The 72089-nt window shown below is 36.4% G+C and overlaps 1 pseudogene; it reads right to left on the reverse strand.

Moving 5' to 3' along the window:
* Positions 1-17662: 17662 nt before the first annotated feature.
* LOC123862093 (nuclear ubiquitous casein and cyclin-dependent kinase substrate 1-like) lies at positions 17663-46602 on the reverse strand (annotated as a pseudogene).
* Between the last annotated feature and the right edge of the window lie 25487 nt (positions 46603-72089).

Here is a 72089-nt window from a genome sequence, read left to right on the forward strand (position 1 = left end):
TAAATACTAAAAACACAGGCACAGGATCTCTCAAGATATCGCCTCAGACCAAGGGGCCTATTTTATAACAAAGGAAGTCTGGAAGTGGCCAAATGATCATAGGATCTACAGTGAAGCTTCACATTGTAATACCCAGGAGCTCCTGACCTGAGAGGTCACTGAAATAACTTCTGAAAAACATGGCTCAGGCATCAGTCTAGGGATGATAATAAGAGTATTGGGCATTATCCTTCAGGATGTGGTAATCACCATAAATTAAGTGGGTTGGCCTCAATAGGCAGGATTCATGGGTTTGGGAATCAGCATGTGTGAGTAGGGGTGGCCACACTGAATATCACCCCCAGTGATCTATTTGGGGTAGTGTTCCACCCCTGTAACATTTTAGGCTTTATGAATCTAGAGGACCTGGCTCTAGATGGCCATCACTTCCACTGGGGAATTTGATAAAGTGTCTTTGAAATTTAAGCTCTGACTACTCCTCAGTCATTTATATGAAAAACCAGCAGTCAAGGAAAGGAGTCATGAGGAGGGATACTTATCTCTTATCTCCAGAAGGTGCTAGGTAAGAATATATCTGGCACACAGGTGATACTGGAGTACCTCTCGGTGCTTCCATGCTTAAATTTAATAGTAAATGAATAAGTGCAACAGCCATAGCCTCAAAAGGGCATGTTAACCTATAGCTCAGGATCTTGGTACACATACCAGGCAGGTCATTTAAACCAGGAGAGGTGCTATCTGAGTGTGAGGGGAATATAAAAAGGATAGTAGAGGAAGTAAGTGATGAGCATCACTTGTCATTCTAAGACCAATATTAGTGGTGGAGGCTATAGTGTTTACCACTAACCCATGAAATAAGAATAAGTCAAATATTGGAAGAGTTATTCCCACATGGAGAAAATTCCCTTAAGGAGCAAGAGGTGCTCTGTCCACATTCCTTCATCAGTGAGGCACTCAACTCCCAGCGACTGTGAACATCAGTTGCCTCATTCACTAGTAATTGCTCTCAGCATCAAGGAACTGCTTATCCTAAGGTATATTCCTTCCTAGCAGTGGCTAGCAGCCAATGATTGGTTTGTGTGTAGATACAGAGGCTTGAGTCCTCCCCTCAATTTAAAACAACTCTGAAGAGCTATTCTAGCTTTAGAGTTACCTCCTCCCAACCAGCCTGTAGGTTCTGCTGAGGTCTTAGGCACAACCACATTGCAGGTCATCTTTTCCCCATTCCCACTCCTGGCTTTCATAAAGAATCCTCCCCAAACCTTCACCCAATTCTCTATCTCAAATCTGTTCCAGAATACATTCTAAAATTAAAGGTTGAATCACAGTTTACATGATTAATCATTAATCTCAGTAAAAACTTGGTTTTGATGTGCTACCTAATCAAATAAATGTGTCAGTGATGAAGTTGCAGAAGGAAGCAGATAAAGATGAAGCAATAAGATGCATAAGATAACTGAGAGTTTTTCAAGATGGGCATTGGCAATTCTGATCTTGTCTAACAGTACCATCTGATACTAACAATCTGAAATCTGTTGGGACCAATGACTCAGAATAAACAAACCGACAACTTTCCCATGGATTAATTTAAGTGACATTTTTCTTTGCATTTCTATACATAGTTTTGAAAATAGAAATATATAGTACTGGCTGCTTTGTTTAAAGTTCAGTGAGAAAGTAGCTGCCTTCTATAGAAATCTATTTGCCTTTATTCCAAAATCAGATCAAGTAATCAATCAGAAGATTGATTAATTAGGAAAACATTGTTAATCCTCAGGAAACAGTTCAGATTGAATACAGGTTGAAGACAAAAAAAAGTCTGAATACTTGCCTTCATGCCAACCTTCAGTGTGAAATTGAATATGAGCAAAGCACTGGAAAGAAATTTGGAAGCAATGAAGAAGTAGAATTCTCTACCTAGCAATAGGGAATCCAGAGTTCCATGGAATTTGTGACAGACTCTCCATGGATCTTAAAAAGAGACTTGACAGAGAAATGAAGGAACTTGATACATGTCTTGTCACAGGAAAGAATGGATTGCAATTATAGTACAAAAGGATTCTTAAAGCATCATGACAGGGTTTTTGAGAACAAGTTTTAAACCTGAAGGGGGCACAGATTTATTAGACTGAAACTGGAGGTTAGCCTCTTAGAAGAGATATCTGTTTGAATGAGATTTGTTGACATCAGTGTACAAAATGAAAATCCAGGAGCATTTTATTGGTTTCATAACACTGGTCAAGACTCGGGGTCAGGAACTTTCCTAAGTCATCTTGTCAATGCTGACAAGTCTAAAATTGACATCCAAATCTCTCAGGAGGTAAACTGGGACAAAGGTAAGAACCTAATGGAAATTATAGGCAAATTTCATTCCCTAAACATAAACTTTTCTTCCATGTAAAATTATACTGCTGCAAAACCATGTGGGTAAGGGGCGCCTGGGTGGCTCAGTCGGTTAAGTGGCTGCCTTCGGCTCAGGTCATGATCCTGGAGTCCGAGGATCGAGTCCTGCATCGGGCTCCCTGCTTGGCAGGGTGTCTGCTTCTCCCTCTGACCCTCCCCCCTCTCATGTGTGCTCTCTCTCTCTCTCAAATAAATAAATAAAATCTTTAAAAAAAAAAAAAAAAAAAAAAACATGTGGGTATGATGCCTCATTTTCATTCATACTAAAGTGACTGGGCCTTCCCAGCACTTACGTAAGAAGGAAAAAAAAAAAAAAACCTCCCTTCTTCCATTTCCTATAGAGTACTTGTGACCCCCCCCCAAAAAAAACTACTTATCATTCTTATATCAATTAAGATGCCTTTGGCTGCAAGAAATAAGTTATCCAATTCAAGTTGGCTTAAGAAAAAAGAAAATATATTCATATTATCAACAAGAAGTCTGGGACAGGTCAATGCCAATGTTAATTCAACTCACTGCTCTCAGAGCTATAGGTCAGCTTCTTCATTGTGATTTCCTTGGCTTTCCGTCATTCTTTCCTACCTTTCTTAGATTTGATGAAATATTATTCTCTGGGCTGCAACATATCTCTCTTTAGCTCAAGTCCTCATGTAGCAAAATCTAAAGTCAGGAATTAGGCTGGTTTCTCCATTGTGTCTCTATTCAGGAATCAGGAAAACTTTCTTAGAAGCTTCCTATATTCACTTCCTCTTATATGTCATAGGCCACGGTTATATTGCTTTTCCATGCCTAGAGACATGATTGGAAATGAAAGTGGAATGATCATGGTTGGCCTAGATCATTCAAGCTTTGGGTCTTGGAAGGGGCCAGAGGCCTAGGAAAAACTGGCACCTACCAAAAATCAGGTACTGTCAGCATGGAAGTGGACGTGTTTTTATAATAGTTCTTGAGTATGAAAAAGAATTCTATCACAGTCTTCAAATCAGTTTGTGTTATGGGCTGATTTGTGTTCTCCCAAAATTCTTATGTTGAAGTCCTAACCCCCAGCATCTCAGAATGTGACTGTATTTGGAGAAGGGATCTTTAGAGAGGTTATTAAAGTTAAATGAGATCATTAGGGTATGCCCTAATCCAACATGACTGGCATCCTTATAAGATGAGGAAATTAGGACACAGACACACATGGGGGAAGACCACATGAAGACTGGAAGGTGATCATCCAAAAGCCAGGGAGAATGGCCTCAGAAGAAATCAACCCTGCTGACACCTTGATCTTAGACTCCTAGTCTCCAAAACTGTGACAAATTCTTGTTGTTTAAACCACCCAGTCGGGCGCCTGGGTGGCTCAGTTGGTTAAGCGACTGCCTTCGGCTCAGGTCGTGATCCTGGAGTCCCGGGATCGAGTCCCGCATCGGGCTCCCTGCTCGGCAGGGAGTCTGCTTCTCCCTCTGACCCTCCTCCCTCTCATGCTCTCTGTCTCTCATTCTCTCTCTCTCTCAAATAAATAAATAAAATCTTAAAAAAAAAAAAAAAAAATTTTTAAACCACCCAGTCTGTGATACTTTGTTATGGCAGCTCTAGAAAACTAATGCAGTTGGTATCCTGGTTAAAGTCCTACTGCTTTTCTCCTTGCCTTGACCCTATGAAATCTTAATAATATTAAAGTACTGGTTACAAAAGAGTTAATTTTACTTAGTATTCTCATTTTTCACATAGGATGGTAAATACCGTTCTCTCCCCAATTAGTCTCAGAGCCAGAACATTCAAAGTAGTTTTATGGGAAATATAGTAATGAGTTGTTCTAACTTTAAGTGGCTTAAATTTTAACTTGGTGCTATGCCAACATTTTCTGCCTTTATGCATATGAGAATAGAGAATTAGGAATTCAAAGTACATTTATAGAGTGTGTCATAGGAGGTTTTTCTGTTATTTCAGAATTTGAGCTGAGTAGCCAAAGCTAGACAATGCATGTTGATTTTGTTAGGACTACACTTTTCACCTAATTTATGTTTTTACAATTTTCAATTGAAGTACATCACACACATAGGAAAGTATACAAACCATAAGTGTACATACTGATGAATTTTACCAAGTGAGCCCATACCTGGGTAGGTATGTTCATACATACTCATTCAGCTGAAGATTTCCAACACCTCAGGAGCCCCTGGAGCCCTCTTCCAGTTTTACACAATACCCAAGTGTAACCACTACACTGACATCTAACACTAGAAATTCTATTTAGATATTTCAATTTAATATCAATGTAATCCCACAGTGTATGTTTTTCTGATTCTCTTTTTTTTCTAAGTGTATATATAATTTTCTGTTATGACAATACCTCACAATGAATTTATCCCTCCTAATATAGGCGAACTGGGGGCTATTTTAAACAGTGGTAGTACAACAAATCTGGTAAAAATATTTTGGTGAAATATGAATAAATTTCTATTGGAGGTATACCCAGAAAAAAATTGCTGGGCCATAGGTTATATACCCAGCTTCAGTAAATACTACCAAACAGTATTCCAAAATGTACCAATTTACACTTGCACAGCAATATTATGAAAGTTTGAGTTGCCACACATCTCCACCAACTCTTGATATCTTCTTTCTTTTTCTCTTCATACATTCTTGTGGCACATAACTATAAGCATTACAGTTTTAGTTTGCATTTCTTTAATGACTAATTAAGTTAATCATTCTTATGTTCATTGGCAATTGGATATATTCTTTTGAAAAGTACTTCTTGAATTTTTTTTCAAAATTTCTGTAGTGGATTGCCTGTATTTCCCTTATTTCTTCATAGGTTTTTGTTTGGTTTTTTTGTTTGTTTGTTGGTGGTGGTGGTGGTGGTGGTGGATTGTTTTATGGGGTTTTTTTGGCATTTCTTGCTATGACTTTTCAGTGCATGTATGTATTGTAAATATCTTTTTTCTTACATTCTATACCTTCTATTTTCATCTTTTTAATAGTGTTTTTTAAGAAGAAAAGCTCTTTATTTTGATATGGTTCATTCTTTTTTCCTTTTTGATTAGACTACATTTTATCTTTATCTACTTCAAGGTCATAAAGATGTTCTGTTTGTTGTTTTTTTCTTTTTTTTTTTTTTTACTAAATGCTTAATTGTTTTACCTTCCATATTTATATCTGCATTCCATTTGAACTTAAATTTTGCGTATGCTGTGAATAGAGATCAAGATTCACCTTGTTTATAAATGAGTATACAATTATCTCAGAAGCATTTATTGAATAGAAAATCCTTTCTGTACTCAGTGCTATCAGTTTTGACATGAATTAAGTTACAATATTTGTGTGTCTGGACTCTATTCTGCTGCACTGGCCTATTGGTCTGCTTTAATTCATAATACACTGTTTTAATTAGAATAGGTATATCATATTATAGGTCTGAAGAGATAGTATTAATGAATATTCCAGGGTGCCTGGGTGGCTCAGTTGGTTAAGTGACTGCCTTCGGCTCAGGTCATGATCCCGGAGTCCCGGGATCGAGTCCCGCATTGGGCTCCCTGCTCAGCGGGGGGTCTGCTTCTCCCTCTGACCCTCCCCCTTCTCATGCTCTATCTCATTCTCTCTCTCAAATAAATAAATAAAATCTTTAAAAAAAAAAAGAATATTCCAGCTGTATTCTATTTCTTCAAGATATTATTTCTGGCTGTTTTAATTCCTATATAAGTGTTAGCCTCAGCTTGTAAATTTCAAAACATTCATTTATTTATTTTTTCTTAATTTGTCACAATAAAATGTTATAGATTTTCTTAAAGTTTTGTGAATCTTTTCTTAAATTTACTTCTAGGTATTTAATATTTTGTAATTTTAAAAATCCCTACAGGGGCACCCATGTGGCTACTATAGTTGGTTAAGCATTGCCTTGGGCTCAGGTCATGATCCTCGGGTTCTGGGATTGAGTCCTGGGTCGGACTCTCTGCTGGGTGGAAGTCTTCTTCTCCCTCTCCTTCTGCCCCTCCCTCCCCGACCCCCACCCCCACCCCCCGTGTTTGCTCACTCTCTCTCTCTTTCTCAAATAAATAAATAAAACCTTTAAAAAAAAAAAACACCTTACAATTCTATTGAGGTATAATTTGCATGGGAAAAAATGCATCAATTTTATGGATACAGCTTGATATGTTTTGACAGATATTTATATACTCATGTAACCACCATTACAATGGCAATCAAACAAACAAGGTTATATTGCAACCTTTCCCATTCACCTTAACCCTATTCCTATACCCAGGGTAAGGACTGATCTGCTTTTTGTCACTATAGATGAAACTTGTCTTCTTAAGAGTTTTATATAAATGGAATCAAGTAGTATGTATTTATTTGTGTTTGGCTTCTTTTGTTTAGCATTTTTGAGATTTTTTCATGCTATTGCATGTTATCAGTAGTTCATTTTATATTTTTTGCAGTTTTTTTTTTTAAAGATTTTATTTTTATTTATTTGAGAGAGAGAATGAGACAGAGAGCATGAGAGAGGGGAGGGTCAGAGGGAGAAGCAGACTCCCTGCTGAGCAGGGAGCCTGATGCGGGGACTCGATCCCGGGACTCCAGGATCATGACCTGAGCCGAAGGCAGTCACTTAACCAACTGAGCCACCCAGGCGCCCTTTGCAGTTTTATTACATTAAATGTATATATCACAACGTGTTCATCCAATTTCCTGTTGATTGACTTTGTGTCCAAGTTTTGGTTCTTATAGGTAAAGGTGTTATGAATACACAACTATATATCTTTTATGTATGTAAGTTTTCATTTTTCTTGGATAAATACTATGAGTGGAGTGGCTGAGTCATATGGTAAATTTATATTTATATGAAACTGACAAGCTTTTTCTTAATGTGGCTGTGCCATTTTGTATTACCAGTAATGGTTGAGAATCCATGCTGCTCCACATCCTCACCAATACTTGGCATGATCAATCTTTTTAATTTTAATTATTCTAGTAGGTACATAGTGGTATCTCATTGTAGTTTTAAGTTATATTTTTCTGGTAACTGATGAGGTTGAGCATATAATTAATGTGCTTATTAGTCATTTGTGTAACTTTGTGATGTTTTTGCTCAAAAGTTTTTTCCCAATTTGGGGGGTCAATCTTCTTTATTGAAATGTATAATTCTATTATATATGTGCTTTGAAAATATTTTCCCAAGTCTGTGGATTATCTTTTTATTTTCTATATGATGTTTTTTCTAAACCACAGTTTTTAATTTAATGAAATACAGTATTTTTTATTTTCTGGTGCAAGTTTTTGGTATCCTATCTAAAATATCTTGGCCTGTATCCTTTATTTCCTTCTAAAAGTCTTATTTTGTCATTTTTAAACATATGTAGATAATATAGTTCAATATACAAATATACAGTTCAACAATAAACATATGTAAATAATACAGTTCAAATAATACAGTATAATACAAACATGTAAATAATACATTTTTAAACATATGTAAATAATACAGTAAATAATAACACTTGAACTGTATTTAATGTTTAATGTTAAACATTAACATATGTTTTAAGGTAAGGGTAGAAGTTCATTTATTTTACATGTAGATACCCAGTTTTTTCCAGCACCTTTTGTTGAACATAATATACTTTTTCCATTGAATGACCTTAGAACTTTTGTTAGACTTCACCTGATGTATGTGTGGTCTGTTTTTAGAATATGGTCCCTTGATTACTGCTGTCCATAGTAAGTCTTGAAATCAGGTAGTATAAGTCTTCCAACTTTATTCTATTTCAAAATTATTTTGGCTAGTCTAAATCCTTTGTAGTTCCATAAAAATTCAAAATCAGCTTATTGCTCTTTATTTTTAAAAAGTTGGTTATGATTTTGATTGGGGCTGCTTTGAATCTAGAGGTTACTTTGGGAGAAAACAGGCATCTTAAAAATATTTATTCTTTTGATTCACAAACATGGTATCACTTCATTTATTTAGGTCTTCTTTAATTTCTCTCAACAGTGTTTTGTTCTTTTCAGTGTATGTGTTATGCACAAAATGTATCCCTAAGTATTTCAGGGGTATTTTTTTAAGTTATTATTAATGGCAATTTTTAGATCAATTTACATTTTTTCAATTACATAGAAATATGGTTGATTTTTCTGTACATTGACTTTATATTCTACAATCTTTTTTTTTTTTAAAGATTTTATTTATTTATTTGAGAGAGAGAGAATGAGAGAGAGCACATGAGAGGGGGGAGGGTCAGAGGGAGAAGCAGACTCCCTGCCGAGCAGGGAGCCCGATGCAGGACTTGATCCAGAGACTCCAGGATCATGACCTGAGCCGAAGGCAGTCGCTTAACCAACTGAGCCACCCAGGCGCCCTATATACTACAATCTTAACAAACTCACTTAAGCATTCCAGTAGCTTCTTTGTGGATGTCTTAGGATTTTCTAAATAAATAATCATGCAGTTAGTCATGCTGTTAATAATCAACAACTCAAGATAGTTTTACTTCTTCTGTTTCAATCTTAAGTCTTTTTACTTTTTTTTTTTTTCTTGCCTGCTGCATTGACCAGGATCACTATTATTTGTGGGCTTTCTGTATTTCCAGTGCAAGTCTCTCCAATATTCTGCCCCACAAATTCTAGCCAGTGTTTCTTCCCCCAACCCAATTTCTGTCCCTTCAAATCTATAAGAACGCCAGGCAGTATTTGGGCTCCTGTCACTGACCCAGAAACTATCACCAGTCAGTAAACTAGTGCATTTATAGAGCTTATCTTGGTTGTTTGCTCTGTCTTAAGGATCACAGTCCTGCTCTGCCTATTGTATAGTGTCTGAAAACTTACTGTTTCATATATTTTGCTTAGTTTTTGTAACCTTTTTTTAAGGTTGTAGGGAATATCCAGTCCTTGTTACTCCAAATGCCCTGAAGCAAAATTCCCTTTCTATTTCTTTGAGATACTTTAATTTCAAACAGTATACCCCTGGATCTTTCTATTGTATTCATTATGACAATCTCTGTCTTTTAATAAGATGCTTTGGTATAATTACATTTAGAGTGAAGATTTATATGGTTGAGTCTCAGTCTACTCTCTAGCTATTTATTCTTTGTTTTCTGTGTTTCTCTCTTCTTTTATACTTTATTTACAGTCTGCTTTTCAAGTATTTGTGATATTACATTCCTTCCCTTCTATTGTCTTTAGCTCTACCTTTGATACTTGGTATTTTGTTTTTACTCTACAGTTATAATTAATATTAAAATGTGTTTCCTTGGGCACCTGGGGGGCTCATTTGGTTAAGCAACTGCCTTCGGCTCAGGTCATGATCCTGGAGTCCCAGGATCGAGTCCCACATCAGGCTCCCTGCTCAGCGGGGAGTCTGCTTCTCCCTCTGACCCTCCCCCACCCCATGCTCTCTCTATCTCTCATTCTCTCTCTCAAATAAATAAATAATTTAAAAATCTTTAAAAAAAATAATAAAAATAAAATATGTTTCCTTAATTTATCACTCTCTAACTAGAATTATTATTACAGCACTACACATGTAATTTAAAAAACTTGCAACATTATAATTCAGTTTTACTGTGTTTTGTGTTGTTCTTGTCCATGTCTTAATTCTACATATGTTATGAATTCCAGACTCTGATTTTTTGCTATAGTCAATTGACTTAAAAGTATTTAAGAACTTAAAATTGTCTTTTCTTTAGATTAACTTATAGTATATTATTTGTTTCAAGGATACAGGTCTGTGATTCATCAGTCTTACACAACACCCAGTGCTCACCACAACACATACCCTCCCCAATATCCATGATGCAGCCACCCCATCCCCACCCCCCCACTCCAGCAACCCTCAGTTTGCTTCCTAAGATTAAGAGTCTCTTATGGTTTGTCTCCCTCTCTGGTTTCATCTTGTTTCATTTTTTCCTCTCTTCCCCTATGATCCTCTGCCTTGTTTCTTAAATTCTGCATATCAGTGAGATCATATGATAATTGTCTTTCTCTGATTGACTTATTTCACTTAGCATAATATCCTCTAATTCCATCCACGTCATTGCAAATAGCAAGATTTCATTTTTTCTGATGGCTGCGTAATTACTCACATAGTGAACATTTTCAATGATATTCTTTTTTTCCTGTAGACCCTTAATTTCATTAATTTAGAACTCCCTTCAATTGAAAAAACTTTTTTTTTGCATTACTTATTTGATTGATCTGATAATAAATTTCCTCAGCTTTCACTTATCTAAAAAAAAGTGCCCTTTTTGCCTTCATTTTTTTTTATTCTTATGTTAATCCCCATACATTACATCATTAGTTTTAGATGCAGTGTTCCATGATTCATTGTTTGTGCATAACACCCAGTGCTCCATGCAGAATGTGCCCTCCTCAATACCCATCACCAGGCTAACCCATCCTCCCACCCCCCTCCCCTCTAGAACCCTCAGTTTGTTTTTCAGAGTCCATCGTCTCTCATGGTTCGTCTACCCCTCCGATTTCCCCCGCTTCATTCTTCCCCTCCCGCTACCTTCTTCTTCTTCTTTTTTTTTTTCTTAACATATATTGCATTATTTGTTTCAGAGGTACAGATCTGAGATTCAACAGTCTTGCACAATTCACAGCACTTACGAGAGCACATACCCTCCCCAGTGTCTATCACCCAGTCACCCCATCCCTCCCACCCCACCCCCCACGCCAGCAACCCTCAGTTTCTTTCCTGCAATTAAGAATTCCTCACATCAGTGAGGTCATATGATACATGTCTTTCTCTGTTTCACTTATTTCGCTCAACATAATACCCTCCAGTTCCATCCACGTCGTTGCAAATGGCAAGATCTCATTCCTTTTGATGGCTGCATAATATTCCATTGTATATATATACCACATCTTCTTTATCCATTCATCTGTCGATGGACATCTTGGCTCTTTCCACAGTTTGGCTATTGTGGACATTGCTGCTATAAACATCGGGGTGCACGTACCCTTTCAGATCCCTACTTTTGTATCTTTGGGGTAAATACCCAGTAGTGCAATTGCTGGATCATATGGTAGCTCTATTTTCAACTTTTTGAGGAACCTCCATACTGTTTTCCAGAGTGGCTGCACCAGCTTGCATTCCCACCAACAGTGTAGGAGGGTTCCCCCTCCTCCGCATCCTCGCCAACATCTGTCGTTTCCTGACTTGTTAATTTTAGCCATTCTGGCTGGTGTGAGGTGGTATCTCATTAAGGTTTTGATTTCAATTTCCCTGATAGTGAGCGATATTGAGCACTTTTTCATGTGTCTGTTGGCCATTTGGATGTCTTCTTTGGAAAAATGTCTGTTCATGTCTTCTGCCCATTTCTTGATTGGATTCTTTGTTCTTTGGGTGTTGAGTTTGGTAAGTTCTTTATAGATTTTGGATACTAGCCCTTTATCTGATATGTCATTTGCAAATATCTTCTCCCATTCTGTCGGTTGTCTTTTGGTTTTGTTGACTGTTTCCTTTGCTTTGCAAAAGCTTTTTGTCTTGATGAAGTCCCAATGGTTCATTTTTGCCCTTGCTTCCCTTGCCTTTGGTGATGTTTCTAGGAAGAAGTTGCTTCAGCTGAGGTCAAAGAGGTTGCTGCCTGTGTTCTCCTTTAGGATTTTGATGGACTCCTGTCTCACATTGAGGTCTTTCAACCATTTGGAGTCTATTTTTGTGTGTGGTGTAAGGAAATGGTCCAATTTCATTCTTCTGCATGTGGCTATCCAATTTTTCCAACACCATTTGTTGAAGAAACTGTCTTTTTTCCACTGGACATTCTTTCCTGCTTTGTCGAAGATGAGTTGACCATAGAGTTGAGGGTCCATTTCTGGGCTCTCTGTTCCATTCCACTGATCTATGTGTCTGTTTTTGTGCCAGTACCATGCTGTCTTGATGATGACAGCTTTGTAAGAGAGCTGGAAGTCCGGAATTGTGATGCCGCCGGCTTTGCTTTTCTTTTTCAACATTCCTCTGGCTATGCGGGGTCTTTTCTGGTTCCATACAAATTTTAGGATTATTTGTTCCGTTCTTTGAAAAAAGTTGATGGTATTTTGATAGGGATTGAGTTAAATGTGTACATTGCTCTAAGTAGCATAGACATTTTCACAATATTTGTTCTTCCAGTCTATGAGCATGGAACATTTTTCCATTTCTTTGTGTCTTCCTCAATTTCTTTCATGAGTATTTTATAGTTTTCTGAGTACAGATTCTTTGCCTCTTTGGTTAGATTTATCCCTAGGTATCTTATGGTTTTGGGTGCAATTGTAAATGAAATCGACTCCTTAATTTCTCTTTCTTCTGTCTTGTTGTTGGTGTATAGAAATGCAACTGATTTTGGTTCATTGATTTTATATCCTGCCACATCACTGAATTCCTGTATGAGTTCTAGCAGTTTTGGGGTAGAGTCTTGGGTTTTCCACATAAAGTATCATATCATCTGCAAAGAGTAAGAGTTTGACTTCTTCTTTGCCGATTTGGATGCCTTTTATTTCTTTTTGTTGTCTGATTGCTGTGGCTAGGACTTCTAATACTATGGGTTGAATAGCAGTGGTGAGAGTGGACATCCCTGCCATGTTCCTGATGGTAGGGGGAAAGCTCTCAGTTTTTCCCCATTGAGAATGATATTCACTGTGGGCTTTTCTTAGGTGGCTTTTATGATATTGAGGTATGTACCCTCTATCACTATATTCTGAAGAGTTTTGATCAAGAAAGGATGCTATACTTTGTCAAATGCTTTTTCTGCCATCTATTGAGAGGATCATATGGTTCTTGTTCTTTCTTTTATTAATGTAGTGTATCACATTGATTCATTTCCGGATGCTGAACCAAACTTGCAGCCCAGGAATAAATCCCACTTGGTCATGGTGAATAATCCTTTTAATGTACTGTTGAATCCTATTGGCTAATATTTTGGTGAGAATTTTTGCATCCATGTTCAACAAGGATATTGGTCTATAATTCTCCTTTTTGATGGGGTCCTTGTCTGGTTTGGGGATCAAGGTAATGGTGGCCTCATAAAATGAGTTTGGAAGTTTTCCTTCCATTTCTATTTTTTGGAACAGTCTCAGAAGAATAGGTATTAATTCTTCTTGAAATGTTTGGTAGAATTCCCCTGGGAAGCCATCTGGCCCTGGGCTTTTGTTTGTTGGGAGATTTTTGATGACTGCTTCAATTTCCTTAGTGGTTATAGGTCTGTTCAGGTTTTCTATTTCTTCCTGGTTCCGTTTTGGTAGTTTATACTTCTCTAGGAATGTGTCCATTTCTTACAGATTGTCTAATTTGCTAGCATAGAGTTGCTCATAATATGTTCTTATAATTGTATTTCTTTGGTGTTGGTTGTGATCCCTCCTCTTTCATTCATGATTTTATTTATTTGGGTCATTTTTCTTTTTGATAAGTCTGGACAGGGGTTTATCAATCTTATTAATTCTTTCAAAGAACCAGCTCCTAGTTTCATTGATCTGTTCTACTGTTCTTTTAGTTTCTATTTCATTGATTTCTGCTCTGATCTTTATTATTTCTCTCCTCCTGCTGGCTTTAGGCTTTATTTGCTGTTCTTTCTCCAGCTCCTTTAGGTGTAGGGTTAGGTTGTGTATTTGAGACCTTTCTTGTTTCTTGAGAAAGCCTGGTATTGCTATATACTTTCCTCTTAGGACTGCCTTTGCTGCCTCCCAAAGATTTTGAACAGTTGTGTTTTCATTTTCATTGGTTTCCATGAATTTTTTTAATTCTTCTTTAATTTCCTGGTTGACCCATTCAGTTTTTAGTAGGATGCTCTTTAGCCTCCATGTATTTGAGTACTTTCCAACTTTCCTCTTGTTCCTAGTTTCAAAGCATTGTGGTCCAAAAATATGCAGGGAATGATCCCAGTCTTTTGGTACTGGTTGAGACCTGGTATGTGACCCAGGATATGATCTATTCTGGAGAATGTTCCGTGTGCACTTGAGAAGAATGTGTATTCTGCTGCTTTAGGATATATCTGTGAAGTCCATCTTGCCCAGTGTGTCATTTAAAGCCTTTATTTCCTTGTTCATCTTTTGCTTAGATGATTTGTCCATTTCAGTGAGGGGGGGTGTTAAAGTCCCCTACTATTATTGTATTATTGTCAATGTGTTTCTTTGATTTTGTTATTAATTGGCTTCTATAATTGACTAGGGGCATAGATATTTAAAAATATTAGATCTTCTTGTTGGATAGACCCTTTAAGTATGATATAGTGTCCTTCCTCATCTCTTATTATAGTCTTTGGTTTAAATATAATTTGTCTGTTATAAAGATTGCCACCACAGCTTTCTTTTGATGTCCATTAGCATGGTAAATGGTTTTCCACCCCCTCACTTTCAATCTGAAGGTGTCTTTGGGTCTAAAATGAGTCTCTTGCAGACAGCATATTGATGGGTCTTGTTTTTTAATCCAATCTGATAGCCTGTGTCTTTTGATTGGGCCATTTAGCCCATTTACATTCAGAGTAACTATTGAAGGATATGAATTTAATGCCACTGTATTGCCTGTAAGGTGACTGTTAGTGTATATTGTCTGTGTTCCTTTCTGGTCTATGTTGCTTTTAGGCTCTCTTTGCTTAGAGGACTCCTTTCAATATTTCTTGTAGGGTGGTTTGGTATTCACAAATTCTTTTAGTTTTTGTTTGTCATGGAAGCTTTTTGTTTCTCCTTCTATTTTCAATGACAGCCTTGCTGAATAATGTATTCTTGGCTGCATATTTTTCTCATTTTGCACCATGAATATATCATGCCAGTCCTTTCTGTCCTGCCAGGTCTCTGTGGATAGGTCTGCTGCCAATCTAATGTTTCTACCATTGTAGGTTACAGACCTCTTGTCCCGAGCTGCTTTGGGATTTTCTCTTTGTCTATGAGACTCATAAGTTTTACTATTAGATGACGGGGTATTGACCTATTTTTATTGATTTTTGAGGAGGGTTCTCTGTGCCTTCTGGATTTTGATGCCTGTTTCCTTCCCCATATTAGGGAAGTTCTCTGCTATAATTTGCTCCAATATACCTTCTGCCCCTCTCTCTCTTTCTTCTTCTTCTGGGATCCCAATTATTCTAATATTGTTTCGTCTGTGGTATCACTTATGTCTTGAATTCTGCCCTCGTGATCCAGTAGTTGTTTATCTCTCTTTTTCTCAGCTTCTTTATTCTCTATGATTTTGTCTAACCATAATTTTAGAATTTTAACTAATTATCTCTTTTGTCTCATTTATCCTAGCAGTTAGAGCCTCCATTTTTTATTGCACCTCATTAATAGCCTTTTTGATTTTGACTTGGTTAGATTTTAGTTCTTTTGTTTCTCCAGAAAGGGATTCTCTAGTATCTTCTATGCTTTTTCAAGCCCAGCTAGTAATTTTATAATCATCATTCTGAACTCTAGTTCCGACATCTTACTAATGTCCATATTGATTACGTCTCTGGCAGTCGGTACTGCCTCTTGTTCTTTTTTTTTTTTGAGGTAAGTTTTTCTGTTTTGTCATTCTGTCCAGAGAAGAATAGATGAATGAGAGAACAAAATGCTAAAAGGGTAACAACAACCCCAGAAAAATATACACTAAACAAATCAGAAGAGATCCGAAATCTTCCAGAAAGTGGTCGCTTTTCTGTTCATAGAATTGCTGCTATTCTTTTCTTTGATCTCCTGTGGAGTTTGTAGGTGTTCAGAATGTTTTGATAAATATTTAGCTGAATTCCTGGGACCAGACGAAATTTAGGTCTCCTATTCCTCTGCCATCTTGCTCTTCCTTTACACATTATTTTTTTTTAATTATCTTTTCAGCCTCTTCCTCTATCTTCTTTCTTTCTGAAACTACAATTACATATATATTAGAATGATTTTGGTTTGGAGATTACTGGGACTATGCTATTCTGTTAATCTCCTCTAATGATTTTCTTTTTAATTTCAGATATTTTGTTTTTTATTTCTATGATTTCCATTTGCATCTTAAAGTTTTCATCATTCCACCAGGTACATATATTTTCCTGTAAACACTGTCAAATGTATCCTGATATTTTAGAGCCATTGCTAATTTCAACATCTATGTTGTCTGTGGTACTATTTCTGTTGATAGATTTTCCTCTTAACTATCAATCAAATTTTCTGTCTCTTCACCTATTTAGTACTTTTTCAAATGTTATCCTGTGCATCAGGGATGCTATTTGGTAGGGACTCTGGATTATGCTGGGGGGTTTTGTCTGTGTAATTTATTGTTGTTTACTAATCAGATAAATAACCAGCAGAGAACCTCAACTTTCTGGAATCCTCATCTCAGTCTTTGTTAGGATGTGTCATTTTTTAAATTTTGCCCTTAAACCTAAGGCAAATCCCTTAGTCTTTAGAAATAATATTGACTTCTAAGTCATGAAAATCCAAGTTATTTACCAAGCCCTTCTACTTGACAAAGCTTGAACTTCACATTCTGTCTTCTTTCATTTGTAGCTGCTGAAATCTCAGATCAGGTATTTCCATTTTCTAGCAATTTTTACCTTGGGCTAATTGGAGTCTTTTCTGGTTCATGAAGAGTTCAGGTATGATCCAAGGATTTAGGGAGAATTTATGTGCTGATTTTAGGACCCTCCTCTTTTTGTAGTTACTTTCAATTCTCTTCTTTTTTGACTCATCAGTACCTACTAGTCTTATTCATCACATCTCAAACCTGTTCTCCCAACTCCCAACTCCCTGTTTCAGGGTATAATCTCTTTCTGCTGCTGCATTATCTTGTCTTGTCATAGTTGGGCTGCCTTCTGAACTCTATTTTTTTTTTTCAGTCTCTAATTGAATCTTCATTCTTTTGTGGGCTTTGCAGATGACTCTACTGGTTTCAGATATTTATTTCCCCATTTTTATATAAATTGAAATAAGTAGTATTTGCTGTCTTCTATTATACTATAAGCAAGAGTAATGGGAGGTTTTGTATTCTCTCTTTATTGATTAGTATGTGTTATTGGAGGATGTATGGAGAGATTAAAATGCATGCAGTTGTTTTTCACATTATATAAACATAGAATTATATTTAGAAAATACCTGAATGTCCAGAAGAAAATAGAAAAACAGAAACCATTATCTTCTCAAGATAAATGTCCAAGGGATAGGGAAAGGATTTCTGACTGAAGGCAGCATTAGCAAAAATTAATAGCTATATCCTGTCTAGACATTGCATCCAGTCAATTTAATAAACTAATTACAGATGGATAACATGTACATTGTTGAGGTAGGCACTTTAGGAAATAAGTGTAATAACTATATTTTTCTGCCCATACTTTTCCAACAAAGAGCACTTTCACACCACTGGGTCCAACTCTGGCAAGGTCTCTGAATCTAGATAACACAAGAAGGCACAGAACTTCAAGAGTTCTATTTTTCAGGACCTTTTTCACCTCTTTCACTTTTTTTGAGAAAATCCAACGTGGCTTGTCTCTCTGCCCACACCCAGAAGAGGTGTTTGCCCCAGATATGGAAGCTCCCAAGGTGGCTCTCTTCTCACCTTCTGAGAGCATGAAAACAGACAAGATACGGGGAAGGGCTTTAGGACACAAAGAGTTGCCTTTATGAAGTGCCCACTTGTGGAACAAATGAGGGCATGAATTTATGTTCAAAAATTGTCCAAAAATGAACAAAGAGATTCAGAAGCTATGTGGATGAGCTCCTAATAATAGCACCACCAGAGCAGACTGTGACAGCCTGGAAACCCCAACTAACCTGAAACTACAACATTTCCAATTAGGGAATCAGTACCCTAGTAAACCATGGTATCTGAGAGGGTTAAATATATTGCCCAAGGGCCTATTCTTCTTTCTGTGGGTTAATGCATATGCTAGAAAATAATTATGAATACATAAAAGTTAACATAAAAAAGAAGCATAAAACACAGCTCCTACTTAAAGAAAACTACAAATTAGTTTGGGAGATAAAACATTCATACAAAGGCAAGCGCTAATATGAGTTAATAATACAAAAGTTTAAGAAGCAGTATGAATAAGGGTCAAATAAAAGTAGAACTGACAGAAGTAATACATTCAGAGAAGATTTTATGAACTGACTCAAGTGGAGATTTTCTATCATTGTGGCTATAGTTAGATATCTATTCAGCAGTTCTGGGGCTATTCAGAAATATATATTAAGTAAATTTTTTAATGGCCTGTCCAAGTATTTCAGTCTAAAAGGCCTCATAACCAATTAGTCATGGCCAAAAATCTCTATGGTGAGATCATTCTTATAATCAAGGTAGAAACCCAGTAAGCTATACCAATTTCATCATCTCTTAACAGAATCTCTTAGCAAAGAGAACAGCCACTTTGTTTCTTGCCAAAGATGTTCTGGCCCCTTTCACCAAATATTTTTCAACATCTTGGTGAAAACAGTATCATCTGGGTCTTCTACAGAGAAAAAATGAGGGGGTAAAGATTAGGTTGTGGTCACAACTCATAAATCTATTTCAGCATTCCTATCTTTGGAATGTATTTATCTTTTGGGGGGAAATAATTTTATAGTTACTTACCCAATTCCAGGCAGGTAACTAGAATTCCCTTCTCCTTCATAGACAGAAATTCTATTTTACTTCGCTGACAGTAATCTGCAATGGAAAAAAAAGAACAAAGACTGTATTTTTAGCCTCATTATAACTTAAGGTGACGAATGAAATATAAGCAATAGTCATTGGGTAGGCTTCTTAAGAAAACTCTTCAAGGATAACTGACTTATCCAGTCAGTAGTTTTCTCTGTGATTATTGAATGCTAGAGTTTAGGGGTCAGTCAAGAATTTGGGGAGAATATGCTGCTCTTGGGACTCCTTCCTATTTGTGGCTACCTTCAATTCTCCTTTTGACTTTTCAGTAACCAATACTCTTATTCATCAGTTTTCATATCTGCTTTCCCTATCATAGTTTCCCTACTCGTAGTGTAGTCCTCTCTTTCTACTGCTGAATTATTTTGTTTTGTCATGGTAAGACTGTTTTCTGAACTCCTATTTTTTTTTTAAGAGTCTCCAACTGAATCTCCAGTCTTTTATAGGGTCACCCTGTTGCTTTTATTCTCTTTTTTTCTTTTAGCCTAGGAGATCCAGCATTTATCTTAGACTAAGAATCCAAGATGGTTACTCACATAGTTGGTACCTTGATGGGAGGACTGGCAGTCTGAGCTCAACTGGGACCTCTTCTTATTTAGTCTCAGGGGTCCAAAGGGAATGTATTAAGACATCCAGGCAGAAGCTGCACGACTAACGATATAGCCTCAGAATTGCCGAAAGTAACTTGTGTTGTATTCCATTGGTTAATATGTTCATAAAGCCAGTGCCAGTTTAAGGCAAGGAGGGATGACTTCATACCTTACTTAGAGGAGTAGCAAAGAACTTTTAGCCATCTTTATTACGGGTGTTTTTTTTTTTTCCCAGAAATCCTTAAATGGGTAAAAATGATCTGCATACTATAGATGGATATGAAAATTAATTTAGAAAAAGGCAAAATAGGTCAAATTTAGCCAAGCGTAAAAGGAGTGTCATTACAAAAAGAAACACAAAGCAAGAATTTAAACTCCAAACAGACATTATTGTGAAGGCTTTATGGACTAGGAGGGGAGGTACAAACTGTTAAATAACTAACAGACCTTAGAATTCATGTTCTTTAAGGATCCCAATATTGAGCTAGTCATATCCAAACTAAGAATAATGACATACATCAGACTTTTCTCAAATCTCTGAACAGGAACTCTTGAGTTTATTATAGTATGGTCATCAGGGACCATGGGGACTCCATACACACAGCATGGAGCCACCTGGTACTGAGACACCCAAGTCCTATTGACCAAACACAGGACCTTACTGTTGTACCAAAGTTCAACAGACATTCCAGCACAGAACCCACTTTGAAATTTTTGTTTTTTCCTGCAAAGGGAACTCTGATTAAATAGATCTCTCACCACTTGATAGTATCTCAGGTTTTTTGTTATTATTGTTGTTTTTGCGGCAGGGGGTTGTTTGTCTTGGAGACGGGCATAATAAAAATTGGAAAGAGAAAACTAGAATAGTAAACACTCCTTTTATTTATTAGTTTTTTGCTGCCTTTCTTCATTCCTGCTAAATGCGGTGTACACATAAGGAAAATAAAATATTGGTCCACTATCTGAGAAACTTACTTTCCTGAGTGGTTCTGAAAATGACCCATATGCCATGTCTTCAGCCCCATTATGACAAACTGCAAACTTTTATGAGACTGTAGTTAGCAGAAGAATCTGAGGCCATAGAATATTAATTCATGAATAAGCACAACAGGATGCCCAGGAATCAAAATAATTGATTCTTGCTTTACTAACTTTATTCCCCTGACAGTATTGTTTGATCAAATATATGAAACATGATTCATTTAATCACCTTAATATAAGGGATTTGAGCTTACATTTCTTCATTAGATTTAAAAAATTATTCTCTATAACAATAGATTTTATTCTGCCTAAGGAATCAACCACTAACTAGTCTTTTTTCTCATGATATATAAATACCTTAATTTAAAAAAAATCAATGTTCAAAATATTTTAAAAACTAATTACATTGAGCTTCTTTTATAATGTTTTTATTAACAATATTTTCATTTGAATTCTATTATTCCTTCAAGGTATTGCCTTTAATTGATCTAATTGTAATAGTTTCTCACATGATGCATGTCACTGGTTTATATTAACATTCTGTCATCAACTAAATAAATAGCTTCTCCTTGGTATAGTTAGTTTCTCTATAGTTAAAATCACATTCATAAATGCACTTTTTCAGGGTTTAGAATTAGAGTTTTTTAAAAACTCAAATATGAGAAAAGCGAATAGAAATATATGGCAAATTTATCAACAGTTCAGATTTTACCAAAAAATCAATTATAAGAGAATTTATTATTTCCTAGACTCGGTTATGTGTCCTTCAATTGACCTAGTTGAAAATTCTGGATGATGTCGATTTACCACTAGTTTTCATTACTTTCATTATTCAAAGGACAAATGTTTCTAGATTGTCATTGGGAAGAAGTCCTTGGTCCCTTAAGACCCTCACAAACTCTGCCAATGGAGATGATAAAATACCAGAACAATGACGTACAGAAAGATTTAAAAATGATATTTTAGACTCTGAAACATCACTTAAAACTTCTCTAAAAAAGTAGAGTAAGAGCTCTAATAGAATTTTCCCTCCATTAATAAACCAGTATGTACCCCTTCTCTTTCTGTCTAGATAGAATAAGCATAATCCTTATTTATGTATAAAAAGTATCTTACTAAAGTGTAAGGCATCTGTCCAAGAAGACGGTTTATAGGTGTACCACTTAGTTACAGTCTTCAGTTTGGTCTCACTTGGACAAATATGGCTGGTTACTTTCAACTTCTTTGCTTACATGCTAGCTAGACAATTCATTCTGTTACTCAACACAAGATATAGGGGGCTGATTACTGAGAAGATTGTCTATAAACCTTGTGATATGACAGCAAACAATACAGAATCCATGTCCTTAGAGTTTGCATGTACCATTTCTTAAAGAGAAGAAAATATTCTCCAAAAGCACCTGATACTCTAAACTTGACTTTTCATGTTCAGATTCCACTGATCTTGAATCCAGGTCATCTCCCATTAACAACTGTTTGTTATTTTTTCTTTAAATGTTAGTCAACTTCAGTTACTTCATTTTTCTGATATTTGACCAGACTATACCTTTCATCATACACACTCCACCTCCCTATTTTTTTGTTCATACTTTCTGCTTCCAAGCTAAATTTAAGGTCAAACTGTAGCTTCAAGCTAGATACTAATGTCATCTAGGTATCAGCTTAAGTTTTTTTTTTTTCCTTTACCTTTCTAGTCTAAATTAGGTGGCCCTCCTATATTTTTAATGTCATAGCACTCAAAACAGTTTTTACATCATCTCTTTGCAATGCTTATATTCCAAACAAAACTATAAGCTCCCTGAAACAAACGTATGTTTTTGTATTTGACAAAAGGAATATAATGACAACACACATATAATATGAAAGATGGGGTTTCTTCTATACACCATCTGAAATCATGAATCTTGTAATTGGCCGATTAAATAAGTGAAGGGCTGATAGCTCAAAACTGGAAGTGCAGGAGGGCACGGTTTGTGAGTGGTTCATCTATGGATTATATGCATATGGACTTGAACAAATAACAACCTCACGCTCTTCCTTCCCCCTGTAAAAATAAGGAAGTAAATAAATAAATGGCAAAAATTCTCATTTCCTGAAAAGCAACTTCTAAATTATTAGTTCTGTATGCCAGGGCTAAAAAAAGGCATAAGGACAAAAGTAATGTAATAGCTCTAATGTATCTAATAACTAAACTGGCTAGTCATAGCATGCCTCCTCCCCACATATATGCTGTTAATGTCATTGATTCATCATACTCAGCAAGGTATTTTCAGGAAAAAAATATTAATTACAGCTTATAATGACAGACACAGAGTGGCTGCCACTCTGCTAGGTGTTGCTAGGTGTTGCTAGGTTGACTTGTGTCTAGGATTCCCCGATTCGGCCACAAGGACTTTAGATGATAGAGGACAGTTTCTATGCAAAAATTACAGTCTTTTCAAAAGTACTAAAGACAGGAAAAAAATGACACTGGCCCAGAGAGAATTTTTCAAAATTTTTAAGTTCATTTCTCCCAGGGGATTGTACTAATTTTTTCCATCAGATAATGACGGCTGTATCCTATAAAATCAAGCAGAAATTACTCCTGTCAGTATTATAATAAATCAGTTAATATTGAGTACTTTTATGAAGTAAGAACTAAAAAACAAGTTCTCCTTGAAAATATTGGATGAAATATTAATTTACATCATTGAAAAAAATAATTTATAGTTTATAGTATAGAAATCTGTATCTATCAAGTTTTCTTACTTACAATTGAATATTCCATAATCAGGACTGGCTACATAATTTGTGGAGTCAAGTGTAAGAGGAAAATTTGGGGCCCCTTGCTCAAAATTATTAAAACTTTCAAGGCAGTGACAGTTGACCATTAAAGCAAGCATAGGGCACTGTGTGACTGTGCAGATTGCATACCTTGGCTATAATTTAGAGTTTTTATATCAATTTTACCTTACTACATACATATAATTACAAATAAAAATTCTTCATCTTCCAGAAGAATAGGCACAGCTATTAACATTTGCACATGAAGAAACTGTAGCACAGAAAAGCATGATCTAGCTAAAGCTTCCCAGACAGTCAGCAGGAGTACTCAGTCAATAACTTGTGTGTCCTAACTCCAGTCCCACTTTCTGTTTACTTATCAGATTTCATCTCCAAATCGAACTCCAATTTCAACAAATGGCAAAGACATTTATGACCAATATACACTGCTTCCCCTCAAAGCATCATCTCTGGAGTCAATTCTAGGAATTTAATTGTATGAGACAAACAACAACTGTTACTTTTGTGAATTACTTTTTTTGCCCCATTCAGAGTCCAAAACATTGCAGGATTGGGGAAATGAGAAAACTCATAAAGCAGCAACTCTTTTCTATCCAGTGCAGCTGAGAAATGCAATTAATAAAAATGGAGAGACTCAACAGCCTAGCAGCACCCAAAGTAATAACTCCTTTTATGAATATGAGACATAGGTCCCAGGGTATCTTGAGGCCGGTTTCTGCTCTATCGATCACATTGTCAGACAACACATTTCATATCACTGAACACGTCCTATTTCAGGAGACGTGGGAAAGGGACACTGGAGGAAACATAAATGTCAGAGGAAATAGGAATGCCTGTGAACCTCAGCACGTGTTTCTTAGAGCAATAAAAGTGATCTGGCTTGGGAAGCCAGTCCCAGGAGTGATCAGAAATTAGAGAAGCATCCATAGCTGGTAAAATACTTGAACATATGCTAAGTGTAGACAACATAGCATGAAAGTCCAAAGCTATTGCAAGTATTCATGTCCTGGGAACTACCAGGAAGCTATCAATTTCTCATTCTTGCTTTCAAGCATTTGGCAAATTCTTATATACCAGGTCATATACCTAACCACACTGATTCCTGTGATATAAGTCATTCTGTTCATTGTATGCAGGTATAAATTCAGTGCAATTGTCAAGTTATTCTGTGCCCTATCTCCACAAATTTTTTCTCCCATTAATTGTATCAGCAAGTTAAAAGTCAAGAGGTTTCATCAGATATTTATTAAAAAGGGAAGGATCCTTGGCATGACAACCAAATTCTTTTCAGTAATTGTCTTTTTAGACTGGTGAACCAGAAAGTTCCCTGATTCCTACACTCTCTTTCTAAGGCCCCTAACCTAGCTCTCACTCTGCTTTCTCAATCCCCAGGTGGACCCTCCATCCTTTTAACTGAAAAGCAGGAGGGGCATTTGTTAGGACACAAACATTTCTAACCATGAAAGGCCATTCCAGGTGGAAACATTTCTTTGTCATTCAGAGATCCTATTAGTTTGACTAAGTCCTTTTTAGTGAATCAGGAAATGTATTGAACACGTACTAGCTGCTTGATGTACATTATTTCTAGATGTTTATAAACACTACACATGAAAATGCCATTCACACTTCACAAGCTAAGTGGAATGGAGATAGATTTTGAACATAAAGATGTGAAGCAAGAGATGTAGTTTGCAGCTGTGGGGATCAAGGAAGACAACCTAAATTGGCGGTACTCAATTTCCTGAAATGGGTGAAATTGCAGATGGGACTCTCCTTAATGCATGGGGATTTAGAGAGTAAAAGAGATTTTCAAAATTTTCTTTTTTCCTTTTGAATTAAGTTAGGCAAACCATGTGTCCCCTTTGTAAAACATACTCTTTGATTACATCTATTACAGAACAAGTATTACTCTATTGTGCAAATTTCTTTCATCTCTCTCTCTCTCTCTCTCTCTCTCTTTTGAGTTTCACATTGATACTTTATTTGCTTAAAACCTAAACATGGTCAGTTAAGAAGAAATCTACTCTAGTGTATAAATCTTGCCACTTAAATTCTAGGGTTCTTTTTCTCTTTTTCTTTTTTTTTTATAGCCTTGGTAAAATTTTATCCAAGAAAAAATAGATACATGTGTACTTAAAAACATGAACCATGAGAGAATAAAATAGGAAATCAAGAGTGATTTAAGTTTCGGTGGCCCTTGCCTTTTTTTTTTTTTTTTTTATGTTCTTGAAAGACTGTAGCAGGATAAAAGGATCACTGGCTCCTGGTCTCGTTGAGATAACAACTGAAAATTAAGAAAAAAAAAAAACATACCTTGGGTGCAGGGCAGGGAATGATGTTACCTGACCTTGTTTTAGGGTATGGATTTCATCCTCAGATTTCTCACGTGCAGGGCTTGCAGAAGGCTTCTTTCCTGGAGGGCTATCTGGTTCCTCCCCTTCTTTGGGAGAAGGAGTCTTTTCCTTTGATGCCTTTGAAGCCTTGGGGCGACCCACCTTCCCTTTGCCTTTCCCGGGGTTTGGCCTCACTGTAGCCTTTAGCCTGGGTTTGGGCATTTTCTTTTCTTTTCTCTCAGGGTTGGACTTCTTAACCATCTTTTTGTTTTTCTTCTTTTGCACAGTCATAGTCACTATCATCATCATCCTCCGTTAGGAAATCTTCATCACTGCCGAAGGGTGCCTCATCCTCTTCTTGTTCTTCACTGCCCACATCTTCCATGAGCATCTCTCTCTGAGTGGAAACTGCTTCAGAAGCTGCTTGCTGTTGCCAGCACCCATTTTTATGATTTTCTTTTTCATCTTCACTGTCCTCTGCTGAGTGACAATCAACCTTCTTGGTCTTCACATCGCTTTCTTCAGAGTCCTCACTATCTTCCTGTGAATTCTTTCCAGATCGCCTCTTATTTTTAGCTTCTCAGGGAGATGACCGAATTTTCTTAGCTGCAGGGGCTGAATCTCTTCCGTAATCTTCATCAGCATCATCAGATTCCTGACACTGTGAATACAGTCAATGACCTTTCTGTTTCTGACAGGCCGAGACCTGTGCACTGTCAAAACAGGAACGCGTCGAGAAGACAAAAACAAGGATCCCCCCCTACCCTGTGTGCTGGGTGCCCCCCTCAACTTCCGCTGATGGGCAAAACCCAAGCTACTGGCTTCTGAAACTCTGCTGCTTCTTGGTTCAGGGTCCCTTAATCAGACGAGCCCCCCACTCCCCTGTCTGTTTAGAATGCCCTGTCTCTTTCTATTAGGTTGTATACCTGTTGAAGCAAAAACATACGCTAATTGTTTTTCTATCCCCAGAACTTACCATATTGTATAGCAAATCAAATCCATAACAACAATTTTAATAATGTATTGCATTCTTGCATCACATTAGGCATGGTGTTAAATGCCTGGTGTTCATAATGCTAGTTCATCTTCATAATAACCCAATGATTTCAATATTTGTTCGTATTTCCATTTTAACAATGGGAAAATGAGGCTTATAATCACACACACTAAATGTAGGGTTTGGATTCATAGACTAATCAAGAACCACAAGCCCCTTCCTGGTTAAAAGCCCTAGTTTAGCTTCCCTTCAGTTTCAGCAAGCAGCCATCTGAGTACCGAGATGTAAATAAAGAAAAGACTCAGGCTCCTGTGAGGGTCTCTAGAAACAATCTTTAGGGTGCGGTACACACCAGCAGGTCAAGTCATGTATGCTAAGCTGGAGTGACAGCCTCTCTTAAATGCAGGAGCATGGCCACTCTGATAACTGACAGCAGGGAGTTCTTCATCCTATTGAAAAAGCAGCTCACCCAGACCAAAAGTTCTTAATATCCAGGTTTTATATAACATGTTTTCTCCTATGTCCAAGAACAGAAGATGTATGGATGTGTATTTGCATCTTTGTGTCTTGTTTCCTTTAGATTCTTCCTACATATAGAACCATAGCTGGTCTTCTTTTATGTCATCCTGAAGTCTTTTGGTTTTAAACAGTTCTCTTTGAATTTCCACTTTAATAGAAGGGGACCAATTAACCAGTGGATGTATGGCTTGTTTTGTTGTACTTTCTTATGCAGTAGCTACTGTGTTATTTTCTCTTTTTTTCATACTTCAACCTGAAGAGGAGGAAAATTCTGCCTTTGCCACTCCTTTCTGTCTCTGCCCATTGCTAACTACCTCCCCAAAAGGAGGAGAAGCTGAAGTGACTGGTCAGAGCTAAGTAGTAAACATAACGTAAAAGGCCCCCAACCATTAGCAGTCTCCTGCTTCCAGTTCTTTCATCCAAATGCAGCGTTCTCTCTTCTGTGTCTGGAAGTCATGAGGTAGCCACACATTGGACATGGTCCACCAGCCTCTTTCCATTTTCAGTTCCAGCTCAGATTGGGAGAGGAGGGGGTATGTGTGAAACATACTTTTCATTCTTGTCCATATGACTTATAGGCTAAAGAGATTCAGATTTGACTCCATAGACCCCAAAAATACAAAGGTGTAAGACAGTATACTTTGGCTTTCAGGCTAATGTTTCCTGAAGAAAAAAAAAATGAAATCTAGAAAAGCCCCTACCTTTGTTTGTATAATATGTTTGTCTGACAATAAATAATGTTGGCCCTTTATTTTTCATTTAGCTATTGTTTTTTGTTTTGTTTTTGTTTTTTTAATATTATCAACCCGAGAAAGGTGGAATGGTGAATGATAGGATTTCGGCACCAAAACCCCACCTTGCATGCTTAACAACTATATTTCTTTCCTCTACTTTACAATCCACCAGAGACAGTTCGGGCAAAGAGGTATCCAGAAAAAGGGGAGAGAATTTGAGGATACAGAAGGAAATCCTCAAGTCAACCTTTGGACCATGATGTTTCCTGGGGCTCAGCCACCTACATTTCTTCCTTCCCTGGCTGGGTATGGCAGATATTGGTAGTTGTCCACCAATATTCATAATCTCCTTCCAGAGTCTTAGCTGAGCACATGGCCAATTAACAAAAGATTCCAATTTTCAGGAGCCCTTGTGGCCAGATGACTGAGTTCTAAGCAGCAGTGGGTATGTGTGTCACTTGTGGGTCTTACTTATAAACGGGCAAGTCTGCTCTCTCCTTGGCCCTCTCCTCTTTGCCATTGACTGGCACATACATATCTGATGGCAGATGCAGATGCCAACCATCCCGAGATGAAGGTATATCTTGAGGATGGCAGAGCTTCCCTAGTGGTTATAGACTTCTTATTTTTAACTATTATGTGAAAGAAAAGTAAGCTTCTGTAATTCTTAAGCCCTTGTGCCTTGGGTCTTTGGGTTGCATTATTTTAGACCATATCCTAACTAATACATGGTAAGGGGCTCCTCAGAAACCTGGCTTACTCTCTTTTCCTGTATTTCCTTTCCCACAAGTCTCTGATTACACAGATCCTTAGTTCATACCATAGTTTTCAAGATGTCTCTGGTCATGAGACATTTGAGAGCTAAAGTATAGGTTTTTTGTGTTTTTTTTTTCTTGATACAAAGAGATATGTATTCCTTCCTTTTTGCTGGGTTCTTCTAAGCTGATGATGCCTTGTTTTCATTTTAAAATCAAAGATAGTCATATTATTTTTAGTCTTCCTGTTTTTAATCCTTACCAAAAATAAATGAAAACTTTTGGGTATTTATGAGTTCACTTTTACAAATACAAGTACAGAATGATGGATGGTGCCTGACACTCCTCCATTAACAATTCAACATGTTTTTGTTTTTACTTTGTAATGCCTGCCTTTACCAGCCTCTCCCTAGTGAATGCACGTGCTCTTCTGGAATATTTTTCACTAAAAAGCCTAGGAAGCATCACTCCAAAGAGCTGCTCCAAGGAAAAAAATCCGTAATATAAATTTCCGTATATTGCAGAATCTGTGGAATGTAAGATGGTGTAATTCAGAGAATTAAGGATTTCAGATTATATAGACCTGGGTTCAAATAGTTCGTCATCTATGAATATTGGTTAAGTTTACCTCTTCGGACCTAAGTTTCTCATCTATGAAAGAGAATAGCAATAGCTGCCTTATGCAGATTAGATGAGATAATACATGGAATGTGTAGTTTGTAGATTGAATAGCACATTGCTGACACACGGTAGCCACCAACTCACTGTTAATTCTTCTTGTAGTTAATGTTTTGATTCTTTTCTAGATTTATCTTCACAAGTAATTGACAGTCACTGTATTTGGAAGCAGTGTCAGAAGCCAAGATGTTTGCCTGGTTTAGAGAGAGTGAATATTTTGTCAGGCCACTGGGGCCTACTCCAGATTCACAAAAACAACACAAAATGCTTACTGAACTGTAGAATGCTAATTATGCACCCTATTTATAATAATCTTACAAAGTCTCATTACCTACAGCAGTCACAATGCATTTGTCTCGTTTCTGTTTAGGCTGGGAAAATTACAGGAAGGCCTTGTCATTCTTTTTGGAGTTTTCTGTATTTGGTGACATTTCCCCAGCTTGCTGCAAAACAGCAGCTGCAATTAATTACTTTTTGAATCAACTAGAGTACAGCTTGTAAGTTTTCTGCTGCCCTCTGTCAATTCTGGCACAATGAATTCTTTTTTAAACTTGCATTTTACAACTTGCATTTCAAGCATTTCAAAGATTGCAGGGCCTCAATATAAGATGGAAAATGGGGGACCATGTTGTATTTAGTATTTTCCCAGAAAATACAGCACTATAATGATAATCAGTCAACTCCGGATCCTAATGTTTGCAATGAACAAATAATTTTGCTTTTTACAAAATCTAAAACTTTGTGGAAATCTCCTAATTGTTAAGGTGACATCATCTTATGCCTCTAACTAAAGATTGCAACCTCTCTGAGCTTACCAATGCTGACATCATCATTTTCCAAAGTTTTAATCATATGAAAATGAAATGCAATGAGCAAAGAAAATCCCAACCTGGAAGATCTCGTCAATCCTATTTAGTCAGTAACTGCAAATACTTCCACTGTGTTCAGAGGCTATGTTAAATGAAATGTCTTGCATTTATTTTGTCCTCAAGTTTTCAGGTCATATACAGACACATATCACACAACCTTTTATGTTACAGAGGCACATCTCCATAATTGAGATTAAAACAAGGTGAGGGGTGATAACCATAATCAGATAAATGATTCCCTAGTTGATCATTTATAAATGATTTTGGAAAGTATTTTTGAATATAGGTTTTACATAAGAAGTCTATTGGTCTTCAAAGTCACTTTAAACAGAATGATCGTGTTACATATATAAGAAGACAATATTTGAGATGAGGTCACTGTCCTCTATGCCCCTGCTCAGCACCTGCCTTATATCTGCTCTACATAAATAGCAAAGAATTCTCAGCTTCACAGATGATGGAAGCCAGACCAATTGATACTGACCTCTTTCAGAAGTTTCTAGACATAAATATTTTGAAAATGTGAAGTTCAAAGAATATTGCCAGCTGAATCCACATTGAGAACAAAAAGGATTTAGTAAATAAAAAGGTGTTCCAAATGTGAGAACTTGGTTTCCTACAAATGAGTCAAAAGTCAAAATTAATCACATTTGCCTTTATCCATTCAGTCAGTTTATTCTTTTATTTTGATAGTAGTAAAACAAGATGTTAGAGGGTAACTTTGTGTCTCAGGTTGACTGAATTTTCAATATGATAGTTTATCATGGCGTCAAACATAAGTGAGAGACAAACCTTCCATATGCCTGTTTTCAAACGGAATGATCCAAAATCTGTTCCCAGAATCCCAAATCTTTCATCCACTTCATGAATATAATAAGGGGCCGGAGTGTGAAGAGAGGCTTTTGCAAAAGAGATTGGTGAACACAGTTCTTTACAAAGAGCTATTGCTTTGCTGAGATCTCACCATCCTCCTTCCAAGGGATGAGAAGCAAGGCAACACCTTCTAATTTCAAGCTTAGAAAGGGAGCTTCAAGAATATCAAAATACAATTTTCAAAAAGTTAACTCTCATACAAATAAGCAGTGAGTCTGGGTCAATAATTTGGTGACAAAACAAATATATATATATATATATATAATCAGTACACTGAATATGTGTGTGTATATATATATTCAGTAAAGTATATAAATTATATAAATATATAATATGTAACATGTAAGAACATATGTAACATAATATATAATATACATATAAATATATAAAACATATATGATACATATATATTCAGTAAAAAAACAAATGCCAGATAAGTTTTCAAAGTTAGATAGAAAATTGTATAATGTCCTATAGGACAAAAAAATCATAACCATAGAAATCAGTCATTTTCTCTACAAGAAAATCATTTGCATCTCTATTGATCAAAAAAAATTTTGCTTTAATTTAGTTAATATCTAACTTTCCAGAGGCTGAAACTTAATTATTGGTAAACAGTAAATCAAAAATGTTATCTTTTCTTAGAGTGACAGATGACCTCTGGACAGGTTAGTCAGACAGTACTCTGATACTAATTTGAAAAGACACATGGTAATCTTCTTTGCCTTATTTATAAGTTTTAGATAATATCCTTGATAAGGAAATCACTCAGAATGTTTTGAGATATATTCCCCACAGTCCAAAAACAAAGAGTAGTAGCTGACTACTAGTAGCCTGAAGAAGCTAAAGTGAACTACAACTGGGATCTAATTAGGTCCCTAGAAATTTAGAAGGCAGACTAACATCCTTGAGGATAGACTCTCTTTAGTGCTACTGTACAGAGATGGTCCTGAAACTCCAAGTGTTGTGGGACTGTTCTTCACTGAGCAGGTCTGGGCCTTTGGTTGAGAGAGTAAGTAGAGAGTCTTCTTGGTCCTAACCAGTATGGTCTTCTGGAGGGGCACAGGGACCTCAGGGAAAAGCCTGGGAGTGTGGTGCTAGATGCTCAAGGGCTGAGTTAGAGGTTACAGGAGACCATCTGGGAGACTGATACTGCTAGTTGATCATGGCAACTGTAGGAAAGAATGGTAAGCAGGCAACCTTTGAAGGGCCAACAAAAGCACCCACAAGAGAAAGATCTAGCTTTCATCATTAGATAGGCCCACTCACTAACTTAAGCCATCTGCCAGGCCCAGATTGCTAACACGTTGAACACCTAAGAACTGGCCTATAGACTGACCTACCACAACCCTTGCCCAGGCAGGAAAATGCAGAATGTGAGCATGAAGAAAGCAGAGAATAGAAGAACCTCACAACCCTCCCCAAGCAGGCTTTCTGCCTGAAGTAAGTTAAATGAGAGGTAGGTGTGTGTGTGTGTGTGTGTGTGTGTGTTGTCTTTATTTCCACAACACACACTTCAGATACACTACAGTGATTCTTTTTAATTTTAAGTGAACCATATCATCTTTTTTCCTAGTTTTATTGAGATATATTTACTCATATAAGTATACTAATTACTCATATAATATACTATATAATATACTAATATATTGTATTAGTTTAAGGTTTACAACATAATGACTTTATATATTTATATATTTCAAAATGATTATCACACTGTTTAGTTAACCATCCATCACCTTACATAGTTACAAATTTTGTTTTCTTGTGATAAGAACTTTTAATATCTATTCCCTTAGCAATTTTGAAATATACAATATATCATTGGTATGGTAACTATGGTGTCTACACTATGCATTTCAGCCCCAGAATTAATTTATCTTATAACTAGAAGTCTGTACCTTTTGACCACCTTCACCCATTTCTCCACCCTCTACCCCAACCTGAAGTAGATTAAGTTAGAGATCTGCCACTAAGTTCAGAATTGTAATGCTTATGTGGGACTGGATATTAATTTTGGTTATTGAGTGGATATTGAATTTCTGATTTATGACTTTTTATGACTAAAACTGACTAGGTTTCTTTGTTTTTAATCTGAATGGGAACAGAGAAGTCATGAGCATGCCCGTTTTCATTGAGGGGCAGGGAAGGAATATATTTTTCTAAATAAAATTTTAAAGGGAATGGGAAATAGAAATAAGAACTCATTGTGGTTACCATCTTCATGCCATCCTTTCACTAGTAGTAGAAATTGCTTCCCTTATATGAGGAAGTCAAAGAATGGGACTTATACACATTCCAGGACCATATTTACTCACCTCACCATGATCCCATATTACTATTTTGGGGTTTAGGAATTGAAAGTAAAACTTCTCCACCAAGTTGATGAGAATAACCACAACTAAAGAAATCAAAATGATAGTAAAGAATACTTTGTTCCTCATTCCACTTTTAGATGTCTGTGCTAAACTTTTTGGGTATGTGATATAAAGAGAAATGTATACCATTCCAATAGGGAAACATTTTTTGCTTTCTAATATGACATTAAATTGGTAGCCTGGAAGATATGTGATATTCCTCATGAGTAAATTTTTACTTTTCAAGGTAAAAATAAAATTTATCCATTTGAACAAAACCTTTGTTTTGTTTTGTTTTGTTTTTGCCTTTTTTGGCTAGGGGTGCTGCATGGTATTGTAGCAAACTGAGGCCTTCAAAACTAAATAGTTTTGGGGTTGAATGCCACCTCTACTACCTTTTAACTTTCTAATTTGAGCCAGATATTTAATCTTTCAGAGCCTTAGTTTTCGCATCAATAAATAGGGATTATATTCACTTCATTACATTTTAAATGGAATTTCTCACCCTTTTGTACTATAAATAGAGACTAGACAGTATACTAATATAGCCTGACAAGGAAAAAGTATTTAACTTTTTGAAAAAATAACTTGTAATCTTCAAGGCTTATTATCATGTATGTGACTTGGTGAATAGTTTTTCCTTCTGAATTTGACATGGAGACTGAATTTGAACTTCAAATTTAAATGGCTTTCCATTAGGTCCTCTCTGCTGAGCTCTGCTCCAGGGACCACTAGAGGGTCATTGGTTTTCCTCAGAACTCTGAACTGCTTGGCTGCAACTAGTGACCCTTTGGTTCTAATGCCAGGCACTTTGATTACTTTTCTGCTCTGGGTCATAATTCAAAAGATAGAATTGGTTTTGAAAATCTCTAAGCAATTTAGTTCCTGGAATAGAAATCTCAAAAGTCAGCTGGTTTGAATTCCCAAGCTCTGGAGACACAACAGTTTGAGAACTATGTATAAACCTAGATTCTAGCTTGCTGTGAAATTTTGAGAAAAACTAAAGATCCTTTAGAAAAGGACTATGAAACAAATGAGTGCTGAAGACTCTGATGTTCTTGTCAGAACTCAGTGGGAAAGAGGTAGTGAATGAATGAAACTCCAGAACATGGGGGATATTCCTGGGTCTCCATGACCCCACCTTGGGAACAAGAACCAAGAACTAGCTCCGATGTTGTCAGAAAAGAATTCCAAGCATGAATCTGGAGACAGTCCAGTAAAAGGTGATAATGAGGTGTGAAGATCAGCTGATCAGTTGGTAAAGGACAAAAGAACCCTTGGTGCAGTGCAAGGTAAACCATTTTGACACACTGTCTGAGGACCCAAAATTCAACAATACAACCAACTTTGTACAAACCTAAGAAGAAAAATCAGATCCTCCCAGTGTGCATCTGAACACTTTGGTCAAGACACCAGGCAAATGGGCTACATTCACAATTATATAGTATTTAGTAGAACCAATAGTAAGTCTAGAATTCTATATAGGAATGAATCCAGTAGTTCAGCATCGTCCACCTGAGGATAAACTAAAGCATTTCACCATCAGCTCTGGACCCCACTGGATGAAATGTCTGCTTGGTGAATGGGTCCCACAAGGACTACAGCAGAGGGAGAAAAGTTTACTCCTGTAAAATGAAAGACCCCTGGAGGCAAGAAGTTTATCATCATTGTGAGATGAGTGGCTGAAATCAGAGGTGAGGCTGTGAAGATATTATTTTGGGAATAGGAGGGATACAGTATAGCCACAGCTAATGGCATAATGGGATAGTAGACATCAGATGAGCATAAATTTTTTTTAACGAATCGTAATAAAGATTAGAATGGAAAATACACAGGTTTCATAAGTAAAAAATTAGTGCAGGAAGATCTAATTTTGATGAAGAGAGTCAAGAAAGGACCTTTTGAGAAACTGACCTATACTCTGAGATCAAATTACAGTCACGGTAGAGGACCTCTAAGCCTCTTCCAGTTTATAATCCATAAGCTATGAAAGAGAACAGGATGAATAGGGGTAAATACCATTTCCAGCTACTGGGATGAATATAGAATGCATTAAGTAGTATTTGGGAATTTTGAATGAGGCTCCTGAAAAAATTAGCCCCTTCAGTGCCTGTTATGGTGTCTAGAATTCTAGTATTATTGTATTCCCTCCAGTCTTGCATTACATTCCAGGAAATTTATTTTTTTATTCTTATGTTAATCCCCATACATTACATCATTAGTTTTAGATGAAGTGTTCCATGATTCATTGTTTGTGCATAACACCCAGTGCTCCATGCAGAATGTGCCCTCCTCAATACCCACCACCAGGCTAACCCATCCTCCCACCCCCCTCCCCTCTAGAACCCTCAGTTTGTTTTTCAGAGTCCATCATCTCTCATGGTTCATCTACCCCTCCGATTTACCCCCCTTCATTCTTCCCCTCCCACTACCTTCTTCTTTTTTTTTTCTTAACATATATTGCATTATTTGTTTCAGAGGTACAGATCTGTGATTCAACAGTCTCACACAATTCACAGCGCTCACCATAGCACATACCCTCCCCAGTGTCTATCACCCAGTCACCCCATCCCTCCCACCCCACCCCCCACTCCAGCAACCCTCAGTTTGTTTCCTGCAATTAAGAATTCCTCATATCAGTGAGATCATATGATACATGTCTTTCTCTGTTTGACTTATTTCACTCAACATAATACCCTCCAGTTCCATTCACGTCGTTGCAAATGGCAAGATCTCATTCCAGGAAATTTATTTTTAAAAACAAATTGCCCTGCAGTTAATTAGGACAATTCTTCTATACGTAGGATGTTAGTTACCATAATCTTCTCTGTCACTATTCCTGGAGATAAGAAAGATATGAACAGGTTATACTACTTCTTGACAAGAGATAATTCAATGTCTTCTTCCCAGAAAACTGGATTTCTTCCATTTCTTCCCAACAGACTCATACATGTTTATTTTTGCCAAGCACCAAAACAAATTTTAAGTTGTTTTGCTGTTGGAAAGACCCAATATGTGGTTTTCCAAAGACATTTTTCCTCTATTATTTGACATATGTTTTCAATTCTTTTGTACTCAACTCAAACTGTTGCTTAATAAAAGCCATTTGATGTCCAAGCCAACTTTTGAAGATTATTGCATCTTTCCCCAAAAACCTTTTAAGAGGAAATTATGATCTGCCAGCAAGAAATAGAACTAGACTAATGGTAAATTTTGTTCTGTCATAAACCAGGAGCTGAAGTTTGAAGGGGTTAGTGTAAAAAAAAAAAAAAGAACTAACTACCCTTGATTAGTAGGCACAGAAAACTGGCAAACTTTTAAACTCAAAACAAGTGTGAAAGATTCTTAACTAGTTAAAGAAGATGTGATTCCAGGGAAGCCAAAACCTTAGCTTTCGATAAACATATTAGAGACTGTATTCAGTTTATAAGTTTAGTTTTTTAAAAAACAGGTGAAAGACTTTAGTTCCAGCCAACTGACTTGCTTCTTGTGCCCTGAGGAAGAACAGATGGATGAACGGTCTGACGGTGCTTCTCTAGCTAAGGAGAAAATAGACCTTGAAATAGACCACTTAGTCAGACCTCTCATTATTTTAACTACTACTCAGCATAGATTGGCACAACACGGATAATAAAGTATTATGTTCCCAAAGGCAGCTTCTTGAAAGGCTAGCTTGGCAGCTGTTCATTTCACCTGGAAAGTTCAATTCAACATTACAACAAATGGAGTCTGGCAAGGAACTGTGAGAGGTCCCTAATTTATTAACACCAAGAGGCAAGTTTTAAAGGGACAGTTTTCCTTTCTGTGCATAATAGTTTAGCAAAGGTCAGAATCATTTACAATCCCCAAAATGTGCAAGTAAATAACTTTGATTACACAGTAATGTAAGGCGAGAATGTTCTTCCTCACATTGATTTGGTTAGCCTAAGAAAATCCGAAGAGTAGAACATCACAAAACTGCACATTTTTCCTTTCAGTGCCATTCTACTGAGGGTCTCAGTTTATCTCTTTCCCCACCTGTCCCCAAACATTTTTCTAGATATCTCAGTAATGATGGGCCACTGATGCTGAAAGTATAGAGGTGTCCTCTGAGATTATGTTGACCAGAGCTATTTGTTAATAGTTATTATTAATATTGAAGCTACTTCAGTAATAATTTTTGCCAATATATAAGCCTAAGGAAAGGTTTATTTAAGGTTTAGATTTATAGCTTCAACTTCCACATTTTCTAAAAATACACACAGAGAAATAAACCTTTAATTGAAGTGAAAGTCTAATGAATATGAAAAAGTATCTTAATTGTGAATAGATTTATTGGATTTAGCTTTATTGGGCTTACAAAGCACAGACCTCCGGGGATTGGATATCACTGAGATTATCCTTGGCACCTTAAGAGAAACAGCTTTGTTGTGATTTAGTGACCGAGAACAAGCACAATTTTCTGGAGTTCAAGCATATTGATAGTATTTTTATGAGGTTAAGCCAAGGCACATCATAAGCTTGCATTGTATAAAGAATCATATTCCTGGATTTTCAAGGATTCTGTGGGGGCTCCAGATCAGCTAAAAGGGAATCCACTGACTCCTTAATTTATGCTAATCTCCAATCTACTCTTTTTTTCCAATTCCTTATCATGAATTATTTCAGTAATATTCTTGGCCATACCATAAACTCCTTTGCTCTTCTATCTTTTCACACCTCATAAGCAAAACCTCATCCGTCATGCAGCCCACTTTCTGCTTTCTCTCTGTCATCACCCAAGTGGCCAAGTATCCCACAGTACTCCTATTGGTATTATTATAAATTTGAGTTCACTAGCCTAAAAGGAGCCATCAAAACTTTACCAGTCCTACTCAATTCTCTGGTCCTCTGGTCTCTCAATTCCCCAGTCTTGCTGCTGAGCTCCATATAAACACACACACACACACACACACACACACATATTTTTATGCCTCATCTGTAAAAAGAAACTAATAACAAACTTTCTAGGTTTGTTGGAATAATTAAGTGCATTGTTATATGAAGCTCTTAAAATAATGCCCAGTGTACAATAAGGGCTACATAACACTATTATTATTACTATTATTATGATTATTATATACAGTTGCCTAATCTATATTTCTGTTTGAAGGCAGCTTAAATTCAACATATCAGGGCTGAATTTATGACCTCAAGCAAACATTTTAGGAGCACCTATTCCAAGGAATTGTACCACCATTCATCCAATTTTACAAGCCAAAGGTAAGGAGACATTCTTGACACTTTTTTCTCTCTCTCATGAATCCTCACCCTGATATCCAGGCTATTAAACAGCCAACAGTATGTTGTGGGAAGCACTAGATTGTTTCTTTCCCTCTCTTTCCTATATCCTAGCCACATTTTCCTCCTTCCAGTGTTGTACATAGGCAAAGCTTTTGCAGACACTGCATCTTTTGTCCATAATGCTCTTACGTCACCTGCTCAGGTGTAATCTTGATTAACTTCTTCCTCTCTATACTTCCACCAGGATATAATCTTTGTTCTCTCTCTAAGTCAGGTAGTTTTTTTTATATCTTCTCTTAGAATTATGTTTCTTTTTTAAATGAGACTATTATCAGTTTTAACTAAGCATCTTTTGGTCTGATAATGTGATTAATTATCCTCTCTCTAGAATACAAGATCCATAGATTGGGAACTGCATCTGGTTTTGCTTACCATTATATCCACATAGCCTAGCATAGATCCTAGGGTCCGGATGAAGATAAAAATAAATATTTTCCAGAAAATGGGAGAAGCACTATTTGCAATAAGAAAACAGAAAGCCTTTTAGACATCAAATAAACCAGTAAATAAATGAAATATAGGAAAAAAGGTAGAGAAAATCAGTGAATCCAAAAGTGAGTTCTTTAAAAAGATCAGCAAAATTGGAACATCTTTAGCTAGACTGACCAGGAAAAAGAAGACACAGATTACTAACATGAGGAATGAAAGAGAGGACATTATTCCCAACCTTACAGAAATAAAAAGTATTATAAGAAAATATTTATATTATGTGACAACAAATTAGATTATTTAGGTGAAATTTTTTTAAATTCTAGAAAGACACAAACTACTGAAATAGGCTTAGGAGGAAAAGAAAATCAGAATACGTATAGTAAGTAAAAATTTGAATTAGTAATTTAGAAAATGTCTCACAAAAGTGCCCAAGCCCAGAAGCCCTTCATGAATGAATTCTAGCAAACACTTAAAGGAAAATTAATACAAATCCTTCAAAAACTCTTGCAAAATATAAAAAAGAAGGGATTACTTCCAAACTCATTATACGAGACCATAATTATCATGATATCAACCAAATAAAGGCAATTAAAGAGGGGGAAAAAACTACAGAACAATATCCTTAGATTCAAAAATCTTCAATAAAATATTAGCACTGATTACAGAAACATATATAAAGAATTACTCAGAGTCAATTGCATATCATGATGTGAAAGAATGAATTTGGACCCCCACCTCACCCCACATAAAATATGTGTATATATGTGAATGTGTGTGTATTTCAAGCCACATATGTAATTTCAAATGTTTTAGTAGTCACTTTTCAGTTTTTACTTTAAAAAGCACTTAGTGGTAAAAATTTCAATGCTTCTCTTCTAAAATAAGGAACCTAGCAAGAATTTCTGCTATTACTATTTCCATTCAAGATAGTGAAGGTTCTAGCCAGCACAACAAGACAAGAAATAGTAACTAAATCACCCAGATAGGAAAACAAACAAAACTTTCTCTGTTCACATCTGGCATAATTGTCTATGATCAAATTTTCATGGAATCTACAAGAAAGCTGCCAGAACCAACGAGTTTGGGAAAATTTTAGGATACAACATAAATATAAAAAAAAATCAATTGTATTTCTAAACACGAGTATAAAATTGCAAATTGAAATAAAAACAAGCACTTAAAGTAATAACAAAAATACGAAAAATTAGGAATAAATCTGATAGAATATATGCAAGACCTGTTCACTGTAAACTACAAAACATTTATGAGAGGAATTAAAGATCTAAACAGATTGGGAAACATACCATATTAATTGTTGGAAGTCTGAATATTGGTAATGTGTCACTTCTTCCACATTGATACATAGAGTTGATGCAATGAAATCAAAATCCTACCAGGTACTTTATAGAAGCTGACAACTTTAAAAATAAAGAACAAATCTGGAGTACTTCCACTACTATTATTATTACTTGATACATTACAGTCTCAAGACAGTATGATACTGCATAAAGATAGACAACAGAGCAATGTCATAGAATAGAAAATTCGGAAATCGTATGTATATATTGAAGTAAATTTCCACAAAGACTCAAAGTCAATTCAATGGAGAAAGAATAGTCATTTCAATAAATTACCATGGAAGAATTAAATGTCCAAATACAGGATATTTAACTTGAATCCATATTTTGCACCATGTACAAAAATTAGCTAAACATGGATCGTAGACCTAAATATAAAAGCAAAACTATAAAACATGTAGAAGTAAAACATAGGAGAAGATCTTTGCGACCTTGTATTAGGCAAAGATTTCTTACATACAATACCAAAAGCAGCCTATAACAAATTCATTTTTTTTAAAGATTTTATTTATTTATTTGTCAGAGAGAGACGAAGAGAGAGAGCACAGGCAGGGGGAGCAGCAGGCAGAGGGAGAAGCAGGCTCCCCACTGAGAAAGAAGCCTGATGTGGGACTTGATCCCAGGACCCTGGAATCATGACCTGAGCCGAAGGCAAATGCTTCACTGACTGAGCCACCTTGGTGTCCCAGCCTATAACAAATTTAATAAATTGGACTTCATCAAAATTAAGAACTTACAGTCTTTGAAAGGAAGAGAATGAAAACACAAATCACAGACTAGGAGAAAATATTTTCCTATTACTCATCTGATGAAGGACATATATAAAATATATATCCACAAGTTAAATAACTCTCAAAACTCAATAATAAGATTACACAAAAATATATTGCAATAGTACAATAAACTGGACAAAAATTTAAAAGATGCTTTGGAAAAGGAGATATATAGATTGCAAATAAGTACATGAAAGGATGGTCACCATAATTAGTCCTGAAGGGAATACAAATTAAGATCACAATTTGATACCAACACATATTATTAGACTGTCTAAAATTAAAAAGACCCATCATATTAAGTACTGGAGAAGATGTCTCATACAACTGTATCTCTTATACACTGATGGGAATACAAAATGGTACAGTCACTTTAAAAACAGTTCAGCAGCCTTTAAAAAGCTAAATATACATCTACTATATGACCTAATCATTCCACTCCTAGGTATTTATCCAAGAGAAATGAAAGCTTATGTCTACAAATGACTGGAACTCAAATTTTCATAGCAGCTTTATTTGTAATAGCCAAAAATTAAAAGAACCCAGATGGCCATCATCATGTGAATGGATAAGCAGATTGTGGTGTATTCCTAAAGTGGAATAATATCTTTCAATATAAAGGAATAAGCTAATGCTACATGCAAACACATGGATATATTTCTAAATATTCTGAATGAAGAAGCCAGAGTAAAAAAGTGCGTACTGTATGGTCCCATTTGTATGAATTCTAGGAAATTCAAACTCTGTAGTGAAAGAAAGCAAATTAGTATTTGCCTCAGGATGAGTGTGGGCATGAAGCCAGGGGAGGGAGGCACCACAGGGGGCATTAGGAAGTGATTGGAGATATGTTTGTTATCTTGACTATGGTGATGGTTTCACAGGTGTAGGCATATGTAAAAAGTTATCAAATTATACACTTTAAACATGTTCGGTTTATTGAATATCAATACCTCCCCAAAGATATTTAAAAACTATCATGGAGGCTCTACTAGAAGTTTGTACTGACTATAGTTGTGTCAGGCAGAATTGTCATTTCTACTCATATATCTGTAGATTTCAAGGAGGACCAAATACCTGCCTTGATTAAGATCACTTATTTCCTGCCTGAATTTCACGGTTTCAGTTCTGCTAGCTGTTGTTATTGACATTATTTTAATTATATAATTGGTCAAATCATTTTTATTGCCAGTAAAATTGTCCTTTCCAAGTGTGATCTGCGTTCCCTTTTAGGTTTCATTTGAAAGAAATCAATAGGTGTGGCCCTGAGAACACAAATCACAATATTTGATGGATAATTAAACATAGCACCTGTATTAAGCCTGGCCTTGAGAGTATGATACCAGATATCAGGAGTTAGTTCAATAATATCTCAGATGTAAAGTTGAGAAATCTTCCCATCCTTTCCAAGGACAGGAAATTCCTCTGACCAAGCCTTCTGCAAGTTTTACTTGAAATGTTAATACAATTGCTTTTGTAGGCTTTGGCTGTCTCCAATGATCTGCATATTTATTTTTGCCTTCTTATGTAGATCTTGTGCCTATTAACAAAGAACACTGTTTAGAACATATTCCAATAGAAATCTTAGCAGGAAATGCTTTAAACCATGTTACAACCCAGAGGAATATACCACATTCCCTAAAGTAACAGAGACTCTCTAGTTCTCGGTGTAGAGGATGGGGAAGGAGCAGATTTTACTCTAGATACGATCAGTGAAAAAATATATATGCTGAAGTATTAAGAGTTATTATAACCAAGAAGTAGAATGATTGGTGAGTTTCATTTTATTCATGTTTGTTTATCTTCTAATTTTCTTACAATAAACATAGTATTCTGTTTTAATAAGAAGAAAATTTAAAGAAACAAGTTGGAAAAAGCAGAATCAACTTTCTAGCCTTTCAATTGGTGAAGCTAAAATTATCCAAAGAAGGTAGAAAATTTTCTCAATTGAAAAACAAAATAAAAATTAGTGAAATGCAAGATTCTTGAAATCAATGATGTGTCCTTATTTCCGTACAAATTATATTTTGCTGAGATCCATCTACTCAGTATCAGACGCTGTGATATACATGAAGTCTACAAAAATTAGTAAAACACCACTGCTGCTCTTAAAATAACAGCCAAATGGAGGAGATGGGCACATATACAACTATAGAAGCTATTCTATTGATATACATATTAAGTTCTGAAAATTTCTCCTCAAATTCAATTTCTTGGTTAGACATAACTGCTATATAAGTTAACACTGACACCATCTATTGGTGACAGTGACACTTGACTGACTTTTAACTTGGATGTTGTTTCCCCTTTTTAAATGAAAGTTCGTAAGTATAAGCAATTTGTACATGTAACAGTGGTGCTTCTCCAACACATAATATGGTAGACAGTGTACTATGTCAAGAAGACACAGAAGCAAGAAAGGTGGGGTATGTGGAGACCATCAAATCTCTCTCTTTTTGGGAATCACAAGGCTCGAATGTAACATTAATGAGTAAACAACAAAATCTCATGGGAAGATTATAAATTAATTTTTTGTGAACTGAAAGTCTCAGTTTTGTGCTTCTAAGGATCAGTGCCTTTATTCAGCAATGGTAAATAGAGACATAGAAGGTAAAAGGTCAGGCTGAATCTCCACTCATTTTAGGATTTCCCAAGAAATTGCTAATACTGCCAACTTAGTTTTTTTAGATGTTAAGTTTTTGCAAATTTCTCCTCTGCAATTAGATAAGACAAGTATACACACACACAATCGATTCTCATTATGTGTGGATTCTGTATCGTAAATTTGCCCACTTGCTAGAATGTATTTGTAACCATAAAGCCAGTACTTGTGGGGTTTCATCCTTGCTTCGGCAGCACATATACTAATTTGGGGATGATACGGAAATTAGGATGCCCCTGCACAGGATGACACACAAATTCATGAAGTGTTCCATAAAAAGAAAATATTTGCAGGGTTTTCATGATCATTTGCAGACAACGCACAGAAGGAAGAAAAATTTGAATCACCTAATGCACATTTCCAGCTGAAGTCAAACAAGACTACACTCTGTCTTTTTGTTTCACTTCTCATACTGTAAACAAGTGTCTTTTTCATGGTCCATTAAGTGTCACATTTTTTTGAATTTTTGTGCTTTTTGTTGATTTTGCTGCTTAAGATGACCCTCGAGTGTATTGCTGAAGTGCTGTCTAGTGTTACTAAGTGCAAGAAGGCTGTGATGTGCCTTACAGAGAAAGTCGTGTTAGATAAGATTCATTCAAACATGAGTTATAGTGTTGTTGGTCTTGAGTTTAATGTTAATGATTTGGCAACATATATTAAATAAGGTATCTTTAAACAGAAATATACATAAAACAGGGCTTTGTATTGATCAGTTGACAAGACTGTTGTGACAGGAGGCTTGCAGGAACCTAACTCTGTATTTCCCCGGGGAGCGATGATTCAGCATTTGCTAATTCAGTGTCTGCAACAACTCAGTAGAATGGAACTAATGAGAATGAGAATCATCTGTATGTTTGCATATTTGCACACAGTTTATTTTAGACATACATATATACATATTGTGTATATATATACGTATTTTAAATATATATAAATGTATTTTTAAAATATGTGTAATATTTTAAATATGTATAAAATATATATATTTTTTAAACATACATATATACATAGTGTATGTATATATACATACATATACACACACAAATATACATATTGACTAATCAATTGACTAATATTCACCATGAAGAGTAACCTTAGTCTTCCAATCCCTGAATCAGGTAGTATGCTATAAATTGCGTTTATATGTTTATGAGAGACAGTAGAACCTCTCTCAAATTAGAATTTTCCCAGAAAACCTGGCCCTCACAACCACTGTTTAGTGACACCAATTCTGACTATAGGAGTGGTGAGCAGTTACTAGAGGAAGGCTATTTGCTTTAGCTTCAGCATTCTGGCCAAAGAATATTTTTCAGTGCCTGAGCAAAGGGAATTAGAAAAAGAAGAGGAATGACAACTAAGAAATTAATTAATTAATTAATTAATTAATTAAAACACCTCTGAGTACTATTAAATCCCCCCGACCCGAAATCAGGATATTTTTACATCCTTCTCATTATTTTTAGTATTTGTTACTACCCTTATGGGCCTCAGCTTTCCATCTGCCAGATGAATTATAATTGAATTCCTTGGGCTAAAAAGTGAAAATCAAGAAAGATGGCAAAGATAGAGAGATCTATATATATGCTCTTGAATCAAATGAAAAGGAGACCTAGAAAGAACAAAAAGTAAAATTCAATCAAGAAATATGTAACTCAGACTTTGGCCCAAAACACTAGAATAAAGTCAGGCAATTTTGAAAGCTCAGATATGTTCTTTCACTTCTATTCAAAGGAGGATGATAACCAAATTTGGATTTTCATTCAAACCAACCTTCACTTTTCCAGTGCCATTTTCCAGAAACAACTACCTCTTTATGAATAGATGTGTGAGTAATGACACAAAATGATGAATCCTAAAACCATGGAGTTCAAAATGGAAATCACATACGTATTTTTTTAGGGTGGTCTCTAATTCTTTATCTAATTAATCAAATCTTAGTCCTGTTCTAGGGCTATACTAAGGATATTAGATGGGTTTTTAATTGTAAACAATGACTTACCAAAAGAATGTTTTAAATTTATCCCCTACATCTTTAGAGAATGAGAAAAACCACCTATCTTCTTTAAATCTATATTTGGGGATTTGATTTTAATTTCAACTGCCAAAAGCATTGGCAAAATTGCAACATGACCATTCTCAACTACATTTAGTGACAAGAACAAAAGTGCACTCAGTGTGCATACATAATACTGGTCCCATGACAAACTCTTCGTGATAACAGCGGTGTCCCTGCCTTTGCAGACATAAGAGGACCCATGACAAATGAGGTACACCAAGAGACTAACAGCTCATCTTCTGCACTTGTCTGCTGCATTATACTGAGTGAGGAGATGTGTAGCAAGCTGATAATACACACAATCCCTCCCCTTCCATAATATGTTCTCTGCCATTCCTCTTACTCCTTTTTTTGTAGCAACAAACCTTATCAATATTTGAGGCTCTTTTGAAGCTAATGATCATAGGCTCTGGAAATATGAAAGGTTACTATATAGGGAATGATAATCAGCTGTTTCTCCTCTTACCTGAAGATAGATCTTGAGCAGCTGCCATTCATTCCAGAAGGATTGAATAAATGCTTCTTGATTATAAGGATGATGATGATAGTTGTGATGATGATGATGATGATGATGATCAAACAGCATCAGGCCTAGAGAAGACCTGGACTGCAGTCTGCAGAACCTCACTCTGATAAAAGAAATGTCCTGACATTGAAAATTAGGAATTTAGTTGCTGATTCAAACTTACTCTGCATTTAAGAGGAATTTGCTAAGCATCCATTGTGAGGCCAGTGCTGTGATTGAACCCAAGGAATGTACAAAATTATAGGTCAAAAACCTGTCTCTGTCAAGTTGATTTACAACTTATTCTAAAACAAGGACTTTCTTATATGAAATTATTAAGCAGTGTTTAAAGATGACATGTTAAGAAAATAAAAAAGAAGAAGAAGAAGGTAGCGGGAGGGGAAGAATGAAGCGGGGGAAATCGGAGGGGTAGACGAACCATGAGAGACGATAGACTCTGAAAAACAAACTGAGGGTTCTAGAGGGGAGGGGGGTGGGAGGATGGGTTAGCCTGGTGGTGGGTATTGAGGAGGGCACATTCTGCATGGAGCTCTGGGTGTTGTGCACAAACAAGGAATCATGGAACACTTCATCTAAAACTAATGATGTAATGTATGGGGATTAACATAAGAATAAAATTTAAAAAAAAAAGATGACATGTAATTACTGTACTATTTTTGAGTTCAGGAAGTTTGAGTACTAAGGGAGTCTTCATGAAGGAAGTGAGGTTTCAGCTAGGCTTGAAGAATAGATAGGATTAGGAAGTAACTGAAAGAGATGTACTCATTCTATAAATATTTATACTGTATACCTAACAATGTTCTAGGCCTACTGGAATCATAGAATGAGATAGTTAAAAGGCATGTTTGAGATTATAAAGTACCCTTTTATTACACAAATGAGGAAGTGGTATCTAATCTTTATGCTCTCTGGGTGGGCAATTATAGCAAATTAGTGGTAGAGCCAAGAACAGAAAATTTCTACTTTAGTTCAGTATTTATATATGAAAAATATATCATTTCTCCTGCCTTAATTGTCTAGTTAGGTAACCAGGGCCCACATTAGAAATGGCCTGAAAATAACTAGAAAGTATCATAGAGAATCATTATCATAAAATGAGGAGAAAAAATCCCTCCATCCACCAAAATCATCACCTTGAAGACAAAACAAAACAAGAAACATTTCCATTGTTAAGAAATTACTCTCTCCATATGAAACAGATTCTTTTTAAGGATTTTTTTCTTATAAAAAATAATACTGTGATTTGTCAAACATTTCCTATATTTGATTAATCTTCTTAAATTTTTTTTGTAAATTTATTGTCTTAAGTAAAATGTCTACAACTAATCTTCATTTTAGTGGTGTCCACTTTATATATTAGCCAGAGTTGTTAAATTCCAAGTTATTTTATTCTAATTTTCCAGACATCAATAAATCTTAGATTATACTTTAAAATAGATTTTGTTTTTCTTCCCAATAATGACAGCAAAGAAACCAGGTAAACATAAGGCACTTATTGAGAGGCAGCATATATAGGAGCTAAAGTGTAGTCACTGAGTCAGACAGATTTGGCATCAAATTCTGTTCTTCAAACTTGAATCCCTCTTCTTCCATATGAGAAGAATATGGTTCTTAACTCCCAAGATAATTGTAAAGATTAAAGTAAATAATGCATGCAAAATAATTAACAATTTCTGGCATATAGTATATCCTCAACAAATTATAGGTAAATGTTAGTTATTAAGTAGCTTAAACATGGAGATGAGTTATGTTTATGTTTGGCTACTATATTGGTGTCAAGGTTGCTGACCAGATAATTTAAGTCACACTTATGACAAAAGGTTATCAATTGTGCATGAAGTTGTAAATGCATCTAATTGAGCATGCAACTGTCAGGAAAAGAAAGACGAGTAGGAGACTACCAAAGACTGTTCTAGCTTGAACATCTGTTAATCACATATAAAGCACTTAAGGAGACTTTAGCAGCTTTTTTTTTTTTTTTTGAAACTAATTCTCACCGATAAAAACCTTAGAAAACAGAAATATATAGTCAACAAAATCACCTGTAATAATACCATTTGAAGTCAATAAGTTTGATGAATTTTTAAATTTTCATATAGAAATGAAATTTTTATTATCTATATAATTTTGTGCATGTATAATTTTAAAAAGTTACAGTGTAAAGTAAACAGAGTCCAACCACCTGAGCTTCTTATATTCTGCTTTTACACATATTATGTAACATTCAAAAGTATTATTTATTTATTACATAATATTCCACTGAATGATTATTATATTGCCATTTTCAGACATTTCTAATGATTATCTATAAATAGTGCTAAAATGAACATCCTTGGAAAGAAATCTTTGCCTCTGTGACAATTTCCTTAGGATTAAATGCTTAGAAGTTATTTTACTGTATTAAAGAAAATTAACTTTTTATAGCTCTTTATGCTATACAGGTAAACTACCCTCTAGAAAGTTTATGCCAATTTATACTCTCATTACTGTGTAGGGAAGTGTTCAACACCCAATTCACTGCCCTTACCAGGGGTCATCATTATTCATCATAGCTGTAATAATAATTGCTGATAATTACTAAGCCCCTTACCATGTGGCAGGTCCTGTTCTACTTTACAGATGCTATATTTTTGAATCTTCTCAATATCTCTATAAGGCATATTGTAATTATCCCCATTTTGCAGATTAAAAAACTGAGGCACAAACGGATTAAGTTAAATGTCCGAAGATACTCAATTAAAACTGAAGTAGGGACTCAAATCCAGGCAATGTGATTTCAAGGATCACGCTTTTAACTGTAATACAGTATTATTTTCCCACAGCAGTCATAAGTACTATTTTTTAAAATATTTTTGCAATTTAAAGAAAAACACCCACTTTTATTTTCTATAGTTTTATTAGTAAAGTTAATATTCTCAATATGTTTGTTTTTTACGTTTTGTTTTTCTTAGTGTGAATTTCCTATTCATGTTTATCACTTTATAGAATACTTTTTCCTGGAGGCAAGATTTTGAAATTAGATTCTAATTGGCTATCTCTTTGGAGTAATAATAAGTATGGATTTTCAAGATGATGACAGGATTTATTCATTTTCATTAATTTGGAGGAATGTTGCTAATTGCATTCTCTAGTGAGCTTTGAACTCCCTGCCTGCCAATATATATTGCATTTTACAGGTCCTTTTAGATGTTCGCTTTGGTTTGTAATTGATGGATTTCCTGAAAGCAAAAAGTCACGGGAGATTTAGTGTGTGTGAAATGGTAAATATTGAAAGCATTTTAAATATTGATATGAAAATAGATCTCCTAGCTGGATATCTTTTTGTTCTGCCGTTTCTGGAATGAATACATTAGTTTAAAAATTTTAAGCATAACAGATGTGAAAGTGCTAGTGTTTGGATTGGTAATAGACTGTTCCCTGCCAGATTTGCTGGTAGCATTTCTATATTCTGGAAATACGAGAGACATTTACAGCCATAGTGATATTTCCAAACACTTTAATAAATCTAGTACACTCAGATGATTATTTGCAATTGCAGAAATACTCCTGGCCTAGAAGAAACTGCTGTACTTAATGGGGTCTGAGGATCAATTGTATTTAAGGGCTACAAAAAAGAGAATGGGCACGAGGTGGGATGCAATAAAAAGGGAAAGGAAGTCATGAGCCAAGTGTCTTTTGCAATAAAAAAAAAATGGAAAATGAGAAATTAGAATAATTTGGTGAGGCCAAAGGGAATGATATTACTCCTTGGAAGATTGAGAATCAATCTTTGTTGATACCCAGAAGTCTGGGAATCAACAAAGTGCTGAATTTTGGTTTGGGGCTGGATATGCAAGAAAATTCCACCAGCAATGAAAAGAAATATCTCCCCATTTTCTCTTCATTCAAAATCCATATTTAAAACATCATTATAGTAATGTATTTGTCAGGATCCTGACAAGAGATAGATGGTCTAATGAAATGAGGTCATTGAAGAGTGTTAAATAAGGATTATTATTTTTTTTCACAAGGGGATTTCATTAAGGGAATGAACAGGGGTTGGTGATGTACCCAGGGTCTGTTACACTTCTAACAGAATGGAGCTGTTACCACTTCTAACATGAAGAGACAGAGTGGTAGGGGAGGGAGGGTTTTATGGGAACTGGAGAAAGCCAGAGCTCTTGGCAGGGAAGAAGTCTTTGGTGAACTGATTTATCTCTTCTTCTTCCTCTGATCTCCTGTTGGTGGCCCCCACTGAGTAAACCCAGTCAGGGTTTAGGAGCCTTGGTATATAATCCACAAAGGTCTGCCTCCCAGGGTGCGTTGCAATATAGAAAAGAGAGGGGAAGGGATCTGGAAGGGCAAACAGAGCAAATAAAGTGTGCCTCTGATCAGTGTTAATATGCACTCTGAGGCAAGTCTAGGTTCTAATGCCCTTCCATCCCTGATTTCACATCTGACAACAATATGCCCTGAACATTCGTGGCACTAGAGAGACACATCCCCTACCTAAAAGTAAAAATTATCCAAAAGAAGGAAGGTTATAAGTACAAATGTCTTCCTATACACCTCAGGGTGTCTGCCACTCCCCAGTTCTCTATCAGTGCCCTTCGGCACCCAGCACAGTGTCCTATACATCACAGTCCATCATTTTTCAGTCCAAAATACTGAAAGTTTGTAGGAAAATATAGTGATAGCAAACAAAAAACCCACCCTAACCCTCATGCACTGTTGGTGGGAATGCAAACTGGTGCAGCCACTGTGGAAAACAGTATGGAGGTTCCTCAAAAAATTAAAAATAGAGCTACCCTACGATCCAGTAATCACACAACTGGGTATTTACCTAAAGAATACAAAAGCAGTAATTTGAAAGGATATATGCATCCCTATGTTTATTGCAGCATTATTTACAATAGCCAAATTAGGGAAGTAGCCCAAGTGTCCATCAATAGATGAATGCATAAAGAAGATGTGGTATATATATATATATATATATATATATATATATATATATATATATATATATATATATATATGGAATATATATGGAATGGAATATTATTCAGTCATAAAAAGGAATGAAATCTTGCCATTTGCAGCAACATGGATAGAGCTAGAGCATATAATGTTAAGTGAAATAAAACAGAGAAAGACAAATATATGATTTCACTCATATGATTTAAGAAACAAAACAAATGAACAAAGAAAAAAATGAGAGAGACAAACCAAGAAACAGACTTATAAATAAAGAGAACAAGCCGGTGGTTGCCAGAGCAGAGGTGGATGGGGGATAGGTAAAATAGGTGAAGGAGATTAAGAGTACACTTATGATGAGCACTGAGTAATGTATACAATTGTTCAATCAGTATACTGTACACGTGAAACTAATATAACACCAAATGTTAACAGTACTGGAATTAAAATTAAAAACTTAATAAAATTGATAAAAATCCCCATCCTGTCTGACTTGGAGTAACTAAGCTGGGTTGCTATAGAAGCAATAAAATGGGTAAACAGTTGTGAAGAGTAAGCCAAAATGAGACAAAAAAGAGCATATATAGACTCAGAAAGTTTACACACTAATATGAAAGCTGTACAGTTCCTGATACCCTGGGGGACTAGTAATTCCATGGTTAGGGAGAGGAAAATTCAAAAATTGGTAAATTTTAAGGAAACTGGAAATTTGAAATTACCCAAGGAGGGTAAATCCTCACATTTGAGACCTAGGAGAGTCTGTCTCCTAGAACTCTGTTTGGTTAACTTACTTCGGGAATTTCTATATGCAGAGGCAGTGGTGTGCTGTTCAATGTGTAAAAACAAACTCTCTGGGTGGAGCAAATGATTTATAGAGTTTGCTGATTTCTACCCTATAAATTCTCATACATGGCCAATTTCAAGCTACCAACATGGTGTCACTGAACTGAAACTGGGAAGTGATGTCTGCAATTGGCTCTTGTCTATACGAGCTGGTTCCAGCAAATCACTGGGCAGAGGCCTCTGTGAAATAGACAAAGGACACAGAAGCGCCCCCTTGGAAAGTACACCAGTTCTTCCCATCAGCTACTTATTATCGGTGTCTCCTTGAGAAGGAAACATTCATATCCAGTGTTCACCTCACCCAGTGATAGCCACTTCCCCCGCTGAATCACAAATCGCAAAATAGCAAAAATGATGACTTGAGATCTTGGATCCAGGGCAGCCTAGTACCAGTTTTTGGTTAGGGCCTTGCTGGGGCAATCTACAATCTACAGCTTATTGCTACATGACTCTTTGGACTGAATCGACAAGACAAAAGCAGTTCTCCAAGGTCTGGCGTTTTGTATGTTACACACACACACACACACACACACACACACACAGAAAGAAAGAAACACATAAAACCAACATCCATGGGTTCTGTGCCAACCCACGGATGTTTGTTTGCTATCTTCCATTCCAAGTGGGTCCATCCTGCTTTACACCCACGGAGTCGGACCTGTCGGAAGTATATCAACGGCTCCACTGCCCTCTGACTTACAGTTGGGTTTAAACAGTGGGAAAATGAGTTTATCAAAGGAAAAATAGTGACATCAGAGTAATCTCCTGACTCCCTCTCAGAGGCTCCCTTGGGCTGATTGCATCCCTCCTCCAGAGGTCACAAGGTCTGTTAAGTGCCCCTCTTTATACAGCTGCTCTGCTTCAAGTTCTCTCTTTCTCTTTTTTTTTTAACTTAAACTAAACAAAAGCAGTTCACCCTTTTCTCCTACCCTCTGCCATCTGCCTCTGGCAACTGCCACTCTGGCAAGCACAACTCTGTATACACACACACACACTCATAGACGGTGCATGTAGTGTTTTATATATATATATATATATATATATATATATATATATATATATATAGTGTTTTTTATATATACTGTTTTATACATATAGCATTTTATATATATATATTTAGTTATAAATTATGTAATTCAGTTATAAATATTTATATGGTTATATAGAGAGAGAAGAGAGAGAGAGATTCCATATATAAGAACAATCACACAGTATTTGTCTATGTCTGTCTGATGCCCTCAAAGGTCCATCCATGTTGGCACAAATGGCAAGATTTCATGCTTTTTATGGCTGAATAACATTCCATTGTGTATATATTCCACAATTTCTTTATTAATTTATCCACTTATGGATACTTAGGTTGTTTCCCTATCCTGGCTACTATATAAATACTGCCACAGTGAACATGGGGGTGCATATATCTTTTCAAGTTAGTGTATTTATTTTCCTGGATAAATACTGAGAAATGGAATTACTGAATCATATTGTAGTTGTATTTTTAATTTTTGAGGAACCTCCTTACTGTTTTCCATAGTGGCTGCACCAATTTACAATCCCGCCAGTAGTACACAAGGGTTCCCTTTCCTCCACATCCTTGCCAATACTTGTTATTTAGTCTTTTTTGATATAGCCATTCTAACAGGAATAAGATGATATATCATTGTGGTTTCAATTTGCATTTCCCTGATGATTAATGATGTAGAGCATATTTTCATGTACCTGTTGACTGTCTATATATCTTCCTTGGAAAGATGTCTACTCAGAACTTCTGCCAATTTTTAAATGAATTATTTGTTTTGTTTGTTTGCTATTGAGTTTGAAGAGTTCTTTATACATTTTGGTTATTAGCCCCTTATCGGATATATAATTTGCAGATATTTTTCCCATTCAACGTGTTGCCTTTTATTTTGTTGAGTTTCCTTTGCTATACAAAAAGTTTGATTTGATTTAGTCCTACTTGTTTATTTTTGGTTTTGTTGCTTTTGCATTTGGTGTTATATTAAAAAAATCATTGCCAAGACCTATGTAAAAGAACTTACCACTTATGTCCTCTTCCAGGTGTTTTATGGTTTTAGGTTTTGTTCAAGTTTTTAATACATTTGGAGTTAATTTTGTGTATGATGTAAGATAGTGGTCCAGTTTCATTGTTTTGCATTTGGCTGTCCAGTTTTCCCAATACATTTGTTGAATAGACTGTCCTTTCCCCATTGTATATTCTTGGCTTCTTTGTCACAAATTAATTGACCATATATGCATGGGTTTATTTTTGGGTTCTCTCTTTGGTTCCACTGATCTATGTAACACAATACACAATACTATTTTAATAACTATAGCTTTGTAGTATAGTTTGAAATTGGGGAGCATGATGCTTCTAGCTTTGTTCTTCTTTCTCAAGAATGCTTTGGCTATTTGGGGTCTTTTATGGCTCCATGCTAATATTAGTATTGTTTGTTCTATTTCTGTAAAAAATGCCACACAAGTTTTGATAGGGACTGCATTGAATCTGTAGATTGCTTTGGGTAGTATGGACATTTTAATAATATTAATTCTTCCAATCCATTAGCAAGGATTATCTGTCCATTTATTTTTTGTCTTCTTCAATTTCTTTCATTAATGTCTTACAGTTTTCAGTGCACAGGTCTTTCACTTCCTTGGTTAAATTTATTCCAAGATATTTTATTCTTTTTGGTGCATTTGTAAGTGTGATTGTTGTCTTAATTTCTCTTTGATATTAGTGTGTAGAAATGCAACTGGTTTCTGTGTATTGATTTTATATGTTGCAACCTTACTGAATTCATTTATTAGTTCTAACAGTTGTTTGACGGAGTCTTTAGGGTTTTCTATATATAGTATCATGTCATCTACAAATAAGGATGGTTTTACTTTTTCCTTTTCAATTTGGATGCTTTTATTTCTTTTTCTTGTCTGGTTACTTCCAGTACTACAAGAGTGGGCATCCATGTCTTGTTCCTGATCTTACAGGAAAATTTTCAGCTTTTCACCATTTGAGTATAGTGTTATCCATAGGCCTGACTTACATGGCCTTTATTTTGTGGATGTACATTCCATCTATACTTTATTGAGAGGGTTTTTTTTTAATCAGAAACGGATATTACATTTTGCCAAATGCTTTTTCTATATGTATTGAGATGATCATATGATTCTTACCTTTCATTTTGTTAATGTGGTTTATTACATTGACTGATTTGTAAATGTTAAGCTATACTTGCATCCCTGGAATAAATCCCATTTGATCATGGTGTATGATCCTTTTAATGTATTGTTGAATTCAGTTTGCTAACATTTTGTTGAGGATTTTTACAACTGTGTTCATCAGGGATAGCAGCCTGTAATTTTCTTTCTTTGTGGTGTCCTTGTCTGATTTCATTATCAGGGTAATGCTTCCTTCATAAAATGTGTTTGAAAGGGTTCCCTCTTCTATTTTTTTTTTTTTAACAGTTTGAGAAGGATTAGTATTAATCTTTTTTGAAAGCTTGGTAGAATTCACCAGTGAAGCTGTCTGGTCCTGAACTTGTGTTTGTTGGGAGGTTTTTGATTACTAATTAAATCTCCTCACTAGTAATAATTTTTTCAAATCTTCTGTTTCATCATGATACAGTCTTGGAGGGTTTTTTTATTTAAAAGGAATTTATCCATTTCTTCTGTGTTGTTCACTTTCTTAGCATATAATTATTCATAATAGTCTCATGATGCTTTGTATTCTGTGGTGTCAGTTGTAACATCTCCTCTTTCATTTCTAACTTTATTTGAGTCCTTTCTTTTTTTTTTTTCCTTAATGAGTCTAGCTAAAGGTTTGTCAATTTTGTTTACCTTTCAAAGAACCAGCTCTTGGTTTTGTTGATCTTTTTTACTGACTTTTTAACCTCAGTTTCATTTATTTCTGATCTGATCTTTGTTATTTCCTTTTTGCTACTAACTTTGAGCTTTCTGGTTTTTCTGGTTCCTTGAGGTGTAAAGTTAGGTTGCTTATTTGAGACTTTTCTTGTTTGTTGAAGTAGGTGTTTATCATTATGACATATATGCTTGACATGATTTCAGTCCTCTTAAATTTTTTAAGACTTGTTTTGTGGCCTAACATATAATCTATCTTGAACAATGTTCCATGTGCACTTGAGAAAAATGTATATTGTGCTGCTTCTGGATGGAATGTTTTATAAATATCTGTTAAGTCCATCTGGTTTAATGTGTTGTTTAAGGTCAGTGTTTCCTTATTGATTTTCTGTCTGGATGATTTATCCATTAATATAGGTAGGGTATTAAAGTCCCTTACTATTATTGTATTACTATGTGTTTCTCCCTTTAGGTCTGTTAATATTTTCTTTATATATTTAGGTGCTCCTATGTTTGGTGCATAAATATTTACAAATGTTGTATCTTCAAATTGGATTGATTCCTTTATCATTATGTAACACCTTTCTTTGTCTCTCATTATAGTCTTTGTTTTAAAGTTTGTTTTGTCTGACATAATTATAGCTACTCCAGCTTTGTTTTGGTTTGCATTTGCATGAAATATCTTTTTTCATCTCTTTACTTTCAGTCTGTGTATGTCCTTACATCTAAAGTAAGTCTCTTATACACATCATATACATGGGTCTTGGGGGCTTTTTGTTTTATGTTTGTTTGTTTTGTTTTAATCCATTCAGCCACTCTGTCTTTTGATTGGAGAATTTAGTCCATTTGCTCTTAAAGTGATTATTGATAGGTATGTACTTATTGCTGTTTTGTTCCTTGTTTTCTGGTTTTTGTATAGTGCCTCTCTGTTCCTTTCTTCTTCTCTTGTGCTCTTCTTTTGTGGTTTGATAACTTTCTTTAGTGGTATGCTTATATCCCTTTATCTTTTGTGTATTTACTACAGCTTTTTGCTTTGTGGTTAGTATGAGGCTTACATATATCTATAGCAGTCTATTTTAACTTGACAACAACCTAAATTTGATACCATTGTAAAGCTCAATATTATTACTACTCCCCCACCATATTTTATGTTTTTGATGTCATATTTTATATCTTTTCATCTTGTGGATCCTTTAATTAATTGTTGTAATCAGTTATTTTTACTACTTTTGACTTTTAACCTTTACACTAGCTTTATAATCTACTACCTTTACTATGAATTTACCTTTCCAGTGAGATTTATTCTTTCATATGTGTTCTTGTCACTAATTAGCACCCTTTCTTTTCAGCTTAAACATGTTCCTTTAACATTTCTTGTAAGACCAATTGAGTGGTGATGAACTTCTTCAGCTTTTGCTTGTGTAGAATGTTCTGATAATAAATCTCTTCACTATCAGGCTAAAATTAGTAAGGGCTCTCCACTATTATTTATTTGCACTTTTTTTTTTTTTTTTTTTTTTTTTAGTTTCTATTTACCATGTCCTAAATTCTGATAACAAATAGTAAGCTATTTTTTCCTTCCAGGATCCTGGCTGCTACTGGTACGAAGTGTGGTAAAGACAGAACTTATTGTGTTTGTAGTAAGTAATAGAGTGTATAGTAGGTAAATAGCATAAGAAAAACAATCTTTCTTATAGACTCCTTGGTACTGGATACTTCTTTTGTCACCTTAATTCAGTTTATTCCCACTGATAACCTGGCAAATGTTCAACAACCAGCATTTAAGCAGGGGAAAAAACTGTCTTCCTTGTTTTACCTCCTGTTTTTTCTTCAAGTCTGTGATGGATTATCTGAGGTTAAACAAATCAAAGCTTCATCTATCATAATTCCCCAAGTGTGTAGTGGGCTAAGTTATGACTTCCTCTCTTATATTAACTCTTTACTGCCTCTGACTGTACTCTTTTGGCCACTGTCTTGTCTGAAATATTGTCTCTCCTTTGAGCACCAAAGACAAACACTTTATAAATTAAGAGCATGGAAATATAACAATTAACCATAAAACTTGGCAGGTAATTTGGCATTTGCAGAAGATTACAACAAAAAGGTCTTGCACACTCAGGCATATGCAATGGGGAAATTTTAGCTGCAGCCAGTAATAGTTCCTTTATGAAACAAATCTCAGAGGAGAAGAGGAAAGCCCAAAGCAACTTCTCCCCTTTTCCTGAACAAGAGTTTGGCATCCTCCTGAGGGGAAAGAAATGAGAAATGTATGCCCTGTGTTTCATTTCACAGAGGACATGGGAGCATAAAGCCTGGTTTTTAAAGTATAATTTGAGACACCTCCCTCCTCCTCCCTACACCATATAATGTGCTCTACAGTCCTGGAGCCTGCAATACAGCGTAGGATCTCTAGGGAATGAGTCAGGGTCACAAAATGCCTAGGAGATATTCATTATACCCTTATGAGTAAGAAAATAATAGGCCATTTAGTTCACAATGGAGACAATAAGCCTGAGTGTTATGAGGAAATGATGTTTATTGTTCTCACAATCCTCTCATAATAGTAATTTAACTGAACTCATCCTAGAGAAATTTGTTATTTCTTTTACAGGTTAAAATTTCTCTAGTTGCATCAGTTTTGAAAACCCTCATGGTTAAAAACTGCAATGGCAAATACTCTGATCCACACCTTCATTTTACTTTTTCTAGTGGGTTCCATGTGGTTCAGGAGTCTATAATGACAAGTCATTGTTTTGGGAAAAATATCAAATCTATAATCAATTTGATTCAAAATATTAAACACTGAGGGAGAAAACTAAGACAGCTCCTACTATCTACTGAGTAGAGATGTAATGAAACAAACTGCAGCCTGGTGAGATCAGTACACCAGTGGGTTCGCATGGAACAAACATGTAATACAGAGAAAGGAAAAGGAAAAGTTTTTTGGAAGAAGGGACATTTGAGCTGGGCTTTCCGAGAAAGAATAGAAATTCTTCAGGTCAGTAAAGGAAGGAAGAGAGCTCCAAATGGTTGGAAAAGTATTTACAAAGGAGAGGAGCTGTGAAATAACAAGATGTATGTGATGAGTTAATAGTGGTTTGGTATTGTGAGCCTGTAAATACAAGGTAATGAGGCTAGAGAGAAAGGAGTAAACAGATGACTTTGTGTCTTGTGTATCAGTGCTTAGAACTGTAATTCATAACCTCCAGGAGGGACATAGGATGACCCATGGAGCGTTTAACTTCAAGTCCAATGTTTTTTTTAAGTCTATTACAAGAAGGTCATAGGTTAGGTGTTACCTGAAATATATGAGGTGAAGATATATGGGGGAAGAAAAATAGGACTCTTAATCATTTTTTTATATTACGCAATTTATGTAACATATATTTGCCTGCCTAAGTAGATTTACCGCACAAATATCTAGTTTTAATTAAATAATTCAAACAAAAGTTTGAAGATAATACATTATTGCATGCACTAATTTAAAACAATAAAAGGAGGGACTGACACATTTTCTTTCTTTCTTTTTTTTGAAGATTTATTTATTTATTTTAGACAGAAAGAGAATGGAACCGGGGAAGGGACAGAGGGAGATGGAGTGATTCTCAAGCAGACTCCCCACTGAGTGCAGAGACCTATGCAGGGCTGATCCCAGGACGCTGAGATCATGACCCCAGCTGAAATCAAGAGTTGGATGCTTAACCCTCTGAGTCACCCAGGCACCCCACACATTTTCTAATTCTAGGAAAACTGTCATCCACATATCAAACTTTTAAAAAATGATCTAATCAGATTATACAAAATGTCAGCCTAGAAACAAAAATTATCAATAAAACTATTTGAAACATGATTTATATCTATTACAATAAATAAAGAACCTTGCGACAAACACAGATTTTTCCCTCAGTTGATTAGGTATTGGATACTATGAAGGCATCATGATAGGCAGCAAAACATTCACAAACTAAGCAGCCAGATCATGACACACACCTTAATTATTTGTTCAGTAATACTTCAGGTCATTTTATATGCTGGCTGGTATTTGCAAAATCTCACGTAACTTTCATAATGAGTAAGACCTGCAGATTGTACCGATGCCAATGTCCCAGTTTTGATATTTGTTGTTATAGTAGAGTTATATAAGATGTTAACTTTGAGGGAAGCTGAGTGAAGGCTACATGGGACTTCTCTTGACTATTTTTGAAAATTTCTATAATTTAGGAGTCTATAATTTATATTATATTAATTATGGAGTCTATAATTGTTTCAAAGTTAATTTTTTTTTAATTTCATGATAACTATTTGGAAGTTGATTTTAAGGTTTCCTACTTAACACAAAAAAAGCAAAAACCAAAAAGCTGTGTACCACTGGGCAAACACATGTTCTTCCTGATATAGTAAAAATGGTTGAAATAATACTTTATGAAAAACAATATGGAAATAAACTAAAATGTGTTCTTCTATTAACAAAGATGTTCAGAAGACTCAGAAATATTGCTGAAAAGGGGCACCTGGGTGGCTCAGTCGTTAAGCTTCTGCCTTCGGCTCAGGTCATGATCCCAGGGTCCTGGGATCGAGCCCTGCATCAGGCTCCCTGCTAAGCGAGAAGCCTGCTTCTCCCTCTCCCACTCCCCCTGCTTGTGTTCCCTCTCTCGCTGTCTCTCTCTCTCTGTCAAATAAATAAATAAAATATTTTTTAAAAAACAGTAATAATAATAGTGTATTGTGGAAAACCTGTTTTAATTAACCACCATTGGAGTTGTTGCTTTGAATATATTATATATGTATATAATTCTAGGGTTATTTTTAAAAATTAAAAAGAAGGGCTTTAAATATACGAGAATCCTTTGACTCCATCTAATATGCTGACAAGCCTATCTGACATCCCTGATGTCCTGATATCAAAATGACCATTGTCCTACATCCACCACTGTACACCTGTATAGTTACCACAGAGCTTATAATAGTTACAAGCATGCCAAACTCAAAAACACTTGAACCATAGTACTGAGAAAGATATTCACAACATGAGAATCAATATGATTTTAGCAAAACAGCTTTAATTGTCACATTAAATTAATGTTGTTTATTTGACTTTTATTGGTTTTGTAGTTGCCTTTGTATTTAATGTGTAAATTTGTCTTGGTTGTATTCATGTATAACAGCTATAAGCAGATGGAACTTATACCTAGCTTTATGTTTAGAAATACTTAAGTAATGTTATAATGAAAATCATTTCAGCTCATATTCAAGATCCAGGACTAATTTTTTATTCTTTAAAAGATAATGGGGCACCTGGGTGGCTCAGTTGGTTAAGTGTCTGCCTTTGGCTCAGGTCATGATCCCAGGGTCCTGGGATTGAGCCCCACGTTGGGCTCCCTGCTCAGCGGGGAGCCTGCTGCTCCCTCTCCCTCTGCTGCACCCCATGCTTGGCTCGCTCTCTGAAATAAATAAATAAAATCTTTAAAAAAAAGATGATATATATTAATCAAGTTTGAGAAACATAGCCTAGATCCCTATTAACTCTCTTAAGCCCCAAGTAAGGTTTCTTTGGAAAAAAACAACAAACAGCTTCTGTGGGGGAGTAAAGCTAAGTAGGGGTGAGGGAGGGATGCATTAAAAGCAGAAGTAGCCCTAAAATGGTGAGATGATACTAAGAGAAATTTTACCAACCACACACTTTAGTCTTGTTCCAATGCTGAAGATAGTATGAGTATTACTGGCTCCTATGACTGCATCAGTTACATGGATACTTGAACAATACACAAAAACAAACAAAACTGTGACTCTTCTGTGTAATCTGGTGCAATTCCATCAGAGGTCCACCATGTCTGAAAACTTCTCAGAGAACTGTATTGTATTCCTAAGAAGTAAGACAGTCTCATTTTGTGGCAGATGAGATGGCCACATAGCTGGAGACCAAGGCTGCCAGCATTTCTAATACCAACTGTGTAAAAATCTCACTTCAATTAGTCTCTAAATAAATATCATAACTATTTCAGGAAGGTAACTGCAGTGAAGATTTGTTACAGCCTGAGATGAGGTCAGGATAAGGGATATCCTGTAGCAGGGACTTCTTCCCTTATGTTCCTACTCTAAAAAAAGAGGGGTACACAAATATTATCATAAGGAGATATTTATACACATAAAGAGTGTAATATCAACCACTACAAAATGCCTGGGAAATATTTTATTTCATATAATTTCCAAAAGCAAAAATCATATCAAATTGGCTGAGAGGCAATAGAAGAATTTCTCCTGATTTTTCAGAGCTTTAACATGTATCTTTGCTTTCTTAGTACTCTTTTTATGGAGTCTCTGTCTTTCTCATACTCAATATGCTCCCAGTTGTGTTTTGTTTTTTTTTCCCCAAAGCAGGTTTCAGGTTTTTTCCAAATGACATTCCAACATGCTTTCCCGGGTTCCTATCTGCCTTTCAATGACTGGCACCTGGGCAGCAGATGGTGCCAATGGCCTACTACATATTTCCTGGATTGATGAAGAGAAATGTCAGGAACCTGACTGCATTGGCCTGATGCCTCATCGCAGAAAAGGCTGCTCAAAAGTGACAGTGACTGGAAATAATTTTGATTAAAATTATCTGGAGCTTGTTGAGTCTCAACTGTTGTTTTTATCCCTCTTCTTCTTTACACTTACACAACCTTGGATTTTTGCCTTGAAAACATACTGTGAGTGAATTGGACACCACAGTATCTTAAACCTTGGACATAATCCACTTTTTCTGGGAGTGCAATTTTTGATGGGACAGAGGCATTTCATAGCTCACCACGTCCTGCTGTATATCAGACTTGTCCAATCATATGTGGGTGTGGATTTGTACATCTTCTATCATAGACTTGATTATTCTGAAGTGCAAGGACTACCAATCTGACATCTTGGATATAGAGAATGATCACAGAGTCAAAGTCTAAGCCTCATGTTTAAAATAGAAAAATATGGAGTTTTAAAAAAAGGATTTAATATAAAAACTGTGTGATTCACCAATGCAGAATTAATTAATTAATTATTCAATCAAATGAATCTACTCTAAGGCCCATCAAGGAAATTGTGCTCATTTATTCAGTCAATAACATTTATCACATAGCCCACTGAGTGCCGGGGACATTGCTAGAGCCTCGGTATTGCCTTCCTCAGGGGCTTTCTGTGCCTTTTCCTTTGACCTCTCCCTCCCAGTACTCCAGGGAATTCTCAAGTTCTGAAATCGATGTTAAGCCTCTTCCATGTTCTCTTTGCTCTGTCGCTTCAGAAGATCAGCATTACCCAAGAGAAGTTGATGTTGTCTACACCATGAAGCTATTGAAGTTTAAGCTTCCCAGCTGCACCTTCCCACGGGCCTCTTTCTAAGACCTGGGAGGAGGCTTGCCAATGTGTTCATGTTGTTCAAATATAACATGTTTATGTATTGCATTTCCTAAAGAGGAGTCACAAAACTGTATGATATTTAGGCTTCACAAAATCTGGGTCAACCCTTTGTACCAGAGAATGAGTATGAAAGGGTAAAACATCCACCTCTTACCCCAAGCTTCTATAGCTAGAACAATGGAAATACCAGAAAGAGGAGCACCTTTTAGTACAAGAGGCATGTCTTCATTTAAGCCTACCTAATGTCTCTAGTACTTCAAATAGGAAGATGATAAGTCCCATGAAGCCAAAACCAAAAGGCATTCATAAATAAGCAGTTTACTCACACTTCTGACATCTTTTCCAACACTACTTCTCCAATTCTCTGACACCAGCTAGGTGTTCTACAGTTCAACTCAGTTCTGTCACTAACTACCCAGAGTTAGCTCAGACCCTACCAGTTAAGGGCTCAGGTCCACAAGACTGCCTCCTCTCAGATACCAGTCACAAATGGGGTGCCCAGGCTACCCACACTTCTATCTGGTCTATTGCAAATTCAGGGGTTTCTCCAACCGTCCCCCCAAGCTGCCTCAGGTTCAATAATTTCCTAGAATGACTCACAGAACTCAGGAAAACATGTTACTTACATTCATTGGTTTATTATAAAAGATACAACTCAGGAATAGCCAAATGGAAGAGATACACAGGGCAAGGCATGGGGGAGGGGGCTGAGTTCCCATGCTCTCTCTAGGCACATCACGTGCCCAGCACATCAGTGTGTTCACCAACCCAGAAGCTCTCTACACCTCATTGTTTAGAGGTTTTTATGGAGCTTTCACTATATAAGCAAGATTGATGAAATCATTGGCCACTGGTGATTCACTCAATATGCACTGTGACCTGGCTGTGGTCTGACCAAGTCTCAGTAACATGGTGTACCATGTGCCGCATTGCAGGTGGACTGAAGTCTAGGTCTCTTTAGGTGCTGCTCTGTGAAGAAGTGGCTGCTGACTTGATAAAAATTCTCTTTCCAATTGAAATGTTATTAAAAACCCAAATACATAAAACAAATCAGATGTTTTTAAACTTTTTATGTTAAATAATTTTAGATTCACAGGAATTTTCAAAAAATAGTGCAGAGCGGTCGCATGTAACTTTCACCCAACTTCCTTCAAAGGTAGCATCTTACATAACTCTAATATAACCTCAAATATCAAAACCAGGAAATTGGCATCAGTACAATCTGTGGGACTTATTCATTTTTAAGGTTTAGTGAAACCTTGTAAATATTGGCTTGAGTAACAGAAAAAATCTCAAACACTACTGAAAAAAATAATTAAGGTATGTATCGTGTTCTGGTTTCTTAATTTTACTTATTTTTTTTTAAAGATTTTATTTATTTGACTGAGACATAGCGAGAGCAGGAACATAAGCAGGGGGAGTGGGAGAGGGAGAAGCAGGCTCCCCGCGGAGCAGGGAGCCCGATGCGGGGCTCGATCCCAGGACCCTGGGATCATGACCTGAGCCGAAGGCAGACGCTTAACGACTGAGCCACCCAGGAGCCCCTGGTTTCTTAATTTTAAAATGTTTTGATGCCTATCCTGATGCTTCCCTACTATTCCTTAGTTAATAATCAACTAAGGGGAAAACGCTCGTGGAACAAGGTTCTTTATTTGTAATAATAGATACAAGTTGTTTCAAAGAATATTATCAGTAAATTTGTGTTTGTAGGCTGACATCTTGTACAATCTGTTTAGATAACAAGCTTTTTATTTTTTAATTTATGATCTGACAGCTTTCCTAGAATTAGAAAATATCCCAGTCCTCTCCTTCTAGTGTTTTACACAAGTGCATGAATCATTAGTACTATCTTCAACCAGCCAGTGACTTTTACAGAATCCTAGAGGGGAGCTCTAGGGGCTCTGCTGTGTGTGGCACACTATATATACAGGGTGCTCAGCCATGGACCAGAACTGTCACGACAAATACTTTCCTCCACATTGTTCAGTTTCCTCTCTTTATACATACCTGGAGGGGTACTTTTATCTCAGGCTTTTACAAAACATTTAAAAAAGTTGTTAACATGAATTAATCCTTCACATTATGGTGTATATTTAGTGTGCATAATTTTTACATAAAGTCAACTTAAGCATAAATATATTCAGCAAGTTACAGGGACCACGCAGATAGCTAGCTCTATTGTGAAAGTTGGAGCCTTAAAAATGTCATAATAAACACTTCTTAGGTATTTGCTATGTGTCATACATGATCACATTTAGTCTTCCTGGCCTCTCTATGGGTAGGTAATAGAACTTCTTTTATAAATGAGGAAGTAGAGGTTTTAAGAAATTAAGTTGTCCTACATCACAGAGTTAATAAATGGAAGATCCAAGATTTGAACTTAAGTTGAATTAAAAAAAAAACCAATGCATTTAACTGATATATAATCAATTCCCACAGGATATTAGGGAATCCCTTATTCTGGAGGGGCTGGACAGTCTTCCTGAGGCCCAAACAGATTCCTGCTTATCAGGGGACATCTGAGTGCACATACTGATCTGAGTGCATGTACTCTCCTGAGTGTGTCTCAAATTCTGAAAGTCTCAAATTCTCTTCTTGCAAAAGCTATTCAAAAGCCAGACTTTAATTTCAGAGTCTTCTCCCCCAACTATCACTAACTCACCCATATTTCTTACTCTGTTCCTAAATGCTACTTCACATAACAAAGGAAAACAAGGATTTTAGAAAATATGATTTCTTTCATGTTTTTTTTCAAACTGGACTGCCCACTGTAAATATTATTGAGGTATCATAGAAATATATTTGATTTTTGTCGCCAAGTTACTGTCACAGAGCTCCTAAAATCCTTGGGACTTCCTGAGTGATAAGGGAGACAGGAGCATTTTTGGTCTGATGAGGTGATTCTTGGCAGGTATAGATAGCTTCAGAATGGGGGCTGGCCACCAGCAAGACTAAGCCTTGATTAGAAGTTTGGAACGTTGAGCCCTATGTCCCAATATCTGGGGAGGAGAGAGGACTGGGAAAGTTAATCACCAGTGGCCAATGATTTCATCAATCTTGCTTATATAGTGAAAGCTCCATAAAAACCTCTAAACAATGAGGTGTAGAGAGCTTCTGGGTTGGTGAACACACTGATGTGCTGGGCACGTGATGTGCCTAGAGAGAGCATGGGAACTCAGCCCCCTCCCCCATGCCTTGCCCTGTGTATCTCTTCCATTTGGCTATTCCTGAGTTGTATCTTTTATAATAAACCAATGAATGTAAGTAACATGTTTTCCTGAGTTCTGTGAGTCATTCTAGGAAATTATTGAACCTGAGGCAGCTTGGGGGGACGGTTGGAGAAACCCCTGAATTTGCAATAGACCAGATAGAAGTGTGGGTAGCCTGGGCACCCCATTTGTGACTGGTATCTGAGAGGAGGCAGTCTTGTGGACCTGAGCCCTTAACTGGTAGGGTCTGAGCTAACTCTGGGTAGTTAGTGACAGAACTGAGTTGAACTGTAGAACACCTAGCTGGTGTCAGAGAATTGGAGAAGTAGTGTTGGAAAAGATGTCAGAAGTGTGAGTAAAAACAGTCCAACTGCCTATCTATGAACGCCTTTTGGTTTTGGCTTCATGGGACTTACCATCTTCCTATCTGAAGGCCCAAAATGACACGTAAACAGATGATTATGTTTGGGACTATTTGTTTTCAGATACTATCTTAGTCAGTTCAGATCACTATAACAAAAATACAACAGACTGGGTGGCTTATAAATAACAGAAATTTATTTCTCACAGTTCCGGTGTTAGGAAGCCAGAGATCAGACTGCTAACATGGTCAGGTTTTGGTGAGAACCCTCTTGTGGGTTGCAGACTTCCAGCTTCTCCTGTAACCTCACAATATGGAGAGTACAAAGAGAGCAAATTCTCTGGTGACCCTTGTAGGGACACTAATCATGAGGACATTACCTTCATGACCTCATCTAAGCCTAATCACCTCCCAAAGGCCCCACCTTCTAATACCATCACACTGGGGAGTATTGGGTTTCAACATATAAATATGGAGGTGAGAGGAAACATAAACCTTCAGTCCATTAAAGATACCATTTCTTTTTTTTTTTTTTTTAAGATTTTATTTATTTATTTGTCAGAGAGAGAGAACAAGCGGGGGTGGGAGCGGCAGAGGAAGAGAGAGAAGCAGGCTACCCCTGAGCAGGGAGCCCAATGCGGGACTGGATCCCAGGACCCTGAGATCATGACCTGAGCTGAAGGCAGACACGTAACCGACTGAGCTACCCCGGCATCCCAAAGATACCATTTCTTTAAGAAAGCACAGCTATTTGTCTGATGTGTATAGAGTTTTTGTTTTATTCTTGTCACTAAGATAAAATGTTTCACTGTAGCCAAATAACCTCTTACTCCAGGACTATAACACTGGCCACGTGCAAAATTATGAGATAATTAAACCTTTCCGTAGGGCCCCTGTCCTTCCCCAGATACACTGTGCTTGCTTGTGGTTAAGCATATGCTGTTGCAGAAGAAGGAGGAAGCAAAGGACGTCTGATAAACCACCATATTCAATGGCAAAGCTTCAGATGCTCAGTGGCTGGGTGGCAGAGCTTTCTCCCAGTGCAGTGGATTCGGAGCATGGCAGGAATTGCTGCCGTATTTGCTGTCAGTGAAGTTACTGGGATAGATGTATTTGAAGTGCGGGGGTGGGGATGAACTCCAGTGACTCTCATGTCTTTGACAATCACTGCAAATCAAGGCATCGTAACCTGACAGCAAGAATTAGCCTGTCGGATGTTAGTTCTGCACCATGCTCTCTGTTCTGTGTTTCCTTAAGAAGCTCACAGAACATTTTCCACATGGCATCCTTCTGTGTGGCTTCCTTTCCTGCTCTATCTATAACTGGTTGATATAGCTCATGCCTTTCAATTTTCAGTTGCTCTTTGCTTTATAATAAAGATTGTTGCTTTCTGCTTGGTTAGGCTCCTGATCTTATGTTATTCTTACAGGCTTTTGGCATCCCTTGGTTAAAGCCCACATTTCTTAGATCCTTCCTAGTTATTTCTGTTCCAAATTCACAGCTAAATAGGTGCTAAACCCCTTCTTGTAGAGACAGGCTGCTCCTTTATTAGCAGTATGAAACCCATGGGAAGGACAGGATTGCTTGGCTGGGATTCAGTAACCATTGTCACCATATATCACCCACCCACACTGCAGCCTAGGATCCCAGAAGTCACTCTTTCTCTTTCCTCTGGACTCATTTCACATACTTGCTGAGACTGGCATAATCCATTATCTTAGTCAATGAGATGTTTCCTAGAATCCTTCCAGTAGTATGCTTTATTCCTTATTAGTGTGGTCCTTTCCCCCAAACAACTGTGTAATAGTGTGACCAGAAAACCTAGCACTGAGAAGAAAAGACAGGACCACGCTGTCTACAATATCATTGGTCTCACTTGTGGAAGCTGCATTCCTGGAGCTAGCAAGTGGGAAAGAACTACACACAAGATTTCTTGTATGGTTAGATTTACTTTACCATTCAGTTCCTCACAGGTGAAATATTTTAATGGAAGTGAGGTGACACATGGGGCTGGAACAAAAACAACACATTTTAGCAGAGCTTTCTCCCACTGCAGAGTCCCCACTGGGGAAGCAACGCTGCAGTGGCATTACCCCCAGAAAGTGGGGTCTTACCAGTTGTGAGACTATTCTTGCTACGCCAATGTCTTTTATACTTGAGGTTTATGCCTCCACCTAGAAGGAATTACACTAAATTTATTCACTGCAATTTGAATGTTCTTAAACACTGGGCTCTTGCCGTTCTTCAGACACGCTCAAAGACAGTGAGGCCATATCTACAGCTGAGGTGTGAAAGTATATTCAGTGTCCAAATATTTCTGAATATATCTCTACCTCTAGTTTTTCAACATTCCAGAAATTCTACTTCCCCCAAGAGAGAAAAACTTTCCCACATCCAGGTGGTGGCCATGTTATTTTGTTCTACATCACCACTGTACTTGCTGAGTTCTCAGAGAATTATACATTCAGTCCTTTATTTATTTTTACAAAACTGAAAAAAAGGGATATACCAATAGTCACTCTATAATCTTCTCAGTGATGCCAGTGCTAAGGGACTCAGATTAAAATTTAATACTTAGAATCAGCAAGGTGGAATGGATGAATAATTCCACAGAAGTGAAATATAAAGTAGAATAGATGATGAATTCTACAGAGAAGTATAAATTTGAACTGTGAACCCACCAGAATCTCAGTTCCATTACTTCTCCATAGATACTCTTGCTTTCTTATCCTTTTCCTCTTTCTCTTCCTGCTTCTATACATTGAAGAGACTATTTGATCAATACTTACTAGTAAATCTCTACAAAAACGTAATAGCCCCCCCCTTTTTTTTTAAATAATTTTCTTTCAAAGATGATTCTCTACTTCTTTGAGAGGTATAGCAGATCCAGTAGGGATTGTCTCCTCTAGAGCCATTCCCCCATTTTCATTGGGAGAAATATCCAATCAGTTCAGAAAAGCAATATCACAGCCTCAGGCAATGGCTTATGGATGAATCCTCTTCTCCTTTCTAGCCTCCATTACAGTTATGGATGTCCATGGGATCCAATTCTATTCAGTGATATGTCTGCTGAAGTGGAGGTGTGGGGTAGTGTTCAGGGAAAGTTGTCCCTAAAGGGGACAAAATTCCTGACATAATCTTTTTTTTTTCCATTCCCTTTCTTTCTGCTTGAATGCAGACATAAAATTAACACTATAATGGCCAGATTAATCACAGAGTTGTCAGCTCTGATGTAATAAGCCACCAAAACAATGCAATCAGCTATCTCCCTAGAGATATTTTGCATGTACAGACAGCCTTCATTATTTAATGTTAGTAGCCAAATGGTTCCTAAATGATACAGGATGCCTTCTGTTTAAGGGCTAAACAATTGGAATAACAGCCCAGATAATTCAATAATATATACCCATTAGTGGACACCCAGGCTGTCTAAGGATAAACTTGATCAGAAGCTGACCAACTCAAGATGCTCTCAAGAAGCTGGAATTTAAATAAATATAAGGAATGATTATATTACCTTTCTAGAGTTCTCTAGTTCATAAATAACTTGTCTTAGAATGGGCTCTTAAAGGCAATTATTGCCTAAAGTAGGCACTTAAATATTCCATTATTTTGGAATTAACCCATGAAGGTCCCAGAGTTTTCTAGTTTTTAGGAGAAATAATGGGCAGTATGCCCAGCTTGATACTCCAAAGATGTGTGACCCCCTGCATTTTGATGAACTGAATATGGGAGAAGAGAAGGGTTTGCTACTGAGAGGTATATTCTTTTATTTCTTCTGTGTCTCTCTCAGACTACAGGTGAGGAGCTGAGGCACTCTTTTCACACTTCTTACTATGACTTCCTTGAATTATCATTCCTGCCCTTTCATTGTTATTTGCAAAAAATCATCAGAGATGAACGTGGCAATAAGATGAACATTCACTGTCTGCCTCCTGCCTTTTATACTCTTTGCCTAAGAACTGAAGAGGGACAGAGTATGAGGAAAGGGTAAGAAAATACTGAGGACAGAAGATAAACTATACTTTCCAGGAGGCTGAGAAAGTCAGGAAAAATCTATGTAAAACAGGAAAGAAGAGGAAATGAAGGGAAGAAGAGGAGGGGAGGGATTGTAGGGTATTCTGCGTTTGGGGGAGGGAGAGTCTCCAGAGAGTTTTATGAAGATAAAGAACTGAAGAAAAGACAAGGGATTTTAAGAAATATTTCTGTGAACTATTTGTTTGGAGAATCTCTTAGTCTTGAGGACTTCAAGAAAATATTTGGTTTACTTTTAAATTCATTTTGGAAGCCAGTCTGTGTTTTCCTAATGCAACACCATGTGAAATTGGATTACATAGGCTTATAATGACCCATCCACATTTTTAAATCCAATATATAGACGGATACATGAAATGGTAATTAGTGGCCCAGGTCAATAATTAAGTATAAACATAAGGAAAATCTGTAAACAACTCAGAAAACAATGTACAAACTAACCATTAATAGAAACATCAAGAAGAGCTAGAATCTTAGACTGTCACAGATGAAGAGGTGATGTAGGTTAACATGTGCATTTTACCAATAAAGAAGCTCAGGCCAAAACAGGTTAATGGACTTGTCCAATGTTATTCCCAAGTTTTGCCCCCAGTTCATCTTCAGCTTGCAATAACCTCAGATCAGTCAGCAATTCAGAACTCATGCTTGCATTTTATACACTTTAGGCCAATGGGAGCTACAAGAAACCATGAGTGACATTTACTTTAAGAAGAACAGAAGAAGTAAATTGCAAGGAAAACACAGGTGACTGTGGTTAATGATACCTGCCAACAGCAAAGGGAACATGCACTCATCTGCCATGACACCAGGAAATGAAACTAAAATGAAAGACAAAAGTGTTTTCCAGGTGCTATCATCCAACCTAATTCTCCAGGGCACATAAATACTGATTCTACAAGTCTGTGAATGCA

This window comes from Mirounga angustirostris, unplaced genomic scaffold (assembly GCF_029215605.1).
Source record: "Mirounga angustirostris isolate CCGP_5_RB_7025 unplaced genomic scaffold, mMirAng1.0.hap1 SCAF_9, whole genome shotgun sequence".
NCBI lineage: Eukaryota > Metazoa > Chordata > Mammalia > Carnivora > Phocidae > Mirounga > Mirounga angustirostris.